This window comes from Prunus persica, chromosome G1 (genome assembly GCF_000346465.2).
Source record: "Prunus persica cultivar Lovell chromosome G1, Prunus_persica_NCBIv2, whole genome shotgun sequence".
Lineage (NCBI taxonomy): Eukaryota > Viridiplantae > Streptophyta > Magnoliopsida > Rosales > Rosaceae > Prunus > Prunus persica.
The window spans coordinates 7,430,746-7,502,834 of NC_034009.1; the positions used below are offsets into that span (position 1 = coordinate 7,430,746).

General features: G+C 35.7%; 4 protein-coding genes across 6 annotated transcripts; 1 reads left to right on the forward strand and 3 right to left on the reverse strand.

Annotated features, from left to right (window-relative positions):
- On the forward strand, nucleotides 1,039-3,786 carry LOC109949803. The gene is made up of 3 exons (XM_020566284.1): nucleotides 1,039-1,245; nucleotides 1,666-2,317; nucleotides 3,248-3,786. Exons 1-3 carry the CDS (start codon nucleotides 1,039-1,041, stop codon nucleotides 3,784-3,786), a joined length of 1,398 nt encoding a protein of 465 aa, XP_020421873.1.
- On the reverse strand, nucleotides 10,634-17,618 carry LOC18788890 (tRNA (adenine(37)-N6)-methyltransferase). Of its 2 annotated transcripts, XM_020556097.1 has the most exons (10): nucleotides 17,337-17,618; nucleotides 17,137-17,258; nucleotides 16,576-16,676; nucleotides 15,423-15,618; nucleotides 15,237-15,329; nucleotides 13,254-13,313; nucleotides 13,077-13,151; nucleotides 12,477-12,557; nucleotides 11,656-11,719; nucleotides 11,082-11,197 (listed from the first exon to the last, which is right to left on the reverse strand). In XM_020556097.1, the coding sequence occupies exons 1-10, from the start codon at nucleotides 17,419-17,421 to the stop codon at nucleotides 11,190-11,192; spliced, it is 885 nt and encodes a 294-aa protein (XP_020411686.1). In that variant the 5' UTR covers nucleotides 17,422-17,618; the 3' UTR covers nucleotides 11,082-11,189. The 2 variants fall into 2 exon arrangements, with proteins under 2 accessions (XP_020411685.1, XP_020411686.1); XM_020556096.1 differs by lacking the exon at nucleotides 11,656-11,719 and having other exon boundaries at nucleotides 10,634-11,197; nucleotides 17,337-17,606.
- On the reverse strand, nucleotides 35,434-43,868 carry LOC18788779 (preprotein translocase subunit SCY1, chloroplastic). Its single transcript, XM_007223019.2, has 8 exons — nucleotides 43,484-43,868; nucleotides 42,257-42,414; nucleotides 41,764-42,149; nucleotides 39,130-39,429; nucleotides 38,958-39,050; nucleotides 37,678-37,801; nucleotides 36,964-37,127; nucleotides 35,434-35,939 (listed from the first exon to the last, which is right to left on the reverse strand). Exons 1-8 carry the CDS (start codon nucleotides 43,678-43,680, stop codon nucleotides 35,709-35,711), a joined length of 1,653 nt encoding a protein of 550 aa, XP_007223081.1. The 5' UTR covers nucleotides 43,681-43,868; the 3' UTR covers nucleotides 35,434-35,708.
- LOC18789533 (protein SUPPRESSOR OF MAX2 1) lies at nucleotides 65,368-70,351 on the reverse strand. 2 transcript variants are annotated; one of them, XM_007225341.2, is made up of 4 exons: nucleotides 69,772-70,351; nucleotides 68,245-69,672; nucleotides 67,431-67,719; nucleotides 65,368-67,312 (listed from the first exon to the last, which is right to left on the reverse strand). In XM_007225341.2, the coding sequence occupies exons 2-4, from the start codon at nucleotides 69,486-69,488 to the stop codon at nucleotides 65,663-65,665; spliced, it is 3,183 nt and encodes a 1,060-aa protein (XP_007225403.1). In that variant the 5' UTR covers nucleotides 69,489-69,672; nucleotides 69,772-70,351; the 3' UTR covers nucleotides 65,368-65,662. The 2 variants fall into 2 exon arrangements, with proteins under 2 accessions (XP_007225403.1, XP_020425236.1); XM_020569647.1 differs by having other exon boundaries at nucleotides 69,767-70,351.

Here is a 72,089-nt window from a genome sequence, read left to right on the forward strand (position 1 = left end):
GATTATGCGGGAATCATTTTCTGATTATATGAGAATCATTACCAACAACACTTTTAACAAAAAGTTTACCAAACGCCAAACTGTTTTCTCTCACAGCGATTATTTTCACAGCACAGCAATGCCAAACTGGCCCTTAGTTTATTTATTGTTATCAAGGAAAATGAACTCATGAGGTAAGTTAATCTACGTGTAAGACATTAGTTTCTTTCTCTGTTTAAAGTTTTCGCGGCTACCAATAGAGTCTAGTTCAGTGAAAAAGAATCTTGACTTGTAGACCAGAGAACTCAAGTTCAAATTCCCACGACATTATAATTGTGTGTGTGAGAAATCTCTCTCCTCTATAGTTTAAACTTTCACTTGTACTATAAAAAAGAGTCTTCGTGACTTATTCAATAGAAGGTCAAGGACGGATCTACAAAGGAGCAAGGGTGGTCAAGCGACCCCTGCAACCTCTAAAATCTGCCATTGAAGGGGAGAAAATTGACCCCTGCAAACAGTTTGATGAAAGTCCCCAAAGAGCTTTGGTCTTTGCTTCTCCAGCGCGTAGCGGTTTTTTTTTTTTTTTTCCTCCTCGACGTCAAAACGACGTCGCCCTCAAAGTGGCAGCAACAAAGCAAAAAAAATCAGCCCCAAATTCAATTTGGTTTCAAAGGTGAATTTGTCATTTTCCATCAAATTTGAAAGTATGTTATCTTAATTTCTAATCTATTTAAGCTTTAATTCATTAATAAATATTTTTATATGTTTTTTATTCTCTTGATTAGTTATTTTGTTGAGTTTTTATTTTGATTAGTTAGTATAAATAAATTAGGGCTTTTTAATAATTAGATTGTATATGCTTTAGTTAGATTATATCTTGGTATATTGGATTAGTTTTTGTGTTTTGTTAATTTATGAAGATTCTTATATATTATTGTTTTATTAGTTGTGATTTTATTTTGGTTAGTTTGAATAAATTAGGGATTTGTTTAATAGATTGTATTTATATTTGTTAGTTTGTATGCTCTATTGATTATTTCTACCCATACATATACAGTTATGGATCGATATTATAAGAGAAAGTTTTCATCAACTACTTCTAGTTTGGATAATGTGGGTAGTTCAAGTTTAAGAGATGTGGGTATTTTGAGAGATGTGGTGGGTAGTTCGAAAGAAAGTGAGTTGCAAGATGTCTTGGCTAATCTTCCTGCAAACCCTGGACTTCAGCCTCAATTGTTGGATTATGATCCTAACATTCGAGATGAAGTTTGAAGAGCATATCTACAAAAGGGTTCATGTCAACCTAAGGATCACACATTTCCACAAACCGATCTTTCAGGATATGATCGACGCTTTAATGTCAAGTGGTTTGATGAGTTTGACTGGTTGGAGTACAGTATTAGTAAAGATGCTGCATTTTGCCTTTATTTTTATCTCTTCAAATCCAATTTCAAAATTGGTCAAGGGTGTAATGATGCCTTCACAGAGATGGGTTTTAGAAATTAAAAGAAGAAAAATAAAATTAGGCAACATATTGGAGGTGTTGGGAGTGTTCATAATCAATCAAGACAATATTGTGTGGATCCTATGAATTAGAAGCAACACATCCAAACAGTTTTGATAAAGCAATCAGACCAAGCTGTCATTGATTCGTATTTTCTTGACAGCTTCTCTTAATTGTGTGAGATTTTTGTTGAAGCAAGGTCTTCTTTTCATGGTAATAAAGAGAGTGACACTCCAAACAACAAGGGGAATAATGTAGAACTCTTACAATTTCTTGTTGATCATGATGAGAAAGTTAAGGCTGTTGTGTTGGAAAATGCTCTAGGGAATCTCAAGCTAATAGCTCCAACAATTCAAAAAGATCTTGTGAATACTTGTGCAACTGAAACTATTAAGAAGATCATTAAGGATATGAATGGTGCCTTCTTTTCTTTATTAGTTGATGAATCACGTTATATATCAGTTAAAAAACAAATGGGGGTGGTGTTTCGTTATGTGGACAAAAAGGGGGATGTAATTGAAAGGTTTGTGAGCATTCAACATGTTAGTGATACTATATCAAACTCACTGAAAGAGGCTATTTACACATTGTTTTCAAGAGAAGAATTGAGCACTTCCTTGCTAAGAGGACAAGGATATGATGGAGCTAGTAAGATGAAGGGCGAGTTCAATGGTCATAAAACACAGATTTTAAGAGAAAATCCTTGTGCCTATTATATTCATTATTTTGCACATCAACTTCAATTAGCTCTTGTGGCCATGGCAAAAGGAAACGCCGATGTTGCTACTTTCTTCACATCTTGTGATAGCTTGGTTAATATTGTTGGAGCATCGTGTAGGCTACGTGACATGCTTAGAGATCAACTACAAAAGTGTCACATCCCGGGATTGGCTCCGTCGTAGCACGATATTATCCGCTTTGGGCCCCCCTCTCTGCCTGCACGGTTTTGTTTCTGGGAGCTCACGAGCAACTTCCCAGTGGGTCACCCATCTTGGGATTGCTCTGGCCCCCAACTCGCTTAACTTCGGAGTTCCTACGACTCCGAAGCCAGTGAGCTCCCAAAAGACCTCGTACTAAATGGATGCGGGTGTGCATATATAAGGCACATCACCCCCTCTCTATTGGTTGATGTGGGATCTTACAATCCACCCCCCTTAAGGGCCCGACTTCCTCGTCGGCACACTCACACCACACGGCAGAGTGGCTCTGATACCAAATTGTCACATCCCGGGATTGGCTCCGCCGTAGCACGATATTGTCCGCTTTGGGCCCCCCTCTCTGCACGCACGATTTTGTTTCTGGGAGCTCACGAGCAACTTCCCAGTTGGTCACCCATCCTGGAATTGCTCTGGCCCCCAACTCGCTTAACTTCGGAGTTCCTACGACTCCGAAGCCAATGAGCTCCCAAAAGACCTCGTGCTAGATGGATGCAGGTGTGCACATATAAGGCACATCACCCCCTCTCCGTGGTTGATGTGGGATCTTACAAAAAGGATATTACAAAAGCTCTTGAAAAATGATAATCTTCCAACAGGGCGAGGATTAAATCAAGAAACTTGTTAAGCGCGCTAATGATACACGTTGGAACTCACATTATGGTACATTACTTAGTATCATTTATATGTTCAAATCTATGGTGAAAGTGTTTCAATTGATTATTGAAGATGGCTCCACTGTAATATAGGTGAAGCAAATAGGTCATTGAGAGAAATACAATCTTTTGAGTTTGTATTTCACCTATTTTTTATGAATCTTTATTGGGAGCCACAATTGATTTGTCACAAGCATTACAAAGGAAAGACCAAGATATTGGGAATGCAATGTCTTTAGTCAAAGATTGCACTACAAATATGAGAGATAATGGATTTGAAGCCTTGCTTGATCAAGTATCTTCCTTTTGTGGCAAACATGATATTGAGGTTCCAAACGTGGATGATGCATATGTAGCTAATTGGAGATCACATCGCAAAGCTCCTAGAATAACAAAAATCCATCATTATCGTATGGACATCTTCATTCAAATCATTGAGTGGCAACTTGCGGAGTTAAATCATCGCTCTAGTGAGGTAAATACTGAGTTGCTTCTTTGTTTGGCATGTTTGAATTCGAATGATTCATTCATAGCTTTTGACAAACAAAAGCTTCTTCGTTTTGCTAAATTTTATCCTCAAGAATTTACTCCCCGAGACCTCTTGGCACTTGAAGATCAACTTGGGATTTATATTCATCATATGTGTACAAGAAGTGATTTTTCTCAATTGAAAGGGATCGGCAGCCTTGCAAGAAAAATGGTGGAGAAATGATTGCATAGAACATTTAATTATGTCTATTTGCTTTTGACATTAGCCTTAACTTTACCGGTTGCAACTGCTTCAGTGGAGAGACCATTTTCTACTATGAATGTTGTGAAAGGTCCACTTCGCAACCGAATGGGAGATCAATGGTGATAGCTTACTTGTTTATATTGAGAAAGATGTGTTTGTTTGTATTGATAATGAAACTATAATGGGACGTTTTCAAAATATAAAAACTCGTCGTGGACAATTGTAATATGGTTTTTTCTATTAATTATGAATTATAAATTATTCTTTCATTTTTATGAGTTCATTTTTGTATAGAAAGTTTTTACCCTTTTAGATGTTGACCCCTGCAAGGAAAATTCTTGGATCCGTCCCTGTAGAAGGTACTAATTTTTATAACTTTGGAGACTTATTACTACTAGTTGAAGTTCAAAAAGATATAAAATTTCCTTGTAATTATTTCTAACGGCTCTCTATAGTTCTCTTTAGCTAGCTTGACATATTTATATTGCCTTGAAAGAGAATTAGGATATTCCTTTTTTCAATGTTGTTTTAGTTTTTTAGTCTTGGTCTAAACTCTATGAATTGTCTGTGTTATTTTTCTCTTATAATTCCAGAAACTTGGTTGAGTTTGTTGAGTGTTTGTAGTCTCTTTAGGAGAATCAAGCTAGTTAGCGGCCAATTTTGTCCTTGATGTAAAAAGATTCAGGGAAACTATGATAGTAGAAATGGGTTATAGAAAAGTTAATTTTTTAGAGTGATTCTCTCTAGATAATTTCAGTTCTTTCGCTAGCTCAGGTCACTTGGAAAGTTTTATCCATATTCGCCATACTACTATTGGGATGGCTACTTTTACATTCTCTATCATTTGTACTTTTTTTTCTTGTTAATCTCTTTTTATCCACACACACCCAAAAAAAAAGAGTGTCGGGTATTATTGGGTTATTGAGACTTGGAGAGAAATCCATGTTTCATAGGCATAACAACTTTCTCTCTCCTTACCTCCCTACTTATTTCTCCCCTTTCTCATCTATTGGATATGGGGTTTTAATTGTGGGGAGGTTATTTGTGTCTAGATTTGTTTTGGATCTTGATTTTTTTTACCCAAATCTACTTGGATATGTGGTTTTGTTGGTTGGTTTTTGTTGTAGGGTGACAGGTTGTAATCTCGGTGGTGTTCTCTATCTCCAACGCCGTGACAACGACTGCTGTGGCGGAGGTAGCATCAATGGTGGTGGCTCTGTTGATTTTTGGTTATTGTTTGTTGGCAATTTTATTATTTTGTAAAAATTGCATTAACTCTTTGTGACTTGGGTGTTTGATTGTTTTCTAGTCTTTACTTGTATTTTGTACTTGTGAGAGTTTAAAAGTTGTAGTTGTATTAGTAGATTTATGGATTAACCCTGTATAGATACTATACTTCAATATTTGTACTACCCCTTTGTGGGTAGTTATACTTACCCTTGTGACTGATGGTCCTTATGTCTAATTTATGAGTACAATTATTTTTTTTTCTGTTTATAAATATATATATATATATATATATAGAGAGAGAGAGAGAGAGTGAGAGAGAGAATTGGGTAGTTGTGTAATATAGGTGTTAATAATTTATCTACAATCTTGCACTTAATATAACATATTTGTATTGGATCTCTTGTGGCCTTCTGGTCCATGCTTCACATGGGATGCTAGGGATGAGATTCTTTTCTTTCACCAATACCATTCTTTTCTTTAATACTAAATAAAGAACTCTTACTTATGTATATACGATTCAGATTGAAAGCTAAGCAACACCTTTCTGGGGGAAAAAAAAAGGAAAGAAAGCTAAAGGAATACCAAAACAAGGGTGTCTTTTGCTTTTATTCCAATAGGCCTCGTTTGCCACGCATGATGAATAGTATTTTAATCCAATTCTATGTTTGGTAATAAAAAATGAAATTTGAATTTGGATGATAAATAATCCAGCATAATCACATAATTTATATTTTTGCAAATCATGTTTTATTTTGTGCAAGGGCATCCTTTTTTTTTTGGGGGATCATTTTTTATTATCGTACCATAGATAATGAGGTGAAGGAAAATTGAATTTAAGACCTCGAGTGTAGGATAAATATTTTTAACTACTTGAGTTACAAATTATTTACTTTTTTAGACCAATTTTAATCACTTTGTATCCATGTACTAGAGAAGTAGACGATAATTGCCTTTCTTTTTTTCTTCTTTTGGGCTAAATGCCTTATTATTTTTAAAATGTTAGTTTCTACAACTTCCTTATTGTGTTTGGTAAACCAAGCACAAAACAAAAAACAAAAAAATAAAAAAAAGAATATCTGAAGTCTGATTTAGTAACATTCAATTTTTACTTTTGGTGAAGAAATATGAGTTTTTTATTTTATCAAAAAAGAAATGAGTTAATTATTGAAATACCCCCAACTAGGACCCCAATTGGACATGATGCATGAACTAAAAAAACAGCCAATTTAGCACCCGAAATAATTAAAATAATTAATTTCACACATGTTGTTAGATTTGAAATGATTTCATCCAATTCTCCGTTAATATTAAAGGTATATTTGTATTTTTGAATAAAATAAAAATTAAATCAATAAAATCAATAAAAAAACTTTTATAAAATTTATAATTAAACAAAAAAACCAGCCCCACCCTTTTTAGCACAACCCCATCCTACCCCCTTCCTCCTCCACCCGCAATTTCAGCCCCACCCTCTTCCACAACCTTCATGACTTGTCATCTTTAAGCCAATTAACTTTCTTGTTGCACTCGAAAATCTTAGGGAGATTCACTATTATACCCAATATGGGGGCCAAAATTATAAAAATACCCTATATAAAATGGACTTTAGAAACACACCCAAAGTCCATTTACAACATAACAAAAAAGCTTTTAACTTCTTATAAATTACAAAACTGCCATCAATTTCTTAAAACAAGCCCAACCCCAAAATCTCATAAAAATACCCAAAGCACTCAATAGGGCATCAAAGTAATTTAATAATTAATATTAAATTCAATAAGGCCAGCTATCATTTTTTGGGTTTTTTTTGGGTTTGTTTATAGGAATTCAATTGTGTAGGGTTTATTTATAATATTAGTGCTAGAAATGGGTATATCACTAAATATACGCAGTTTATTTCTTGAGCCTTGGTAACTACCCATTTTGAGGCAATCCGATTTCGTACTGATGGTGTAAAGCTTGACAATCTTCATTGGCTTTACCTGTGAAATTGCAACATTGGACAAATTCCCTTTCATGGAACCCGATTCAAATTTGTGCCATACCCAACAAAAACAACCCCAGATTCAGATGTGGGGTGTTGGTTGGTGGCTGTTGTGGTTTTTTCCATCTGGACTCTGGGGGTGGGTGTTGGGTGGGAGCGGCTGGTGGGTTCCTTTTTTTTTCTTTTCATTTTTTTATTTTCTAAATATTTTAGTCATTAATAATAATATTTAAAAAATCAAATAGTAAATTATGTGGCGACGGGTATTTTTTGACGGAAAATGAAATTTAACGATAAAAATTAAATTAATTATTTCAATAAATTCAGGTGTTAAATTGACTGACTTTTTAGTTTGACGCATTAAGTTCGATGAAGGTCATACTTCGGAAGGACTGAAAATTCAAAAGAACTATGAGTTTAAATATTGGACATTAAATACTGACATGTAGTATTCAATTTTTCAACTACCCAAAGTGGAAATTTGCTAAATATAAGAAATAAATAAATAAAAAAGAGTGTTATTAAACGAACTCTAAAATTGACTGAGTACACCTTATAATTTAAGTTAACCCTAATATTTTAATCAAAATATAAAATTAACTAAGTACACCCTATTTAACTACCAAAAATAGCCCAGTACAACACTCTAATACCAATCCTAAACTAAGTTTATCTCTTTATATAAATCTGTGCCATCTTTTTAGATTTTGGGTTTCGTCAATCTTTACTTTCGTAATATCAATTCTAATTAGATTTTGGGTTTCGTCAATCTTTACTTTCGTAATATCAATTCTAAACTAGTACTCGCTGCGTTATTCGTGAGCATCAAGCAATACGAAGACTTTTCTATGTATGATAAGGGTTGAATATAGTGAGTAAAGTGTACTTATTAAAATTTTATTTGTTTCACAATTCAATATATCATTTTTGGTCATTTTATATTAGAGTAAATTAATAATTCAATAAATAATTTGGTAATAAGATGTACTCAGTTAATTTTAATGTTCGTTTAGCAACAATCATAAAGAAATAAGAGAAAGTTGCATAGACATCACATGACATTTTTTTTTTTGATAAAAAGCGATAGTAATTTTATTGATAACACATAAAAAAGTACAGAGTAGTCGCAATGCCAAATATGAGTACAACATCTCCAGTGACCAAACAAAAAGATAAATTAGTTTGATCTGGAGACATCACATGACGTTAAGTCAGTGGCAATTGTAGTTGTTGGGCAAACTAAGGGCAGTTATGAAAGTCAGTTACATAACGCAGAAAAGGCATTTAGTACGACTGATGAGCGGTTGAATCTCTTTGTGGGACCCACCATACTAGTAGAGACGGGCAAAGAGGTGAACGGCCGACAACAAGTCAATAGTTGCATCCGTGCTGATGTGTTTCTTGTTTCATTCGTTCAATTCAATTTCAAAAGTCACAGTTTGACTGCTGGTGTTGTTTGCTCATAATAGTCGTAAATAAGACAAGCAATAACAACAAACAAATTAAAACAACTGTAACTTTATTCATTACTATTTAATTATTAGGAAATTTTGCAATAAATAATATTTGAATTTTTAGACTTGTGCCCGATTACCATCTGAATGTTTTGTTTTTATTATTAATCACTTGAATTTTATAAAGTGGTACAATTTACGTATCATGAAATCCTCATGTTAATGAATAACTTAATAATCACTACATTATATAGAATGGTTTAGAGATTAATATAAAAGAAAATTTGGAAAGAAATTGGGGCATTCTAGGTACGAGTATGGAGGGAAATCAATTTCAACAAGCCAGATGAACTAAATATCCCTCTACGTGAGAGGCACATAATGCATTTGAATGAAAAGGCAAACGAAACTTGACCTAAGTGGTAAATTGCAACATTTACAATATCCAAATAGTTAATAGTAAAAATTACAAACTTATGTGATAATAAAAGTTCAAGAGACAAACAATTGCAACAAATCATAAAAAAATTCAATTGAAAATTCTAATTTTTGCTTCAAGTAGACAACTAATAATTGAAAAGGAAACAACAACACATTCATCACCATCCGCCAACCGATTTTGAATTAAAAAGTCTGAATTATTTATCCAATATATCTCAACCACCAGCAGAGCAACTCAATTTAATTCCACTTGGTTTTCCTTCTCTACATTATTTGTCTTCCAAGTGAAAGTAACAACCAGAAGCACCGTCATTATGACGGTAGTGGCGCACTGATGAGTAGATTCCTTATTCCCTGCCTACACTACCAACCACAAACTGTCCCCTCCACCCAACCTCATTATGCAAAAATAATTTTATTGTAAAGGGATAACACTGTTTTACTATTCCGGTCAATAACACAATGATATGTGAAAAAAATTAGCTTATATATCGTTGCGTTATTTATTGAGGATAGCAAAAAGTGTTATCCGTGTTGTATGAGAGTTTTTCTCATCATTATGATTGCATATACTAGCATTTCCTTATTGTAAATAAATCACAGTTTAACACGTGTTAGTAGTAGTGAACTCATAATTCATCTTTTGTGAAATCTTAACAATAATGATATGTTTACTTACCAATAATGAGTATGTAAAGACAGGAAATGATTCAAATTTCTGACTACCCCATGTTTACTAACACATAAGGAATGAAAAAACTATGTGAGTGCCATCTTCAAATTCGTAATCTCATACCCTCGAAATTATGAATCATATCAACTAAAGAGGGGTAATTAATCCTATTCCCATTCATATTCTCCCTTACGACCCTCTAAAAATAACCTTTTTTTTATTTTTTTATTTTTAAATGCTAAAAATAAAATTACAAAGCAAAACCTCTTAGGCACGCAAGCCTAAAGAAGTCTAAAAATAACCTTACAACTCTATAATTCCTATTTCTATGCTAATTTCATATGGTTAGTAAACAAATGATTTCTTCTCATGTCAATTGCTTATTTCCTCATTTTTAAATTCCCCGATTCATTACTTCCCCGCATAATCATGATAAGTAAACATATCATAACAAATTCGTACAATGTAACAATGTTGGTCTTTTCTCGTGTAAAGTAGGCCAACACATTGTCTTCCCTCTAGAAAAAGAGGAATTAAACATGTGTTGGCCTATGGAGGTGAATGACTTTTGACGACGGATGCTCTCATTCTAGCAGACGTCTTGCAAAAGGGTATAATTTAAGGGACGACGGATGCTCTCATTCTAGAAAACTGCATATAATATGTTTTCTCTTAGATGTTGTCCCTTAACCAACTTTGCAAATGGTAAATTTGTAATTAAATGAACTATTAAATGGGTAGGTAAAATAGAATGTAGTACTCTTTCTCAATTTATCATTTTATATGCATTTTTTAATTTCCAACTTTTTGTGAGCCTTATCAACATAGGCTTGGCTCCTCTTCAAATTCATTGGTCAAAATAAAGATGTTGATTTTTCCCATTTGTCTTTTACCTTCAAAAGCAAAAGAATCAAGACCCAAATCAACACTCATGGTGGTGGGCACAACGTCCACAGCCATAGTGCCATTCTTGCCTTTACTGAATTTCTTTCAAGACCACAAAATGCATATCCCCACCAGGCACTAGGTATATGATAATTGAAGTTTGCACGAAAGAGCTCTATGGCCAGCAATGTAACTTAAACCGAGTTTCAAATCCTTGTTCTATTTAACTCCACTACAAAATGATATAGGAGTCAGCCTATTAGGTTTTCCCCGAAAAAAAGAAAAAAAGAAAAAGGAATTTGAACAATACAAACAATCCAAAATTTTGAAATAACAATATCAGGTCTCAAAGAACACAAATCAGACCCTCCACATAGAGTAATTACATCGCTTTTGACGACTGTGTGTGATGTTTGATACTTCTTTTACTTTCTCTACAACCACACTGAAGTCAGAATTGAGTCTGTACGAAACTTCCAATCCTTCTAGGGTTAGGTGATACATTATGTCCCCAGAAGAACTTGGGGGCTGCTCATTTCCAGGGCTCGAAGCTTCTTCATCGTGGTCATTGTCTGAACTATCATTCAACTGTTTACCATTTTCTGAGTTAATGAAGGAATCATGAGGTCGATTTCGTTGAGCCAATGATCTAATATCCCATGAAAGCACCTGCTTTATCAAGTTTTTGAACTCGTCTGGTGAAGCATAGAGTGAATTATTTCCCTGCAACAAACCAAATACAGATAGAATGAAAGCTAAGCATAGGAATTGGTGCTTCATACTTCTGAGATTCTGGAAAGCCTTTGTAAGGACCGGCACAACTCGCCTTTCTACTCTTGTCCCAGTTAATGTGGTTAATTTTTGAACTGTTTTGAAGATAAAGGAATAACATTTCTACACAGAAGATTTTCATGGCTAATTATTTAGAGTAGAAAAGAGCATGCTCTCTTTCCTTTTCCCCCTCTTCCCGGGCAAGTTATTTTCTCTTCATAAGCAACAATAAACCTTATACTATCAATGAACTTTTAGTTAAACACACTCCGCATTCAACAAAAGTATGTGTTTAATAGAGATCTTCCCTAACGAAGCATAAGATGACAAAGGATAACGCAACCAATCTATCAAATTTGTAAAGTTACAATAGACAAGACTAACAATCATTAAATCTTGAGTTGACAAACCTTTCACAACCGTGCAGGGAGTGAAAAAAGGAAGCGGACATCTACCGACCCAGATATGCATGATCTGCTAAGAACTCCCACAGGGATTTTCAACAAATGCAAGTTAAGAACCTAGATTGATGGAAGACAAAATATAGCAGTCTTATTGATTATCCCCAGGTAGGATGAGGATCTCACAGGATGATGAGTTGTTGGATCTTCTAGAGTTTGATTATTGTGGTCTTATCCTCCACTAGATTCAGTGCCTAGACCTCGAGTTCTACCAATAATAAAAATGAAGAGAGAACTATATAGTTCTTTTGATAGGAAAGATAAACACGTATAGTTGTCGTGAAATTGCACACAAGGTAGAACAATTTACAGCAACACAACCAATCCAATGATGGGGCACATATTTGACGTCAGCAGTAGTCAGTTTCTCTCTTAGATCTCCAAATTATTCAGGGTCGAAATTTGACATTCAGGTTTCTCTTTCTTAATTTTCTTGGATTATCTTCAGGTGCTCAATTACATCCTGTTGATTCCTGCTCTCTTTTCTTTTCCCTTGGCCTTTTATTTTCCTCTTGACAAGTACTAATGGGCTTAATTCATTGTATTTGTACTATCATTCACACTGTAGCTGAGTCCCTTTCTTAGGCTTGTTTTTATCTCTTTCCAGTGTTGTGAAGAGTTTGGATTTTACTAGTGAAGTGCTAGTAAGCAAGCTATTGGCACAATTTGTAAAAAGAACTGAACAATTAGTCAAAGAATATAAAGGAATGGACATTCCCTTTAAACTATGGTAAAGGTGTGATATTTTTAGTAAAGATTAGAGTACTCACTGCCATTTCCCAGCAATCAGCAAGTGTGGAAGTGAACACCTCAGAGAAACTAACAGAAGCTACTGCTAATATACTGTCCGCCTGCAGAATACATGGATTATTAACTTAAAACAAGGAGGGAATTGATGACATAAGTTACCAGAAGAGTACAGACAAGTTAAATTGGCATAGGAAGATGCCTCAGAGGTAGGTATGTTTAGTTTAAAATCACAATACACAGTTGTACACCAATATTTCACAATCTTCAAAAAAGGCAATTATATAGGAAAACTGAAATATCTACAACTACTATACATGTATAGTTCTCCCTAAATAGATATTTGAAGGTTTTGGTTATCTATTTTCAATGAACAGTTAAACCCCGACATGAATCCATGCTGCAAATCTAGTCTCCACTGAAGTGGAGTCTTTATTCAGCACATATGCACTATAGTGTATGAACATCTTTTACCAACACACTACGTGTTCAACCTCCAAGATTAATAGCTGAAAATACTCATGACCATAATGGAAGATAGTTCTCTAATCATGCAAATGGTAAATCTCGTATGTCATGAAACTATAAAATTTACAATTTCAGGAAGGACATGGAAATAATACCGCTAACCACTTTGGCACTCTTGCTCCTTGGATGCTGTCGCAGTAGGGAATATAAGGTTTGACATCGAGTACAGGCTGTTGGTAAAAGTAAACCAAATAAGTTTGATTTCTAAACTAAAAAAATCAGAACCAAAGAAAATGGATGCGGCCAGTAGAGAGGAAAAATGTAAAACTTACTGTCCCATCAACCAAATCCACACCAGAGAGTAGAAGCATATGCCCTTGTACAGCCTCCACCTAAAGTATACAGTGTAAATGTATAAGATTCAATACTTTCCCTCTTCCATAAGCATATTTTCATTCTTTTTTATGTGACGTCAAAATTTAATTTATGATAGGAACTCATATCAAATGGTATTAAATTTATTTAGTGATGAGAAATAATTAAGAATGGTTATGATAATTGATGACAAAAAGTATAACCATGTTAATATCATATGAATGATCAACATTAAATTATATGCGTCATACTTTACACTACTTCTCTAAGTGTCATAGATACAAAGGAACTTAGAGAGTTAAGAATAAGGTTAAATAAACTTTTAGTCCTTGAAGATGGTCAGGTTCCAATTCCTTCCTTGGTTAATTTTGTCCTTCAGTAATTGTGTGCGTGCTTGCCACTGAGGTATTTTATTGACTATGTCGCACATGCCATGTAACCACCCTAACTAATTTTCTTTGTCATCTTATAAGATTCAATACTTTCCCTCTTCCATAAGCATATTTTCATTCTTTTTTATGTGACGTCAAAATTTAATTTATGATAGGAACTCAAATCAAATGGTACTAAATTTATTTAGTGATGAGAAATAATTAAGAACGGTTATGATAATTGATGGCAAAAAGTATAACCATGTTAATATCATATGAATGATCAATGTTAAATTATATGCGTCATACTTTATACTACTTCTCTAAGTGTCATAGATACAAAGGAACTTAGAGAGTTAAGAATAAGGTTAAATAAACTTTTAGTCCTTGAAGATGGTCAGGTTCCAATTCCTTCCTTGGTCAATTTTGTCCTTCAGTAATTGCATGCTTGCCACTGAGGTATTTTATTGACTATGCTGCACATGCCATGTAACCATCCTAACTAATTTTCTTTGTCATCTTATCGTACTATTGAGAGAGAGAGAGAGAGTCATGGTCAATATACTTTTTCTTCACATTAAGCACCATGCCACCATTAGCTTCCAGTCAAAGGCTTTCGTTGCCACTATAATGGCCTACCTCATAACTATTTCCTCACCACAGTTCAAATCACCATGACTGGTTCAGGAAACTATCTCTTAGGGAACAAAATCACCATGACTGGTTCAGGAAACTATCTCTTAGGGACAAAAAAGCATTTTGACCAAAGAATAAAATATATGAAATTCTGGAAACAATACATGCAGAAACATATAGCCTGCCTGAGTAAATTAGTTAAGGCAGATTAAGAGGGCCGGAAGCTCATGCTCCCTTCAAAAGCTATTTAACCTGCCAGTGTAAATTGGACTTTCTGAATCCATCTTTTATTAGAAGTCAAATTGTTTGAGACACTAAATCAGACTGGAACAAACTATATATGGTTTGTTAGAATCAGAGCATCCCACCCAAAACTAATTGGAAATGGGTGGAGAGGCACAACACAAGACATATATCATAATGCAAAGTTTTACATTCCTCATGTGGGATATCTCTCAACACACCCCCTCACATGTGGCATGACATGAGTCAAAAACATGGACAACTTAAAAAGGGTGATGTGGGAGACCGTGTGGTCGTTGGGCCTAACATGACCTAACACGTGGATAGCCTACTCGAAAATGTTGGAGAACTAGTAGACCCATAAGCTTAAGCTATTAGGGAATGAGTGCACAATGTATATCAAGCTTACACCGTTATAGAGGGAGAGAGAGAAACATATAGGTGAAATCCTACTCTGCACATTGCAAACCCACAAGAAGTGGGGAATGGGGACCGGAGGTTTCAAACTGGAAACCAACGTTCTGATGGGTGGAGAGAAAGAAACTACTAGACGGGCTTGGATTGCATGAGATTAGTAAGCTCTGATAGTTCTCGAAAAAAGTACCTGAGATTAGTCTAATGCAGAATGTAGATGAATCTTCTTTCAAGCTACTATATAAGATGCAATATTCAGCAGCAGTATAACCTTACCTTGGCAACACTGAGTCCAATGGGGGATGGCCTGTGTGGAGATCTTGTTGCAAAGAGTCCCTTCCTTTCACCGTTTAGTGTTGGCACTCTTACCTATCCATCCAGTCAACCTTTATATAGAGTTAAAAAGAATAATTAATAACTGAAATCACAGAAAGCAGTATACCAGTATTCAGAGGCACACACCTTGGCCTTGAACTTTGACTTAGTTGGATCTTTCCAAAGCTTCTCTAGATTTGTATTTTGATGGAAAACATATATAACCCAGCAGTGAGAATATTCTCCAAGACCCTCAAGTGATGCTGGAGGAACACGAGCTGTATTAAAGATCAAACAGGCCCTCGAGAGAGGCACAAGTACAGGTTGCCTGGGAGTCCCATTCCTGCACAATTAAGAAGTGAAAGTCATCAATGGGACTTCAAAGAGACAAATTTGCATGCACAACAAATATGCAAAGTTTGTCTTGGCGAGATCAAACATGCACTTTTTGAATTCCTTTTATGTTAACAAAGGAAGAAACAAATCTCAGGGAATCGGAGATGACACTGGTAAACTAGGAGAACTAAAACCCTGCAAAACTAAGCATGCACAAGCATGAGGTGCAACTGCAAAATAAAGGTTGCCTAGTATGCTATTCATGCACCAATATAAACTGCACGTTTGGGTATAGAACTGCGGCATATCACTCTAACTCTATGATAAAACTAAGCTTCAATATTTAATTTATCTATACGATTCCTTTTTCTTTGGCAAATGACAGGAATGATCCCACATACCCACTGGGGATTGAACCCCTGAACTCAACCTCAACCCTTATTTTCTAGAGGGAGAAAGGTGCCACTAAACCCAAAGACTATTGGCTATCAATATGAATGTTTTAAAAAAATTTATGGGAAGACATAGAAACATGTAATTTGATTTTGCTAAGCACTATTGACAGTTTTCACCATAATTTGATTTTGCTACACATAAACATGTACAAAAGCATCAATGGCAGAGCATTTGCAAAAATTTTACAAAACTCAGAAGAAAATAAAAATGATTCCAATTAACTCATTTCTCGATTTGGAAAGTAACATTCTTTGGATATCTTTATCCAGTCAGTCAGTCTGATCTTTATATTTTAAGTCCTTGAGTATCATCAGATTTCTTCAACAAAATCATGAAGAGTAAACACTTCTAGTGATCTGATCTGGCTATTCCTCACTCACCTAATTACTCTGGGTGCAATAAATTATATACTTATCATTTTGATAAATGTGTGACATAAAAATGCAGTCAAGGAATGAGAAACAAAGGATCTCTAATTTGGAATACCAAACGCCGCCCACCCAAGTACCTGGTAGAGAAGCATGACTGTATGACACCAATAGGTGCCATGGGGTAAGAATTCAGCTCCACATTATCCAACTTTGGTTGCGTTAGTGCTTTCCTCAAAGCCTCCAATACAAAATGAAAATATCTTAGCAAGTAGAATAGAAATGTGTGATGACATATTAAGGGCCAATGATAAGAATCAATAAAGTTTCAGCTCATTGACACTGAGATCCTCATATAATATGAAATGAACACAATTATGATCTAGGCAATGCCTAAGCATTTACGAAATGAATATAGACAAATAATTAGGGGACTTGGATACCAAGCAATCAAATTTCCAGTTACATAGGTATATATTCAATAAACCAATTCAATTAAATACAGAAACACTGCCTTCTACTCTCAGTTAGATCTCTGAGAAAGTGCAAAGATAATTATTTTCAAGTAAGATTCTTTTTTTTTCTTCTTCAAAGAGGCAAAATAAGGCCATTACTAACAGTCAGCTTGTTAAAGAGGCAAAAGGGTCAGTATCTTTTGATTTTTTTTTTTGGTGGGGGAGGAGGTGGGAAGAAAAGGGTACCTGCTGAGCCCGAATTCGGCCTTGCCTTTCAGCAGCACAATTGTCTAAGGAGGTCTTGAGAGATTTCTCGAGCTCTCCAATCTTGGAATCCAAATCCCTCGATTTTCTTTTCCAAAAATACACTGTTACAGACCAAAAGAACAATAAACTACAAGGACCCAATGCAACACAAAAGGAGAAAACAAAATTTGTATACATACAAGAAAAGGCAGTGGAGGCGGAGAGAGCTGCGAGCGCAAAGGTTATGGTGGCTGTTAACCATTTTGATTCTGTGCTGTAGCCCATCGATTCTCACTGCTAAAATAACTTCTTTTGGGTTTGAAAATGCATTCGCTAAACCAGAGTTGTAGGTTGAAATTATGGAACTCTCTCAGCTGCTTAGCGCTGGCTGCTGTCCAACTCTGTTTGATTAGCCTAAGGAGAGATGTTTTGAGTGCCTTAATTAGTTAGCACCCGCCAAGACCTATTAAACTAAATCTCCCCCGATTTTTCTAACCCTAAAGTATTAGGGGTAAAGTCAATTACTATTTGAGAGGATTTTGAAATACTTTTTCTCATATTTTTAAAGTGACTCTTACAGATTCTACGTTTGAATTAACAGGGATGTATCCAATCCATATTTAAGGGGTGTATCTAATTCAAATTTTTGCAGTGGGTTAGGGTTTTTGGGATTTTGACAAAAGTCAGAATTTCTATATTGATATGAACCAATTTTCTTGTTTGGATAAAAAATATATAGAAATTTAGAAATTTGGAAATTTTGTACGGGAAAAAACATGGAATTTGGAGGTCATAAATACCAACTTTAAATTATATATAAAAAGTTGTCATTTCTAAAATTCAAAAAGAGATCTATTTTTTTTATCCATAAAGATAACTTTACAAGTAGAAGTTAAATTCCATATTTAAATCTATTATCCAAAAAAGGAACTCTACAAATTCTAGAATATTAATTTCAGTTATTTTAAATTCCATAATTTATGAATTCATTTGTATTTTTAAATTTCTTCATCCATTTTTATTTATTTTATATATAGAGTTTAAAAGTCTGGAAGTATTCAATTTAGATTTTTAAAGAGTTTATAAAAGTCTGGTGGTATTCAATTGTGACATTTAAAAGTAGTTAAAAATATTTAAAAGTTTGGTGGTATCTAATTATCACTTTTAAAAAGTCTTTAAAAGTTTGGCGGTATCCCAAAAGTTAATGACTTTTAAAAAGCTTATTTTAAGGCTAATTGTTAAGAGCAAAAATATTGCCAATTTACCAGTGACTTTTATCAACTTTATGAAAGTATTTACGAATTTGTCAACTCTATGAAAGTCACTCACTTAAAAAAATAAAGTTTTTATAAGTATGGATTGGATACACCCCAATAATGACTTATATGATTTTATTTATGGATTTCTATGATTAAGATTTTTTACTTATGGATTTTAAAAGATTTATATCATAGAATTAATAAGAGTTGAAAGGACAACATAGATTTAACTATCCATAAGTCTTGTGGTATTTCCTAATAGATTTTTTAAGTGAATGAATTTCATAGAGTTGCTAAATTCTTAAAGACTTTCATAGAGTTGATAAAAGTCACTAGTAAATTGGCAAAACTTTTGCTATTAACAATATAAAAGTATACAAAAGTCATTCTTTTAATAAGTTTTTTAAAAGTCAATCTTTTAATAAGTTTTTTAAAAGTCATTAACTTTTTGGGCACCACCAAATTTTTAAAGACTTGTTAAAAATCACAACTGGATACCACCAAACTTTTAAATACATTTAAATAGTTTTTAAAAGTCACAATTAAATACCACATGGCTTTAATAAACTCTTTAAAAATCTAAATTGAATACCTCCGAATTTTCTATCAAAGTCTTTAAAAGTTTGAATTGAATACACCCCTAATCTCTTCAACATACTTTATTTTTTCTTAGATCCAAATGACTGAAGTTTTGATCAAGAAAGAAAGTTGCTCTTAAAAAATGCACATAAAAGCTCCCAACCTTAGTACATAAATCTTCAACATGAATTTTCTACTTCGACAAGTCATTCAATGCTACAATATATCTCACTTAGGATTCCTAAAAGCAATGATAACTAAATCCCCAAGGAGAAATATCTTGCTGATAAATATGTCCTTGTTAATCGATTGGGCTTTTTTACTTTCATTTTCAAGTCTTTGGCACCTCAGTCCACATCTCCCTAAGTAACCATTATCTAGTAAAAAGCTGATTTTGCAATATAACCAAGGTCAAGTTTTCATTCAAGAGCTCAAGCCTAAAAAATATTAGTCATAAAAAGAACACCAAATTAAGGGCGTAATAACAACTTAGAATCTATAAGCAACGTGTACAACTCAGAATATGTTAAGCATTGTGCCCAACTCAAAATCAGTTATAACAAGAACTAAAAACTCCAATATGCTTAGCTAAGGTCGTCGCATGATGTTTCCCTCTTTTCCGAGGTGGCAGATGGAAGCACCTTTGGGATTTCTTCTTTTAGATTGTCTAGGCCTGCTACCACAAAGTCATTGAATGACAGGTTTGAATTGTTGTGTTTGTGCTTCTCACTTCTAACCAGTCGATTGATAAGCCAAACAAGGAAAGGAACCTTCTCTTGGCCTTGGTCCTTTCACATCCTCGGGGTCAAGGATTTCTAGGATTTCTATCAACTTCTTGGTTGACATCAACTTCATTGATTACTTTTCTTCTAGGATTTCTATCATGTGCAAATAAGCCTTCGGAAGTTTGGAGTACGACTTCATGGATTGGGCTTGGTGGGTGGCATGATGACCTCTAGGTTAGTGTTAGAAATATACCTTAAAGCCAAACATGTGATATTGCTTTCTTGATATTTCATCATCACTAATAGGCATGATCTTTGTTTTGAACCATGATATTTGGTATGTTATCATAATAGTAAAACAACAAGTCCATGGAATATGAAATAGTATGAGAGCTATGCAATGAGATTGGATATAAGGAGACCTCTCATACTTCCACATTATTTCCTAAACGTTCCTGGTTGTAGGATTATCAATTGGGCGTTGATCATCCACAAAAACTGGTACACATTATATCTGGTCAATAAGGAGAATGACAAGTCTCAAATCATTGTGTGAAGAGACATTAAACTAAGTGTGTAGGTGCTTATAGGGACAATTATATTGAACGCAATCAAACTAAGAGTTCTAGGATGAAAGTCTTACTCACATATCAAACTAGAACTCAAGTTGCAATAGTGTAAACTAATCCTCCGACCCATCATAATTGTCTTGTGGATGAATCGTTTGTCTTTGATATCACTATACGGCCATTGAAAGAAAAATGACTCAAATGTGATTTTCAGGATTTTCGACAAGCTTACAGAGGGAAGTGAATGTACAAAAAGGATTTCTGCTATTAGTAATGAGATAGAATGCTCCAAAGATATGATTGAGAAATCTTTGCAAAGTATTGGATATAATTAGAAAAGAAGTTTCTAAACATAACTAATGTAATCATATAAGTGGAAAATTCATATTAGGGTTTTGATAAATGTATCCATACCCTGATAATATGAATTAGGAGCACTATAATAGAGAAGGACTCAATTGCACAAAAATTCCAACTTGAATAGGTTCTTCACCTTTTCTGATTAGCTTGGGTAGCCATGGCTTGTGGAACTGTAAGGCCTGACATGTTTAATTCAGATTTTTTCTTATAATTTCTTTCATATTATGGTATGTTTGTGAATAGGGCTTGGCGTAATGACTTACCTAAGCTTATTGTAAGTTTTTAGGCCCAAGATACTTTAATTTATGAAAGCCCAAGCAGGTTATGTGAGCGGGCTGACCCTCCTATATGTTTTAAGAGGTCAGCTAGGGTTCTAGCACGAGGGTTAGGGCTGGCCCATTAGATGACACATTTAAAAGCAAATTTTAGGGTTTAGCTCAGCTAGTTACAAAGGAAAAAACATCAAAAAAAGTGAGAGAGAGTTCGGAAAAGGTAAAAAGGAATTTCTGGAGGCAGACTAACATCTTGAGCTTAGAGATGAGGGTTCGGGAAGGTAACAATTGTTTCTCCTTTTGAAATTTTGATATTAAGCCATTAGACATCCCAAGATTTCTGTATATATAAAGATCTTTGAAATTTGACAATGTAAATTATGGGTATTTTTCAAAGTTGGTCCTTTGACGTTGATTCCAGTCTTCCAGTTACGAATATCAGTTTCATAATTGGTAGACGACGTGGAATTTGAACTCCGTTTGACCTAAAGTTTTGGTATGATCAAAAGAATGATGGCTACTATGACTCTGTAAAATCTCGTGGTCATGGGACGTATGAGTATCTTATAACAAGTTTATGAAGTGGACTGGGTCAGGATATGATGACTTGATAGACTATCTTTAGGAACAGATTGAGAGTCTTTTATGGACTGATATTTGATACTAAAACAACTCAATATTTTTAACCTAAGTAGATTAAGATCTTTGATTCATGCATATGAATTTTCACGATTTTTTTTTGTAAAATTCATGTGGTGGCTGAACACCACCGTTGGACAGCTGAAATTCTAATTTAGGGTTTCATTTTTGGTATTCTTTTCGAGGACTAAACAGTGGAGTTTTGTTTTCAAATTTTTACCTTAAGACTCCCTGTATGTCTATTTTAAGCATACCAATTCTGGAACCGTTTCATGTTTGGTAGAATTTGCGAATATTATTTGAGTACACACTGCCAGTGCTGGCAGACTACTTTGCCTTTGTATAGAGCCTTAGAGCAACTCCACCCATTTGCCCTTAGCCATGGCAAGGGTGGAGATAGGGCAGTCACTATTCACGTGAATAGTGGTTGCCCTTGCAAATAGTATTTTGTGTTTCCACCCATTGCCATGGCTAAGGGCAATTACTATTTATTTTTTTGTTTTTTCCCCCTATTTTTTAATGAAAATAATTAATTTGGATAATATTTTCAGATAAGATTTCCGGATTCCTACGTGCCAAGACTATTCATAATCAGATAAAATTTTCGGATAAGATTTTTGGATTCAAATTTCGGATGAATTTCAAAATTCAAAATTCAGATAAATTTTTGGGTTCAAATTTCGAATGAATTTCAAAATTCAAAATTCAGATAAATTTGGGTTCAAATTTCGATGAATTTCAAATTTCAGATAAGATTTTCATCCAATAAAATCAAGCCACGTGGCATGTCTATCTTGCCAAAATTTTCTATAAAACCAGAGGCTCAGCTCATACCTCTCACACCACATCTTTCTATATTTTCATTTCTCAGAGTTTAGATTTCATACTTCATTCATTCTTAATGGAAGAATTTAGGAGATACTTGGAGAGGCAAGAGTAAGAAACAAATGAGAGAAACCGTAGAGTAGATGAAATCAATGAGGTGCAGAGACAAGTCGATGAGCAAGTTCTCATAGCAGTGGCTTTGCAAGATGAAGAGAACCAAGGTCGCCGCCGTGGTTCACAAGTCGGCCACCGCCGGAATGTGGAAAGACATAGGCATTCTCGGGGTAAGAATCTTTTGAAATATTATTTTATCCCAACTTCTTTGTACTCTGATGTTGATTTTCGAAGGCGATTTAGAATGCAACCTCATTTGTTCAATAAAGTCATGCATGATATTTGCAATTATGATGCATACTTTGTTCAAAAGTGTGATGCTACTGGGGTTTTGGGGCTTCTTCCGGAGTAAAAGCTTACAGTTGTTATACGAATGTTGGCGTATGGAACATCTGCTGATCAGGTGGATGAGATTGCCCGGATGAGGAAGTCCACTACGTTGGAGGCTTTGGTAAGATTTTGTCAAGCAGTTGAAACTCTGTATACTAGGGACTACCTGCGTAGACCTACTCCCAGGGACCTCCAACGGCTTCTACAAAAAGCCGAAGCTTGAGGATTTTCAGGAATGATTGGTAGCATCGACTGCATGCACTGACAATGGAAGAATTGCCCAACTGCCTGGCAAGGTGATTACGAAAATAGAAAAGGCCAAAAAAGTATCATCCTTGAAGCCGTTACTGGCTTCGACACATGGGTTTGGCATGCCTTCTTTGGAGTTGCAGGATCCCAAAATGATCTCAACGTGCTGGGTCAATCCCCGGTCTTCAACGATGTATTGAGAGGCCAGGGCCCCAATATCACCTATCAAGTCAATAATACAGTGTACCAGACCGGGTATTATCTAGCTGACGGCATCTACCCGAGGTGGACCACTTTTGTCAAATCTATTCCGAATCCCCGATCCCAGAAGCAAAAATTATTTGCTATCTATCAAGAGGGATACAGGAAAGATGTCGAAAGGTGTTTTGGTATCCTTCAAGCTAGGTGGTTGATTATTCGAGGTGCGGCCCGTATGTTTGATGAGAAGATCCTCAGAAGCATTATGATGACTTGCATCATCCTCCATAATATGATTGTGGAGGATGAGTATGATTATGATGCTTTAGAGGTGTACGAACCGGATCCAATGAACACGGCCTTGACACGGATTTATGAAAGGCCCATAGGGCCAAGTGGAGAACCATTTGAGCCGGAACCGTTGGTGAGGGATGGTCATTTGATGACCCGAATGATAGATCGATATACAGAGATGCAATCTTCGTATATTCATGAAATGCGTCAAGTTCACTTGATGGAGCATCTATGGGCGGTGAAAGGCAATGAAGAAGAATGATGGAGCATAGATGCTTTGGTTATGTTTTATTTAGTTATGGTTTGGTTGTGTTGTATTTTTATTTATTATGCTTTGGTTTATGGTTTGGTTGTGTTGTATTTTTATTTATTATGCTTTGGTTATGGTTTGTTATTATTATTGTACCTTGTTTGTAGTTTTTTTTATTTTTATTTTGTTTTGTTTGAAGTATGGAATATGTTGAATAAAAAGGTAATTTATTGAATACTTTGTTTATTAAATAACGAAATCTAATACAAGTCATTACGAATTACTACTACTAAAATAAAATACATGAATTACAACAACTTTAAAAGAAAACATGAAAAATACAAATACATAAAAGGTAGGCTAACAAATTTAATGGTTTCCATCATTGAACCAATCCGTGTTGCTAGGCCCATCATCCCGGAAAAGTTTTCTTCTCATAACATCCCTTCGTTCTAGCTTCCAAAATTGTTTTGTTTCAGGGGACATATGACTTGTATCCATGGCCATGGTTTCCCGATCCGTCTTGTCTATATCTTTTTTGCGCAAATACTCCCTTTCTCGTGCATACTCAGCTTGAAGGGTCAACTCGTTATCTTGGCGTTTTTGCTCCATTTCAATTCTTAGGCCATTTTGCCTTGCAATTTCCTCCAAAAACTTTGAATTATTATTGGAAGAATTACCCACTTTCTTTGCCTTCGCGGCCTTTCGGCCAATGGGCCTCGACTCCTTTTCCATGGCTGAGTCTTGACTCATAGGAGAATCAAGAGGTGAATCCGGTGCCATTGAATCATGGAGTGGCGTCTCGTTTAATACAACGTCGGGACCCGTTGGAATAATTATGAAGCGTTTGCAATATTTGACCACCTCCCAACATTCATGATGGTTGAAACTTTTTTTGCCACCCCCGGTTGCACCGAACCACATTTGTGCTTGTATAATCTATTTAACAAAAAAATGGAAATGCAATAAATATTTAAAATATATTGGATATGCAAGTAACAAAAAAAATAATAATGAAAATGCAATTAACCTTACAAATAAATTAGAAGTGTAAGAAAATTAAGAAACAAGTGGAAATGCAAGAAATATTAACAACATATTGAAAATGCAAGAAATATTAACAAAATATTGAAATAGCAAGAAATATGAAAAAAAATATTTAAATTGCAAGAAATATTAACAAAATATTAATAATGCAAGAAATATTAACAAAATATTGAAAATGCAAGCAATATTAACAAAATATATATATTAGGAGATTAAACTTAATAAAACAAAAATTATAAAATACTTACCTCGTTAGTACGATTTTCCCCGCTTCTATAGTTGTCCATCGCTTTTGCTAGGGCAGCTCTCCATTTTCCCAACTCTTTATTCAGGATTTTCCACCTACTGGATAATGCCATCTCCGTACGAGTAGACCCCGGAATTTTTTCACAAAATTCGGCATGAATTTTTTTCCACATATGAAAAAATTTCATCTCATTGCCGGACACGGGACAATGACAAATTTGGAGCCAAGCCTCACACAAGGAAACATCTTCCATGGTGCTCCAAGCCCCTCCGGTTTCGATAGAAGAAGCCATAAAAATATGAAATCAAAATACTAGATGAAAAAGAGGAAAATGTTGAGTATAAAGAGTGAATAATGGTAGAAGTAGAAGAAAATATATGAGGATTGGTGTTGAAAGTGAAGGGTATTGATAGGTATTTATAGAAAAAAAAAAAATCAGAATTTTTTAGAATTTTTAAAAAAAATTTACGATTTTTTTTCATATTTTTATTGCCCAGAAAAGCCTCAGCCGTTGGATGGTTAAAAAGATGCTGATCGGAAGGCTGGGAAGGCGACACGTGGTTTATTCCCGTTGGAGCTGGTGTCGCACTGACGTCGACGCGCGCTGGTTCAAATTTTTTTACCGTTGGCGCGTGCATTGCACGCGCCAACGGTAAAAAAATTTGAAACGCGCTAGCTGACGTCAGCGTGACGCGAGGGCTGACGTCAGCGACCGCAGGCTGGAGCGCGGGCTCGTCTCGCCTTCGGGCTGGCCCGAGTTGATGGGTCCCACACCTCCCCCGGCCCTGGGCTGCGCGGTGGAACGCCAAATTTTTTTTTTTTCCCCTAGCCTCGGGCTGGGCTCTGCCGTTGGACTTGCTCTTATTGGTTGGGTTTGTTTATTGGTTAGCACATGTTTAAGGCTCCCATCTCAAGTGGTTTTGAGGGGGGTGCTCATTACTAGGTAAGTATCATAGACTTGCTATGGAACCATGATAAATATATATATGAATGTGTACCTATACATATGTAAATATGTAACTGCATATGTTATTATATCCTTTGATTGTGAGGTCCGTATGTTTGCAAGTAACGTGGTTACTACCTAAGTTTGTTTGATTTGTGTATGTAAGTGTGTATAAACCATGACAAGTAGGTATGATTAAGTCATGTACAAGTATCAATGCACCATTTTAACATGACTTAGTTTAAGTAAGGACTACTAGAGAATCTTAGGTCACTGTTTGTGCAAATAATCTCACGGGAGAATATTCGCTTCTAGATCCTTCAACCTTCGATCTTCCTTCTCTCTCTTCCTCGATTCCTGTAAAAAAGACTAGAGTAAATAGACCACACCCGGGGGGTGTTGGCCAAAGGCCCTCCGATGCCTAAGTTAGTTCGAGTGTTTGTAGGAAAACAATAGCTAAGCAAAGGGTACGGAGTTTTATGTAGGGTGTAAACCGGGTGGCCGGAGCCGTGTGTGGTGGCCGGAGCCGTGAGGAGGAAATATGGAGAGTGGAGAGGGAGGGAGAGAGAGCTTCGGGTATTTTTATCGGGTATAAGGAGTAGGTTTAGATGTCCCTTGAATGATGAATGAGGTCGTCTATTTATAGGAGCCTAGGGGCTAGGGTTTCGTAGGAATCGAGTTGGGCCTGATAATATCTGAATTAAATAGACATTATCTCTTAAGAAGATAATATCTGATTTAAATGATATTATCTTCTCTTTATTGTGATAATATCTTAATTAATGATATTATCTCTTTAAATAAAGATAATATCATATTAATTAAGATATTTATCCCAATTAATTAATTAGCCAGATAAACTGATTTAATTAATTAATTAAAGAGATAATCTTCTTTTCCACGTGGCGTGCCTTGATTGGAGACGAAAATATATGCTCCCACAGTCACTATGAGGTCCCGTGCGTGGGGGTGCACAAGTTTAAGGTTCACAATGTGGGTGTCACCGACGGGTGATGCTTAGAAAGTTATAAGGCTCACAATGTGGGTGGTACTGATGGGGTGACACGTTGTTTGTGATAATATTACAATAATACATGTTTATTTCCCCTAACATTTAATTTTAGAAGCAATTATAATGGGTAATTAAATAATCTTATGCATTTATATTTTTACTTGGTCAAATTGGTTTAATGTTATTTTATTAACTTTGATCAATGACTTCATATGTAGGCTTGTGTGCTATGAAAACCAACTCAATTTGCATGCCAAGAAGTGTGTCACCCAAAGATAATATGCTAGTGGCCAATTTAAGAACTTCAACATATCCATGAAGCAATGATGATGAAGGAAGAAGTGCAACTAGCACAAGAAGAAAAGAATTGAAAGAATGCATGAAGTGCCACACCCATGCCAAAAGAAGAAAGGAAAAGAAGTATGGGATGGAAGCAAACAAGAAGAAATTGAATTCACATGCTTGTGAGGTGTCATCCACTCCAAAGAAGCTCAAATTCAATGCCAATTCATTGGCAAGATGAAGTGGGAGTTAGGTATTGCATTAAAATAGGAATGGTGGTATTGGAATCCATCATGATGTTTCTCCTTCTTAGCCCTATAAATAGAGAAGTCTTCAGGCTTCAAAACACACACCAAGCTCACAATCTTCTCTTGAGCTCTCTCTCCTTCCTCCAATTCCTCTAGTTTTAATTTCTTTAATTTATTTTATGGGAAACTAACTCCCTAGCCAAGGCTAGAGAGAAAGCTTTTAATATGAGTATGTAATTTTTATTAGTTCGATCCAAACTTAAGCTTTAATGTGAATTTGTAGTTTTGTTCAAATGGAATTTGTAGTTTTCTTTTTAATTAATTGATGAATATTTGCCATAAATTGACAAGATAATATTTCCATTTATTCATCAGAATAGGGGTATCCTTCGAAGCCAGAATTGATTTTCCTTGATATCTAACATAATGCATAAAAGGATCCTTGAAGAACCATAAGATGGAGGCTGGAAAATCATTAGCAAAGACTTCTTCTATAGGATATTTTATTTTTTTTATAGAAATGTATCCGCTAAAAAAAAAATCCCAGAAGAGGTTAATTGTAAATGAGAAGATTGATAATCTATTTCATGGGTTCAATCATGTTTTTCCCATTGTATAGTAAAAACTTTCATGCTTTTAAAAGAGGAGATAATTACTAAGATTAATAGAATTTCGACGAAGATTATTTTTTGATAGTTTGTTGTCAATGGTACAAGTTATGCTTAGAATACTTCTAAAGGAATTTAAAATGAGCTTTAGCAATTTTGAACAACTACAATGGAAAATATTTTGTGGATCAAATTAAAAAGAGTTGCATGCTTATGTTAAAAATGGAACCCCAATGCCTTAGTTTTTAATCAATTAAATTCTTTAAATCAAATCTTGATTAAATCTACACCTTTATTAAATTGTTCTGTCTCATCTCTGTTGTTTTCTTTACACCGCTCTCTGTGAATACGACACTCGGACTTCCGAGTTACAGTGCTATACTACACCTTCGCTTGGGTTTTGCAAAGTGGTACAAATCAGTTTGTTATAAGGCTCACATTAGGGGTGTCAAATAGGTCGTGTCGGGTCGAGCTGGCCCATTTAGAGTCGGCCCATTTAAAATGGGACATGTCGGGCTAGCCCATTTAGGAAAATCAGCAGTCCTGGTCTGAGTTGGCTCAGGTCGTGCTCGTGCTGGGCCACTAAACGGGCTTATATGGGCTCATACCAATTTGACATATGTATTGCATTTATAAAAAATAAAAAATTACAACATCATTTAAATCTTTTTTACAATTAAGTATATACTAATAAGATTTATAATTTGTTTATAAAAAAAAAAAAGTCAATAACTTTGTTTCAAATACATTTAAATAGAAAATGGCTAGATTATTGTTTGGGTTATAAAAATTAAAACTTGAAAAACAAAATCATTATTTTATATATAAAAAAAACCATTAAGATTTAACATATATTATTAGAGAAAAGAAATACACTTGAATTTAGGATATAAATGTAATAATATTATGTAATATTTTTCTCTAAAACAAGTATAATTTAATAAATAGGCTTTAAACAGGCTGACCTGTTGGATTTTGGGCAAGCCCAACCTATTGGACCTAATTACCTTGTCCCGACAGGGCCCGAAGGCCTTACTTAAGCTGGCCATGTTCGAGCCAGCCTGGTCCTTTTGACACCTGTAGCTCACATTATGCGTGTTACCGACGGGACAAGGCCCCTTTCTCTGTCAGTATAAGTAATCGATGGGCCTCTAGTACTGAAGGATCACTCTGGTGCAAGTTTGATAAGTTAAAATCATGCATTCATTTTCATGCGAGGTGCAAGTTTGTTTGAAACATGTTCTAGCTACTTACTGAGTTAATCTCACTAGTAGTTTATTGTGGTTCCTAGGTATCGAAGTTATTGAGGAGGAATAGGAGGCTTGGCGGCAGTCGTCCTTGGTCATGGTCCCATAGGGTTTCCTTTCTCTAGATTTATTTGATAAAAAGAAAAATAAGTGGTTGACACATAAACTTTTTTGAAAATTTGTTTAGCTTACGCTAGATTTACTTAGTTCATTTTGAGCTGAGGTTTGTTTGGCGACTCTTGAGTTTCTTTAATAAATTAATGACAGTTGGTTTTCCTTTCAGTTTGGGTTCAATTGACTTGTGTCTTTATTATGAACTCTTAAGTAAGTAGGATAAGTAGCACCTTCTGGTGTACATAAGAGGGGGTATTACATGAAGTCTTGTAAGATTCAATTATAATTGGCCTTCGCTAATAGGAAGAATTAAATTGTGAGACAACCCAGATGACCATTACCCTGCTAAAAGGAACCTATGGACCGCACACCAAAAAATGTGGTTAAAAGGAACAAATGAAGAAGATAAGACGTTGAAAGTCAATAGTCAAAGTCAACATGTTTGAGAATGGTTGACCAAGTCAAACTATTCAGACTAAGGATCTGACTTAATGATTAAGTCACAAATTATAATTAAATTGTTAATTACGAAATTAGTTAGAGGGTGGACTCGGTTTGGGCTTTAAAGTCATTTTGGGCCTAAATGGAAAGTACCCAAGGACCTATTTTGCCGAACAAGTGTTGTATGACAACACAATTCAAGTGAGTCAAAGAAGAGCCCAAACACCACCATGGCCAAAATTCCATATTAGGGGTTCTCTTCATGCTTTGTGTTGGCCTACATAAGCCATACTTAGGCTAAGTTTGGGTTTGAGCCTTCTAAGAAATTGGATTGTGGTGTTGAGAAGAAGAAGAAATCCCTTCCTCCACCTTTGCTAAAATCGGTCACCAAGATAACGAGTCTAGCATCTTCACTCTCTTGGTTGTTTCCTTCTTAATCCTCTAAAAATTTGGAGTGGTAACTAGAGGGTATCTACTTTGATACCTTGTGAAAAATCCATGAAGCAAGATATGAAAGAAGGCCTTTCCAAAGGTGAAAACTTAGAGACCATTCAAGAGAGATTCAAGGGTAAGAAACCTCACAACCTTTTTCCCTTTTGTTTTATGCATATAAGAGATTAGGCCTCAAGATACTTGGGTAAAATTGGATAGACATTAGCTCAATCAATATGTTTAAAAGGTTAGCTTTTGCTTCTTGAATGTTTAATTCATCATTATTGTGGCTAATAATCCAATAAAAGAATTTTAAATATGTGTTTCCTTCAATCAAGCCACGACACGAGGTGCATTTCTTTAAACACAACCATCAAGACTCCGGCAGAACCTCAACAATTTTGTCAACCCTTAACACTTATACTTAGGGCTGGCAATGGGTCGTGTCGTGTCGGGATAATAAACGTGTCAAGAATATTCAACCCGAACCCAACCTATTTAATAAACGTGTCGTGCTGGGTTCGGGTCGTCTTTTATCATGCGGGTTTCGAGTCGTGTAACGGGTTCATAAAGAATAACATGCATGTTACAAAACTCACAACCGAAAAAATTTAATTAAAAAAAAACAGAGAGAGTAGAGAAAATATAAAGAAAAGAAAGGAAAAAAAGATAGAGAGAGGAGAGAAGAGAGAAGGAAAAGAAAGAAAAAAAAATAGAGACAGGAGAGAAGATTGAAGGAAAGAAAGAAAGAAAAAAGAGAGATGAGAGAAAACTAAAGAGAAGGAAAAAAAAGAAAGGAAAAAAAAGGAGAGAAGAGGAAAGGAAAAGAGAGGAAAAAAAAAAGAGAGAGAGGAGAAGAAAGAAGAAAAAAAAAAAAAAAAAAGGAGAAGAGAGACGGAAAAGAAAGGAAAACTCAAAAGAAAAAGCAACATTATAAATATCAAAAGGCATACCATAAAATCACAAAGTTGGTTGTAGCATGGTGGATAAGATGTTTGAGAGAAATGAGGATGGTAAGCGTTTGAAACCCCTTGTGTGTGTGCGGAAGTCTCCATTTGTCTTTATTTTTTAGTGGGTTGTACACAAGTTGATACGACCCGTTTAATAAACGGGTTAGATAGGTATTATAGCGGGTTAGCGGGTTGACTCGAAACCCACCCGTTTATTAAAAGGGTCAGAATGGGTTGACCCAAAATTGACCTTTTTTTTATCTTGCGGGTTAAACCCGCTAATTTCTCATGCGGGTTTCGAGTCGTGTATCGGGTCGTGTCTGAAATTGCCACCCCTACTTACTGAACCTCAATACTTCCGCCAAGACTTTGATTGACGTTCATGAATTTCGCGAAACTTCAAGAGTTCCGACGAACCCTCGAGACCTTAGTCGACCTTGGAAACATCAGCCAACCTTGGAGACTTTGGCCGACCTTAAAAGATATCCACTGAACTTCATAACATCCTCCAAACTTCATGACATCTAAAATACACTTAAGACTTCGGTCGACCCTCAAGACTTCGCTCAACCTTAAGAGTTTCGCCAATCTCTAAGGAGGGTGTATCCAATTCAAACTTTTAATGACTTTTATAGAGTTTAAAAGTCTGGAGGTATTCAATTTAGACTTTTAAATAGTATTTAAAAGTCTAGTACTAATCAATTGTGACTTTTAAAAAGTATTTAAAAGTTTGGTGGTATTCAGTTATGACTTTTAAAAAGTATTTAAAAGTTTGGTGGTATTCAAAAAGTTAATGACTTTTAAAAAGCTTATTAAATGAATGACTTTTCCATACTTTTAAGGCTACTTATTAAGAGCAAAAGTCTTGCCAATTTACTAGTGACTTTTATCAACTCTGTGAAAGTATTTAAAAATTTGTCATCTCTATGAAAATCACTCACTTAAAAAAATTTTTAATAAGTATGAATGGGATACACCCACTTTGGCCTACCTTGGAAACTTTGGTTGACTTTCAAGAGTTAGGCCTTGGTCTATAACTTACAGAAGTCTTTTCTCATCAACCCGACCTTCAAGCACATAAAGCTTTTTAATTCGTAAAGTTTTCGACTCGACGGAGGTAAGTTAGATCCTACCGTTGGAGGCACTTTGGATATCACCGCCGCATGAACCTAAGGTCATCCTCCTAACTTGGCCCTTGGTTTAGTTCCATAGCAATGTGTTCTTGATTATTCCCCATCACATTGATTGTTCAATTTTCTTTTTTTCAAAACTGGTGGTGGTCTTGACATTTTGGAGGCAAATGCGATCACAGAGGAACAAATTACGTGTTATCTTCATTTTGGGTACGTCTCTTTCAATTCTTGGTTTTATTTAATTCAAACGATCATCGTCTCTTTCACGTGCTTTATTGATTATTGTTGATTGCTTCTTTCATTTTAAAATATTGAAACCTATAGACACTTTGGCCTTTAGAACTTTTCAGTCGTTGGCATCATCAGGTCTTATAGGAAGACTTCCTATTCTCATAGCCAGAGCTTCAAAAGCAGCATCTTATCCCATCCAATTTGAGAAGTCCTGAAGCTGTCCAACCTACGTATACCACACAATATTAGGGCAATCGTCACACTTTGTCAATGCCACCCGCCTAGGGTCAAACCAGTGAAGGACCCATTTCGGAAGCGGAAACATTAGATGATCGTTGTTCTTGTCTTTACAAATTTTGAGTTTTATTTTCTTTGAAGTAGTCAAAGAACATGTCAGTTCAGAGACTCGTCTTTCAGTTTGCCCATGACACATTCCCATCAAGCCCAACAAATATGTGGTTGCCATATGATCTACTAAAGCCGCCTTCATCGGCAATTCCATGCCATCATGCTTCTTACTGTTGAAAAATAAAATAATCCCGTCATGGTAGGTGGCTTCTGGGTGATCGTACTGGAGGTAACGATCTTATAATTTCACCATACTGGAAGATGTGAACAATTCGTAGTCACCAAAACTTTTCCATTGACATGAGCTACTAAACTTCTTTATTCTGTTATCCTTGAATAGCTTGCATAGAAGGGACATGCTCCTCTACTCTTTTCCAGGAACCAGATGACATTGAGTGCATGATCCGAAACCATGCAAGCTCAAGGATGATGACTTTCAGAACATGAGGCTACCAGATCATGTGTTGACGCGAGTCTTCTAATTAATCAAGGAGATTTATTTCCTTGATTAATTAATGGATTTATTTTCCTATTTTTATATAGTTGATAAATCATTATATAATTAAGAGATACTTTCCTAATTCTTTACTGTATCTAATTCCTTGTAAAACACCCTATAAACTCTTATATATACTTCCTTATGGAGAAGAATAAAATTAACTTAATACATTCAAACCATATTCATATTTTAGCACCATGTAGTTCACTATTCTTATGTGGAAGTTAGAACGCTTAATAAGTTTCTTGGCTGTCATTTTTTCGTAGTACAGTTAATTTACCAACTACTGTTTTCAATTGGATTGTGAATAATTATATTTCAACAAGAGACAAACCATGAATTACCCTTGAGTGACACAGTAATGACTATGCTTAGTGTATTTTGATTGGAGTTATTTTATTATATTCCTCGTTCACCGTGACTTCATTTGGAAACATACATTCAAATAATTGCGTGATTGATCCACCATATACTCATAAGTACGACACATCAGCATCAAGATTCTACGCATTTCCATTGCTTAGGTTAAATCTAAATTTAGAATACCCGTATTAAATTGGAGATATAACAATTCAAGTGGAGTCACTAATTCATAATCGTAATTTGGTTCAAAATTCTTTACGATGTACACATCACGTTTCTTCTCATAAACTACGAAAAAGAAAGCTGGTAAATTATCTCTTGCCAACGGCATAGGTGGCCGCACCCAATTCACTAGGTCATTCAACTTTCTTTCTTTTTCTCAAGCCTTGCTTCGAACAACACCAACTTCTCCTACGTACTTTCTATTCTAAGTTACTAGACAATATATTATTTCTTACGCTAAATCCAATGATCTTTGCGTTCATAAAATAATATTCCTTATGGTAATTCTAACATTTTAAACTCTCTTCCCATGCCATATTCTTTTCTTAGTACATTGTCAATTAACCCCACTACACTCGCTACTTTGACCAACGGGTTATTTTGGTTGACATATCCTCACTCTCCGTTGCTAGTGCATCGTGTCTTAACATTTCACAACCACCAAGATACCCTTCATTAGTACAATCACCCTTTGACTGCTCAGAATCCAATATGCATTCAACATATTGTCCAACTACTGTCATTAAGTACATGACCAAAGAACCCAAATAAAACAGACGACCCAACCCGATAATCAAATATATAAATAAATAAATAAATAAATAAAACCCAACCCAACCCAACAAGAAGAAAATAAATTTAACATTTTTTTTTACTACATTTTCGATAACATTTATTATTGAGATTTGAATGGAAAAATTACTTTCCAAAAGAAAGAAAAACTTTTGAACAAAATGATTTACAAACACATATGATAATGATAATAATGAAAGTAAATTACTTTTTTATAATAAAAAAAATAATTTTTCTTACATGTATTAATATAAACACATCTAAAACCTAGATTATAGATTATCTTCTTGCTTGCTTTTAGACACAAATCAATATTATATTATATTGTTTTTGGGTAATGAATAAGCAGCTAATTATTTAGTTCGAATGACTTTTTTCTAATTGGGAGATGTAACTTGTTGTTAGACATGAAAAAACAATAATTGTCATCTATATGGAGAATTCATCCATCAGGGGGAAAATTTGCTCATCATGTGAATAAACAAAAACAAAAAACAAAAAATTATAACACTAAATGCCAGAATTAGCCCTTCATTTGTATGAGTCTCTTTTCTCCAAAATGTTTGTTGGCATTTTACACGTTGACCATCGAAGGTAAAATTCCTAGATTCGCTACTGCAGACTAGCAGGTTGACATGATGATTGATGGTGTCTCTAGCAAAAGGTACTGTCCAAGTTGAATTGAAAGGCATTTCTACTCGTACTGTCCAAGTTGAATTGAAAGACATTTCTACTCGTACATGTGGTCAAAGTTTTCTGGGCCAGTTATTGCCGTTCAGGTTTCGGTTGGCTTTAGTTATGGACACTCAATTTGTAGACATTTTCAACAACTTTAGAATCAACTTCTACATGTCTAACATATGACGAAACTCTACATGACGAGCCACATCCCAATGTCCCATTACATATTTCTTTTGCATACATTGTATCCTTTGTACATCGGCTAAGCTCTTAATCTGTCATACATTATGGGCCAAACTTATCGATGTTATAGAACTCTATGTTCTTGTACTTTTGGGATATTATCTCTGCTTGAACTTTTCTCGCAGTGTCAGTTGCGCAACCAACAAGAATGAGAACAGATGTGCCTGCGAATCCCCGAAATGCAGTCAGGTGTGTGACTTGTTCAATCACAGAAGGACCAGCAGCTAGGATTGCCAGAAAGGCTGAACCAAGAACTGATATTCGACTTAGAACCTACATCAAACCGTCAAAAGACATTAACAAATCCATGCCAATTTTAGCAGACAAGATCTAACTTTCATTATGATTGTCAAGTGTTGTGATAGAAAACCAGTGCATTCACAACGGATTAAATGATGAGATACACAGCACTGCATAAAGGAAGAAATGACATATAATGGGGAGAACTTAGAAGCAAATTACTATTTAGCAATAATCTTCACTGAAAGTTGAATTGAATTGTAACTGAAAAATTAATAAATAAACATGAATTTGATCAGCATGGTGGGTGAAAAAATGCTTTCAGAATCAACCCTTGAAGCCATGAATATACTAGTAGGCATTACTCTAAAGAAAAACAAAGACATAATATCAGACATTTATATATTATAATTTTACATTTACAAGAGAGAGAGAGAGAGAGAGAGAGAGAGAGAGAGAGAGAGAGAGAGAGAGAGAGACAGAGAGAGACAGAGAGAGAGAGAGAGAAGGCAAACAGAGATAAGGTATATCAAGAATTCCGTGTGTTCAAAACTTGAAACTAGGCTTTTTTATTTTTTATTTTTTTCCACATTCTCACAGCACAAGGCAAATAGATTAACTACAGTGCTATTGGAAGGGGGAAAAAACAGAAGCACCACAAATTAGTCTCCTTTTTTTAATCGGTAATATAAAAGGACTGCAACTAGTTACCAGTGGACATCCAAGAAAACTCATTAAGGTAAATAGCTAAGAGGGTTCAGCAATCCATGAGTTATCCATGATAACTGATTGTTAGTATGCAACTAATCAGACTTCCATATAGACAACCAGATGCTTATAATTTTCACATTCTTTGCATCACAGGTTGATAGGTTGATGCCACTTCACAATTTGATAAATGGACATCACTTGAAAAAACAATGAAACAACACTATTTATGCACTATCACAAATAACTCCAGAACGAGATTCCGTATGGCTAATTGAATATCAAGCTGACTGATTAAACACTCTGAATTTGTAATGCAAATAACTAGATAAATAAAGAAGAAAATTACCGTCTTCAGAAATGCAGCTGTACTTTTACCCGGTCGTACGAGTGGAATTGATGCACCTTGGCGCTTCAACTGTTCACTCACATCATCAGGATCCAACTGTAGGAAAGTGTAGTAGTAGTTGAAGAAGGCTATTAAGAGGATGTTGGTGGGGAGATAGAGAGAACCTACAAAGAGTTAGCTGGAAATTTTTAGGCTATCCAATGTTCCAACTGCTAAAACTAGAAAGTAAGTGCTAATTAAACAGCAAAGGTTTCCTCTTCATTCAGTTTATTAATCCAGTCCTTACCATGGATGCTATAATTACAGCCTCCAAAAAGGAAATTTATGAGAATTTAACCACAAAACATACTAGTTTTATCTCAGAACTCTGTAAAGAGAGGATCCCTTGATAAAATAAGACCAAACAAAAAAAAGAACAAAGAAACTATTAATACCAAAGTCCAGTTACAATTAAAGATTGGGAAGGAATAAGGCATCTGCGGTTCATAATCAAGAAGACTGCCTAATTCAGAAGAAGTTGACAGAGCAATCTGTTTGATGATGCACCAGATGTCTAGAACAATATAGGAGAATTGTGGAAACATGTAGCAGCTTTTGAAGCCCGATCATGTCAGTTGAAATGAAGATGGTACATAAGCCAAAATATAGCTCTTCATTTATCTTATGAACTGTTCATGTTCAACAACTACCACCACTAAAAAGTGCAATTCTTACCCCCTGGGTTTAAAGCCACTGCAGTATTCTTCAATGCAGCTAAACCAGTGAAGCGTGCTAGAGTACCAGGAAGAGCTAATGATGACGTAGAAAATATTATTGGCATAACTCCAGAACTATTCACCTGTTTAGTTGGATTAATTAGATAACTACAAAATTAAATATATTTTTACAATCAGGCATAAGGAAAGAAAATATGATCTCTGTAAATTAGAGAAAATACAATAAAGGAAGAATGAAAACAAAGGGATTCACAGAGAGAGATACAAGGTGGAGAGTAATCTCCTTTTATGGGTGAGGGATGGTTCCCTCTTCTTACAATATGTCGATGTAAGACTTCTTGGTATTGCTCCTGGTGATAGTGCTTCATTGGCTAAGGAGATGGCCTCTCAACGTATGACGCGTGGTTGGTCTGGCAGAGTTGGTTGCTTGGCCAGTCAAGGTACCCAACAACCTTTTTGGTTCACACAGTTCCCAAATAGTGTCAACTATTTGCGTGAAATTGCCAAATAGCATACACATCGACGCTGTAGAGTTGTAGCATGCACGAAATGGGCTTTTTCTAAAAAGAAAAATTTATGGACTCAAACAACGTCGTTTCAGTCCCAGGCACTTAAAACTCTAACAAATTCACAATATACCCCTTTGAAACACACCTATAGCTCTGTAGTATGTGCTGCCTCCAAATAAAATAAACCCTAAACCTCGAATTCGCCATAAAATCGAAAGCAAATCCATCAAATATATATATATACACACACAGAGACACATCTATCTCAATGCGCGGCCAAATTCAGGATAGCAAAAGGTGCATTGGACAGAACATCCATATTATCAAAAGTCAATGACTAGACTAAAATCTAAAATGATCATTATGGTTCAAGATAAAACTCTTGTTAGGAACTGAAAAGGAAAATACTACTGCTACTAGTTTGTTAGAAAGTATCCAGAATCTTATTGCTGAGATTGGAGAGTCAGTGATAATGTTGTAGTTCTATAATGCCGCCATTAATACATTCAAACATGGATATTGTCTCAATCCAGTTGTTCTACTATTTATCTTTTGACAAGAAACATCAGATTAAGGAATTGTTTTGTGGACTGCAGCGAAAGGCTTTGTATAAAAGATATTTCACTTTTATACGATAGAGATCCCTCACTAACTAGTTTCAAATGTTTCCAAGTATGTCCAGACTATTGTTTTATAATCATTCGAATTATGAACATAAAAGCTTGTGAAAATCTAAAACTTCAGAGAATTAAGAAGCTGAAGTACAAACCTTAAAGGGTAGGTAAGCAGATCTTTGAAGCCCTCCACTTCTGCTGCTGTTGTATCTTGAGGCATAGTTAAGTGGAATTTTCCTCTCTGCTTCCTGAAACCCTTTGTTTAGATCATTGTGAATGCTTCTCCACATCCAGAAAGCAGATCTTTGTAATAAAAGAAGTATTTACCTGAACATATACAATTCCAAGGACCAACAGAAAGAAGGAGACAGTTATGGCAGCAAGTCCAACATAGTTACCATCCTGAAATGCCTGCGCTACAGTTCTACCAACAGATGCTGGAAAGTATGATATAATACTTGTGAATATCAAAAGAGATGTGCCATTTCCAAGTTTTAGGTCTGAGATCCGTTCTCCAATGTACGTCGTCAATACTGAGCCAAGTGTCAATAAGGTAACAGAAGAGAGAACCCACTCTGTACTGAAGTCATTGACATATGGGCGAAGGTAGAATACTTGGCCAATTGCCTTTGAGTAAAAAGAGGCAAATATAAGAACAAAACATGAAATAGCTCATAACAATAATAATTATTAAAAGGTTGTGCACATTATTTTCATTAATGAGTTGTTGATACACATAAAGGAATTTCCAGAACAGTATGTTCACAGTTTATCCTCCCAGGCTGCCCTCCGTTGGTAGAATCCAGTATTCACCTTTTGCCCTACGATCTGTCCAATGCCTCACAAAACAGAATTGTCCGCCATTTGATCATTAAAAATCTTGATGATTATAATCATGCATAGGTTTTTCTTTCATATCATTTGATTGTTCAAAAAATTTAAATTATTTTTTTTGACAGTTGCTTTTTTTCTTTTGCCAAAATAAATAAGGTCACATGTTAGCCTCATCAAGGGGTTGAGTGAAGCCAGGCTGGCCCCCTCTCAAAAGGGTACAGGGTGGTCCTCCGGGTCGAACACTCAACAAGCTAGGATAGGCTAGTTTTATAACAAATAAGCAGTCCACAGCTACGACCATCTGCGTACAGGCAGGTCTGTCTAAATTATAATATATCTCAATTATAAATATAATTTATAATATATATACAACAATTCTCTAAAGTGGGTTTCCGCATTTTAAGAAACCTGTAGAAGCTCTTGTTAGAACCACCGCACAAAGTAATTTAATGAAAAGTTATTCTCGATTGAAGTATCATGCAAAAAATTAGCCTAATCAGAAGCCTTTTTTTTTTCTCATTTAATTGTGACAAATAGGGTGTTTCTGATAAAACAGAAATAAGGATGATGTTCATCAAATGACTAAACAATTTCTGATTTGACTGACTTTTTATAGGGATCATCCTTAAATGAGAACATAAAAAATAAATGGTGATCACTGGACTGCATTTCAGGGGAGAGGACGTATGTCCACCACATCCTCTTTAGGGAATGACTCTGTGTGTGTGTATGTGTGTGTGTTGTGCGTGCATACATGCTAACTATCTGGTATTGACTGAGCCCAGTCAGGCCAACAGGCCACAGAGTCAATGGTGAAGTTGAATCAAATGTCCCACACGTTTCTACCACCATCACTTTTGTGATATTCTCATAAAGTTGATGCAGCACTACTGCCATTAAAATGATGCTCAAAACCTTGACCATCTCTAATGCCAACTATTACTACCACCTTGGCTGCAGATGCTGCAACCACAACTACCAACACTGCAACCATACAAGAACAGTGGAATAAAAATTGACTTCACATACCAACATTCCATCCTGTTATTTACCACTACTACGATCAATTACCAAGTCATTATTTCCATAAATTTCAAAACCACCACTCCATTTACAACTCCTTCCACCATTGACACAGCATTGCTTTTACTAATAAGGATGAAAATATCCATCTACATACCAATGTTCCATCCAGAATTTCCATGTTTACAAACCACTTATATCAATTGAAGGGTGCAAACATATCTCCGAACTTTCGGCTATATGTCAACAAGATATTGATGGATTTTATCATCGGTTTGAATTGCTGACATAGTTTCAAATGCTTTTTGTTGTGTTTATTATTCTGGATTAATGTAATTGGGTAAATGAATAAGTCTTCAGAAATGATATACAAATTTAGTAGTCGGAATAATAGCTATGGACACTTAAGTAATTCAGATAAATTGTCAAGTTGGCGTGTTGTGATAAAATTTATAAATAAAAAAGAATAAAAATCAAATTTATTCCTTAGAATAGTTACGCCTACTCATGGTTAATCAAATTAAGATGTTAAAGGACAATAAAATTCAAATTTCAAGAACATACATGTGCCAGTTCCTCCTACGTGTCAAATATTATCATGGATATATATGTTTAACAGAATTTAAATGCTGTTAACATAATTTCCATTATTTTAGTGAATTTTAACAATATCAATATTTCCATAAATATGTACGACCAATATTTCCCACCAATACTGACATCTTCATCCTTACACATGTATGGGATGATACAAACACCATGACCGGGCCACTGTTATCACCCAACCACAGTCACGTTGACACCAGTACCACCAATGTCGCCATGATGACTACATAATTAGTGTTGCTGTTTTACTTATCAATACAAACCTATTCTGTAGATATATTTAACTGAATGGTTCTTAGGGATACTTCTAACAAAACAATAATGAGTATGCCAACAGCTATTATAATGCAAGTTCTAAGTGCTGTCATCAAAACATAATTTGTCACTGAAAAAATAATTTTGATTAATGAATGCAGCAATTAAACTTCTATAACGCTCACAACCCTTAAACTGCAAGCTCATACTCAATCTCAAAACAAGCAGGCTCGACTCCCTAACCTGGACAATGGCAAAACCAACTGAAGCATATTGAGTATACCGCAGAATTTTCTTTCTTCCTGCTTCACCTTCTCTTTTCTGAAGATCCTGTAACTTGGGATAAATTTGTGCAAGAAGCTGGAAGACAATCTGAGCATTGATGAACGGAACAATACCCAGTGAACATATCCCCAGTCTGCCAATACCTCCTCCAGAAAATGAATCCAAGGTGCTCAATAAACTGTTCTGGTCCAAATTTCCAACAAAAGCCTCACGATTTACCCCACCAAGAGGTATATATATTCCAAGTCGAGATAAGGCCAGATATGCCAACAGCATGAGAAACTTTCCTGGTAATGGGCCTCTGAAGAAGTCTCCAAAATCAATGGAACTATCCTCTATTGCAGCTGTGAATGTCAAAGTATCCTAATCAACTGCTGAAAACTACAAATATCAATTGCAAACTGAAGAGATCTAAAGATCTTAATTGAAATTTATGCATCACGAAACAAACCTGCCAATCCTCTAGCTGAAGTAGGTTTCTCCTTCTTTGAACTTGAGGCACTCCCTAACTTTTGTGATAATAGGCCTAGGAAACTTTCCCAGGTAGCATTTAGACCAGAATTGCAATCTGAATTGATGCCCAAAGGATCAAAAACTGGGGCTTCAGTGCTGCAAAGTAATTTAAAACAGCAACAAGGGGAAAAGGTATTCGATATTAATATGTATATAAATAAATCAGCTTATCGTTATATGGCATACTTTATATTGTCTTTTTTTTTTCTTTTCTTTTAAATTGGACTCAGAACAAATTGAATTCATACTACATTTCACGAGGACAAAGTAGACTTTGATAGCAATGCATTGCAAGATTCAATGGTCAAAGATGCACTACTCACAATATGCCTTGTAGAATAAGATGGCAAAAACTTTGATATGAAAACAATCAACGAAAGAAATAGACAGATCATCATTAGTTAGATGATTCCAAATGGGTAAATTAGTAGTCTCCCTGAAGTATTAAACTTTCCAATTGGTGCAGAAAAAAGTATCCAAATGTAAAGTATGTTTCTTCATTTTCTGGCCTTATAATTGTGATTCTACATAATCAATGATCTAATGTAAATACCTTTCACAGTAGCAGTATATTCGTACGTACAATCCTGACAACGACAGGTTTTTGTCCCGACAATGTCAGTTTCTATCTTTATATCCTCTAATGAAATCTTTAATAAAACTTAAAATGTGAATTGGGATTCACTTAGACATTAAATTATGCGCAGTTTTATCCCAATGCTTTAATAAAACTTCAATCAAGTTTCCATTACCTGATAGTTGAAGGAAACTTCTCCAAAACTATTACTTTGCTTTCGTTTAAAAAATTGGATAATCATGACATTCAGGCTACAACTTGTTCAAAAATACTGGCAATTGTTTCGAATCTCAATTTTCTCTAAGCAAGACCATCAATTTCAATTTCTTTTCATTCCAATTGCTGCACTTGTGTGTGGAGAACTGTAATGATATTAGAGAGTAAACGCAGAACGAGACAGAGATAGATTATAGCACCGTTATAGTGCAGTTAAGTATTCAAATTAAGAACATGCATACCATAACACACCAAAATCCGAAAACCCATTATAGAGAAAACTGTAGAAACCCATCAAAGAAGTCCGAATTGAGAAATTATTGGGCAAAAAACTTCATTTAGGAAGAAAAAGCTGAAAAGGGTATGGCATACCGGTTGGAGAGAACGCCAAGCTTCCAAGATGTAGTGCTGTTCGTGTTGGGTTTTCTCTGAACAGAGAAGCTGGCTTTGCACACTGATCTTTTCAGTCTTGGAGAGGCTTTGGAAGTAAGATAAGAGAAGCTGTGGCTATGGGGGTTGCTGAAGCAAAGCGGAGAAGAAGAAAGGGCTCCTCTGACCGTTATCAACATTATTATCTTTTACTACTCTCACTCACTTCAGAGTTTTGGCAGTCTTATTCTCCGTGTTCACTGGTGGCAATTTTAGTTCAACGAGGGGAGTGAGACTTGTGAGTGGCTTGGCTTGTGTGTACGGTACGGATCATCATGGGTGCTCCAATTAGAGATAATTTAGGCAGACCATTTTCACACGCATGGATGTGTTTGATTTTGTTAATTTAAATTTTAATTAAAAAAATCAATAGAGACCAAGATTCGGAATTTGCGTCCAATATTGATAAAATAAGTACTAATTGCTAAAGTGCTCCGAGAAATAAATTCTAGCAATTCTTTTTCTTTGTGAGTTCGAAAGGAAAACTCTATAAAGGAGGAGGAGGAAGAAGTGTCACTACTCTTTCTCCCTCTTAGAGCAACTCCAGCAAGGAGCTGAGCTCAAGGTTGGGGGGAGAAAAAAACAAAAACCTGTTTCCAGCGAGGAGCTCAGGCCCGGGCACAAGGTGAGACCCAGCAACCTAGGCTGGCCCGAGAGCAAGGTTGGCCCGAGCTCCAGCCCTCGTTTTGGTGTTGACGTCATCGTTACAGTGCCACAGTGCTACAGTGACGCTACAGTGCCATGTGCTACAGTACCGCTAAAAGTCCACGTGTCGCACTCTGGGCTCTCCGATCATATTTTTTTCTCCAATCCAATGGCAGCCAATTTTTGTGCAATAAAAAAAAAAATTTGAATTTTTTTTTAAAAAAATACCAAAAAATTACTGTTTTTTTTCTTTCTATAAATACCAAAATTTTATCCGATTGAGATATGAATTTTATAATAAATATTGACATGTACGAACCCAAAAATCTTATCCGAAAATATTATCCAAATGAATTGTTTAGGTAAACAAATTTGTGAAAAAAAAACAAAAAAAGAATGGTAATTGCCATTTGCCAAGGCAACGGGTGAAAACACACAATCTATTTGCAAGGGCAACCACTATTCACGTGAATAGTGGCTGCCCTAGCTCCCCTCTTGCCATGGCAAGGGGCAAATGGGTGGAGTTGCTCTTAGGGATGGTAAAAATCCTCGTAGGGGTGGGTTCCCGACCTTGACGGGGGGAGATTTCGGGGCTAAATGGGTATCGAGTAAGGGGATTTCTGAACTTGAAAAATCCCCGATGATTATGGGGAGGGGATGGTATTGGCGCCCCCATCTCTGAACCCAACCTGAAAAATATATAGGTTTATATTTAAATAAATAAATATATAATTATAATATTTATGTTTAACTCTAAGTTAACTTCCCTCTCCAAATTCTTCCTAATTTTCTATGGAATTTCATATTAATGTGATTTTGAATAGTTGAGTTGAACTTTATAGTTAATTTGGATGTGTTGAATGATAATTTAATATGAAACTTAATGTTAAAATGTATGATAAATATTTTTTTATGCAAAAAAAAAGGGATTCGGGGTGGGTATGGGGGATAGTCCCCCAACAGGGACGGGGACGGGGATTCCCCCAAACTTAATAAATGGGGATGGGTTCGAGGACAGGGGCGGGGATAGGGATGGTATTGTCATACTCGGCCCCTACCCGACCCGTTGCCATCCCTACTCCCCTTCATCACTTCTCGTCTTTTTCTTTTAGGTTAGTGAACAAGTCTACTCGGGCGTTTTGAATAAAAAAATCACTTGTGGTGATTTGTTCTTAGGCATGCTTAGATTGAAGTTTCCCATCACTCTTTAGTCTATGTTCTCAATCAAATCCTTCTCCCAAAACTCACTCCCTAACGTCGCTCATGTTCTCTAAATTTAATTCTACATTTTCTTTGACAGAGGTTGCCGTAAATCACCCAATTGTTCTTTGGCAAGATTGTTATTTTTCATTTATTTGTTCGCTCTTATGCACAAGTAGATCGCTGAAAATCATATTTTTCCAGATCTATTACAGATGCGGTGATGGGTATGGCCACAATGGCGTTTCTTTAGGTAGTGGTGGTAGGATTCGTTTAAGCTCATGGGTTGTTTTAGGGTTTTGGTTATCTTGGGTTTGTGGGCTTTGTTTGAGCTTATGGTTAATTGTGGTGATGTGAGCTAGTAGTTTTAATATGGCTTTTGTCCGCATTAGTTTTGATGTTTGGTATACCGTATTAGACTCTAGATAGGAGTAAATAATCCATGTCATTTTTTTGGTATCAACTTGTATTATTTAATTACCTGACTATGTTAAACGGGTTGGGCTTTTAATACTCTCTAACTAATACAACTCACACACCTCGATTTAGATAATACACGCTTTATTATAAAGCTAGGGAAAAAAACATACTTTGTACGCTCTTTCCATCGTATTCTCTTTAGGGTTCTTCTTTGCTATCTTCTCTTCTCCATGTATTCATCTCTCTCTCTCTCTCTCTCTCTCTCTCTCTTTCTCTCTCTCTCTCTCTCTCTCTCTCTCTCTCTCTCTCTCTCCAATATGCTTCTTCTTGCTTCTTCTCTCTTCTTTTGTCTTCATCTTCTCTTTCTTTATATATTAATTTTTTGTAAAAAAAAAAATTAGGTTATGAGTTTTTCTTCAAAATCTATGTTGTTGCACTAGTTTGTTTGTGCATCCTTTAACTATACTTTCAAGTCTTATCAAATAAAGAGAACAATTAAAAAGAATATAAAAATAAAAATAAATAAAAAGACAATATGAAGTTGCTAAAGCCTTGATAATTAGAGGTTTCTCATAATTTCAATTATTTAATAATTAATTTATATAGTGAATTGTGTTTCCGTCATAGGAGATAAGCATGTTGGGTGCTAATACAATAAAGTGAAAACTTTTTGCCAATACAGATGCAATAACCATCACATTGATCCTTCAATTTTTCATGTATTAGAAAAATTACTATAATTACAATGGTAAGCTAGGATGGCAAAAGCTAGAATGACTGTTGACGTGAGTCTCCTAATTAATCAATGAGATTTATTTCCTTGATTAATTTAGAGATTTACTTTCTTATTTTATATAGTATAATTAGGAGATACTATCCTAATTGATTACTGTATCTATTTCCTTGTAAAGTACTCATGTAAACTCCTATATATACCTCCTTATGGAGAAGAATAAAACTTAACCTAAAGTATTCAAACCATATTCATATTTTAGTATGGTATCAGAGCAATCGATTCTAGGTTGTCTCTAAACCTTCATATCAAATTTCTCATATTCAAATTCAAAACTGTAGATCAAATTCCTCATATTTAAATTCCTTAAAACCAAATCCCTCAACTCTAAAGTTCTCAAATCCTCTTATCAAAATCCCTAAACACATACCCTCAAATCTTATATACATAACTCTCAAATTAAATTCCTACATCAAATTCATACATAATATTCCTCAAATCACATTCCTCCAATCAAATTCCTCACATTCTCATATCACATCTTACTTTCGCTGCGATTTCAGGACCCCCTACGATTCTCTTCCTTATTGTAGACTTACAGAAGCATGCAGTCAATCTTACTGACCCGGTTTACCCTAACTCGTGCCTCTATCGCCACCACTAAAGGTTCTGCTTTTCATACATCTTTTCAAAAATCAAAATGGATTATCGACTTGGGTGCTATGGATCACATGGCATTTGATCTTGGCCAACTTATTAGTCACAAATCATCCACTTCGTCGGTGGTTTCTAATGCTAATGGTACCCCCTCCTTTGTGGTTAGGGAGGGCTCTCTATCTCTCTCTACCTCCCTATATCTGGATTCTGTATTGCTTGTTCCATCCTTTGACCATAATTTGTTGTCTGTTACACAACTTACTACTACTTTGGGGTACACTACAACATTTTGGCCGAATCATTGTGTTTTTCAGGACATCCTCACGAGAAAGACGATTGGTTGTGGTATTCGAAGGGACAAACTCTACTACTTGGATTGGGCACCGGATAGTGAGACCAAGGTTAGTCAAGCTTTCACAACCAGTGGAACTCGTTTTGAGGAGGAGAGAGACAAAGTTTGGTTATGGCATAAACGTCTTCAGCATGCCTCATTCGATTATCTTAAGAAGTTGTTTCCATGATTATTTTCCAGTCTTTATGTTTCCAGCTTCCATTGTGATACGTGTGAATTGGCTAAGAGCCATCGTGTCCTGTTCCCATTAAGTTCAAATAAGAGCTTGGTTCCGTTTTCTCTTGTTCATTCTGATGTTTGGGGACCTGCTAAAATTGCCACTCTAGTAAGAGCTCAATGGTTTGTCACGTTTATAGATGATTGCACACGCATGACTTGGGTTTTCCTTCTCAAAACTAAATGGAAAGTGAGTTCCAAGTTTCAACAGTTCCATCAAATGGTAGAGACTCAGTTTCATGCCATAATTCAGGTTCTTCGTTCTGACAATGGCGGAGAATTTTTCAACCATGATCTTAACCAGTTCTTACAAGATCATGGCATCATACATCAACGCTCATGCCCTTACATTCCCCAACAAAATGGGGTGGTTGAAAGAAAGAACAGACATTTATTGGAAGTAGTTCGTGCCTCTTTCTTTAGTGCCAATATACCTCGATCTTTTTGGGGATAAGCCGTTGTCTCTGCAGCATACCTCATCAATTGGATTCCCTATAATATTCTAAATTTCCAAGCACCACTTCAAACACTTTACCATTATATCCAAATACTTCCCACCCTAAATCTAGAACCCCGAATTTTCGGCTGTGCTGTATTTGTCCACTTACACGATCACCAACGAAGCAAATTAGATCCCCGAGCCGAAAAGTACGTTTTCATTGGCTATGCACCTCATTAGAAAGAATACTAGTGTTATCATCATCCTAGTCAGAAGGTCTATACCTCCATGGATGTTGTGTTTCGGGAGCACGAATTATATTTTTCAGCAGCATAGGAGGAGAATCGAGAATCCACTACTCCTCAAATTCTCGATTTTTTTCCCCATGATGTCACTTTGCTTCAAAGCGACCAGTCGCCCCTCCTTAGTTCTTCGAACACAGAGAACCTGCTTCAAAGCGACCGGTCGCCAAAGGAAAACGATCAATTGCCTCCACGCTGCCAAATTCAGGAGGAGGAAATTGAACCATTTTATGAGATTTTGTCCGTTTCTGAGAATTCTTCAACTCTAGTACCATACCAATTACCGATTGAGAAAGTCATTCAGGTAACATCTTTCCTTGAAACTGATAAAACTAATGAAATATCCCATGATGATTTGATTTTAGAAGGCACAGAGCCTACATATCAGCTTCCAGAAAGGAAGAACCGTGGCAAACCTCGAGTACAATATGAAGCAGATCTTAAAGCCAAAGGAAAATACCCCATCAATAATTATATATCTCTCAGCAGATTATCATAGGCATGTGTGCACTTTGTGAAACAGTTGGCTGACATTTCTATCCCTAACACTATGACTGAAGCACTGGAGGACCTGAAATGGAAAGAATCCATGAATGAAGAAATGCGAACCCTCCAAAAGAATGTCACATGGGAACTCGTTCCCTTACCTCATCGAAAGAATACAGTGGGACGCAGGTGAATTTATACTGTGAAACTCAAAGCAGACGGATCCATTGAAATATATAAAGCTAGATTAGTAGCGAAGGGGTACACACAGAGATATGAGATAAACTACCAAGAACCCTTTGCCCCAGTAGCCTCTCCCTTTGATGTTGATTCTCCAACTTGTAGCTCTCCAAATAGGTACAAAGATATGTACCTCCCCAAAACTCTTCGCCAAGAATTGAATGGGATGAGAGAATGAGTAGACAACAAGTGAAAAGTGGTGCTAGCACCCTCACTTGATGTGATAGATTGAAAGGGTTAGGAAGAGAGAGCTTAATGTTTTCTCTCTTCCAATTTCACCAACTTGAAAACGTTAGGATGATAGGATTGATAGCTATACACTTACAAGATAAAAAATGTCACAAGAGTGATAAAAATGCCCCCAAACTCTAGTGTAGCCATACTTCCCCCCCCTTGTGTGTCATCTTTTACTATCTTGGTCAAACACATTAATCCTATAATATGTCACATATGTGCCTAAGTCCATATGGTCAAATCCCTTTTGAATTTCCAAGTCATATGGGATCTTTAATTAAAGTTTCATAACTTTAATTGAATAATTAAATTAATCTAATCAATTTAATTACTCTAGTGACTTGATTAATTCAATCACTCACTTGTCTAGTGAGTGTTGGTCCCGGTCATCCTTAATTGACTGTGTCAAGTGTCAGGTCAAACATTTGACCTTTAACCTTTGACTTTTGACTTTGACCTTTGACTTTCACATTGACTTTGACTAAGTCACAAAATCATTCATTCTCTTCATAATTTCTCAATCGATTCCTTTTCGGTGTGCGATCTTATAGGTTCTAATTAGCGAGGCAATGGGTATGAATGAGTCACTCTGAATCAAGTGTGAATTGTATCCCTCCATACAATTCTCCCTATTGGCGAAGGCTAATTATAATTAGTCCTTACAGGGCTTCCACAAACCATGAGTGATACCTAGCAGTATGTCATGGCTACCCAAGCTAAAAAGAATTCATTTAGAGAACCTAGTCAGTTTGTGATAACAATGCAATTCGATCCTTCTCTAATTCAAAACTCTATGTCATATTCTCGGGATATGGTAAACTTGTGTCAAAATCCCTAATATGACATCTCTAGATTATATTATTCAATTTGATGAAATTGCAAACGTTCTTGTTTCAATTTCCATTCAATACTTTGGTCAAAGATTCACGAATCATATCTTGTTGTACATTCACCTGTCTCTACATACACGCTGAGAATCATAAGGAACACCTTTAAGTCACATCATTTTGATACAACCGTATAGTGCTCTCAAAGAGAAACAACATATACACAAGACAACTGTGATGTCTCAGGTCTAAGGATTAATTTGCATTATCACAACTTAGAATTCTTTGTTTGACACTTGTGAGTAAGACTTCCATACAAGAATTCTATAGTTGATCGCGTTTAGTGGATTCCATCTTCTATAGAGCACCTACACATCTGTCTCGGTGTCTCTACACGAATGACTTGAGACTAGTCATCTTCCTAATTGAGCAGACATAATGTGTACTAGTCTTTGCTGGTCACCATTGTCTAATTGGTGATCCTATGACCAGGAACATTTTAGGATACGATGTTTATATGTGTGGAAAAGTCTCGTGCATCTAACTTATTTAGACCACTTTCCATTTATATCTTAATTCATGGACTTGTTACTTTGTGTATGTTATGTATCTAAAGCAACGTTCTTGCCCCTTTGATTATTATATATTATTTCCTTATAATTATCCATTTTATATTAGCTTCTAGGGCATATGTCTAACAGTAATTTAGCTTGTGACACGAAGAATCACATTTCCAAGCTCAGAAAGTCATTATATGCATTAAAACAATCTCTCAGAGCATGGTTTGGTAGATTTACTAAATCTATGAAGAATTTTGGATATAAACAAAGTAATTCAGATCACACCCTGTTAGTGAAATGTGATGGAAGAAGACTTACTGCATTGATTGTTTATGTAGATGATATACTTGTAACTGGAAACGACACCAAAGAGTAATTGAAGCTGCAAAAGTATTTGTCTCAGGAATTTGAGATGAAGGATTTAGGTTATTTGAAGTATTTTCTAAGAATTGAGGTAGTAAAGTCAAAAATTGGTATATTTATGTCTCAAATGAAGTATGTAATGGATTTACTCACTGAAACAGGAATGCTTGGGTGTAAGCCGGCTGACACACCTATTGAGATAAATCACAAGTTTTGTGAAGACATGGACCAAGAACCAACCAATGAAGAATAGTACAACGCCTTGTTGGAAGGTTGATATACCTGGCACACACAAGACCAGATATTACATAGTGAGTGTGGTTAGTTAGTTTATGCATTCACCCAATGTTTCTCATAGGAATGCAGTTGATCGGATCTTAAGATACTTAAAGTTAGCTCCTGGGAAATGATTAATGTTCTCAAAAAATAGAGGTCTAAAAGTTGTTAGATATACAGATGCTGATTGGGCTGGTTCCATTATAGATAGACTATGTGAATCTGGTTACTTTACATTCGTGAGAGGTAACCTAGTCACTTAGCGGAGTAAAAAACAAAATGTGGTTTCTCGGTCTAGTGCAGAAGCAGAGTATCAAGAAATGGCTCACAGAGTTTGTGAATTATTATGGATTAAAAGACTCTTGACAAAATTGGGCTTCAAGCCAGAAAAGCCAATGGACTTGCATTGTGACAATAAGTCGGCTATCGATATTGCCCATAATCCAGTTCAACATGATTGAACCAAACATGTTGAGGTGGATAGACATTTCATCAAAGAAAAAATTAAGAATAAGATCATCCACTTACCATTCGTAAAATCAGAAGATCAATTGGCAGATGTCTTAACAAAAACTATTTGTGGAAGAGTATTTCATGACTCACTTACCAAGTTGGGCATTGGTGACATATATGCACCAACTTGAGTAGGAGTGTTGACGTGAGTCTCGTAATTAATCAAGGAGATTTATTTCCTTGATTAATTAAGGGATTTACTTTCTTATTTTATATAGTTGACAAATCATTGTATAATTAAGAGATACCATCCTAATTGATTATTGTATTCATTTCCTTGTAACGCACTCATGTAAACTCCTATATATACCTCATTATGGAGAAGAATAAAACTTAACATAAAGTATTCAAACCATATTCATATTTTAGCAATGACCATAGGTAAATCGATTCATGCACATCAACCAAGTAAAATTAGAGAGTTCTCTCATACACTGAACCCCTTTATTTTTGTCTGATATAAGTTTGTGAGACATGCTTCATGCTTCATGTCCATAAAAACACAAGAGAAAAGATTGATGATGTTCAACATGCTTCATGTCCTGTATGTGATAATATCAAGAAAATAAGTTTTTTTATATCAAGATCTGATTTATTTATTTTTCCATCAATAAAGGTGTGCTAAATACTATGTAACTTATAATCCTAAGTTCTACGATTATGATAATGGGTTAGTTTATGTAATCTCGTCTTATAGATCTTGGCAAAAACAAAGAAAAAAAAAACAAAGGTCATATGAATCTTGTCAAAGATTTGAAAGAAAAAAAATAGTCTGATGGAGGACCAAACATAGTATATCTTAGTCAGACTATTTATCCGGAACAACACCAAACACCTTATAATTTTATGAATAAACAGTCAGTCCTCTCCGGAACAAATTAATATTATCCGACATAAATTAGTCATTACAATTCGACGTACCAAATGAGCCTGTTAGTTTATTGCCCTCTTGGGATTGGTGTTTTAAATGTCTTGTTGACGTCTTTAATTGTACCGTTGAAGTTTATCTAATGAAGTTTCTCTTTGACATATATATTTTTAAAGTACTAATTGTTAGTTGGTAAAATAAGTACTAATTGCTAATTGGAATATACATGGTTAGATACACATGCAATTAATTTCTCAAAAAGTATAAAACTATTACTCTTGCACATGAGGTCCTAAGTTTGATTCATATTCCCCAGTATAGTTTGTATTCAAATAAAAAAATAAAAAAAAGGCCAATTTTAAGATAATTAAATAAATTAAAAATATTCCTCCATGGTTAGGTAAAAACATCATTGTTTTTTTTTCACTGAAACACTACAGATAACAAGTTCATAGTCAAATTCATGTTAAAAATTCAAAATATTCAAATTCTGATCATAATCAAGCACATAGAATCCAAACTATTGTATTTTTATTTGAAAAGAGAAAGACAATTCATACATCAAATTTAAAAATAAAAAACAAAACCAAACAATTAAAAAAATGGGTTCCTCGTGGGTTAAACTAAGAGACTAGAATCCCATAACAGTGAAGATAATGAAAATTGTTGTAAAAATAAATAAGGAGCTATGAAACTCAAGTCTTGTGCTATAGTTTCGCCCCTTCTTGCATTCTGAAGAGTCTCTCATGGCCATTGTCTTACTCTTTCTTTCAAATTTAGGTCTCACTTACCAACCACCGAAGAAAGAACCAAGAAAATCTAAGAAAAAAATTGATAAAAATAGACAAACATTATAGAGAAATCCCAATTGTTAGTCACAGAAAGGAAAAAAAAAAAACCAATCACATCAAAAAAAAATTGTTCAAGATGTGTTAGTTACAAAATGATATGAATGACTTGTAAGATATAACTACACAAATAAATCAATAACGTCATGGAGGAATTCAGCAGAGGATGACATGATCAAACACTATTTCAGGACGATCTTTTACTCTCTCCAATTTCTTAAAGGTTCAAGCTGATCAATAGGGCTTTAGCAATATTTGAACGTGCTGTGAGAGAAGGAATCATTCCTTTATAGATACACTTTCTATAATATCCCACCTAGACCTTAGTCATAAAACAATATATGTTACATGTAATTAAACTATAGGTGTCAAATGGGTCGGGCTTGCCCAACACAGCACGAAAGTATGGGTCGTGTTGGGATTAGAAAATAAACCCAATGGACCGGGCCAGCCCGCAACTTGACATTGACCATCTATATATATGGTCTTTGATTTGGAGGCTTCTTCTTCCAACAAATCATAAATTTCCATATTAAATAAATACTACAATGAATCCTCAATTTTTAGTCCCTATTAAATCCTCAATAAATCCACAATTTTTGGTCTCATATTACGTATAAAAAAGGTATGAACATAGTATATATTTTTTTTTGGATATAAATTTAATATGCTAACATGAGTTTAAAAAAACAAAAAGAAATTCAAGTTAAATGGGCCGAGCACAGCCCTCCAAATCCAGATGACGCTAACAAATTCTAAATTCAAATGGCGTCAAATGAAACCGATTTAGCCTTTTCCCACAGTTTCTTCTTCCTATAATATTTTTTTTTTGTTTTTCTGTTGTTTTCTTTCCCTTCGTTTCTCCTTTTTTTATTATACGTTTCTCTTTTTTCTCTCACATGTATTGTAAAATCCAACTTAGTGCGATATGGCCCTTACTGCTGAAATTTCTTGCGTACATAAGGTAAATTTAACCCACAAAATTTTGAAATCCTGAATTCGTCCTTGCGTAAATAGGCTTCCATTGATTTATTTGTGCTCATACTGAGATCTTGAGCCTTCTGTGGCTTCAGTCTTCGAGTGCAAGTTGTAATCAGATTATTGATTTCGGGAGACTGTGATCAAAGTCTGGCAAAAACAAGGTTTCAAGGCTTTCTAACATATATTCATACACGTGGTGATAGTCATTCTTTTGTCCAGATCCAATTGTTCTGGCCATTATCTTTGTTGTTATTTTTTGTTTATTTATTTCTAGTATTTGTTGTAGAGAAATTTAAATACCCTATTTGTCTTAAGGCATTAAAAAAAAAAAAAAAAAAACTTTTGTTGGGCCAGTTCCTCTCCCAGTTCACAACCTTTTGATTGAAGTCAATTTCCTAGAGTACAAGTTATTGTTATTTCAGTTTATTTCATCTCATCCTCTTAGGGTTTTTCACCATTAATAGTAGCATCCTCACAAGTAACACAATCTTCCGGCACCAAAGACAACTTTCGAACCTTTTGAAAGTTTTTTTTTTTTTTTTTTTTTGTGATGTACTAATCCTATTTAGTAGGGGTGGTTGCGGTTTGATTACTGCAACTTTTCAATGAAATCATGAACTGGCCGACATATTGTGGTATAGTAAAAAGACGAACCATGAACCGATATACTGCAATATGTCAATATATTGATGTCGGTATAGGAAACAATATAACATTACAGAACTTTCTATCAACAACAAAAAAAAGTTTGCACATGCTTAAAAATACTATTGAAATAAGCAAAACTTGTTATCATTGGCAATAATTCTTTAACTCATATACTGCGAGAATGAACTTTATTATTAAAAATAAACCAATACAATCCATTATCCTGCTAATGCACAATTAATCAACTAAATAGTTGATTGCAAGTCAGAGATTATCTCGGCTAACCCACTAATAACAATCTAATAAAATTACCAAGACAACCGATCGATGAGTTTGCAATACTATTTGAAACCTAGGTTCCTACTAGATAAAAGTTTAATTATTTACGAATTAAGTTATATTAATTGACTAAATTTCAAATGATATTTCTTCAAGGCTGAGATTTATAAAATTTAAAAAAAAAACAATATAGGGAACTTCAAGAGATTGGCAGAGAATACACTTCATTAGTAATACATTCAAAGCCTAGGTGAGTCCCACTTTGAGGAAGAAGATGAGAGAGAGAGAGAGAGAGAGAGAGAGAGAGAGAGAGAGAGAGAGAGAGAGAGAGAGAAGGAAAAAAAAAGAAGAAAAGAAGAACGGAGAAAGATTCATCTAAATAATGAAGTCCTAACCTCTGTTAATTAATATAAAATAATTATAAGTATTTATTTTGATAATTAATTAAATTATAGTGCAGTTTGTGGTATATAGCGTTATTTGGATATGCTGCAACTGCAACCGTATATTGTGGTCGGTTCTATAAACCGCATGTTATGGTCGGGTTTCGTGATAAATATGTTTTAGATGCGGTAAAACCTCGATTGGTATTTGCAGTTTTTCAATCTAAAATGCTAGCCTTACTATTTAGTATAAAAATAAAATAAAAATCTTAGTTGCTAATCATACATCTTTGAGTAAACCAAATTCGAGAGGTATGGTTATGGGTATTTTTATTTTATTATTTTTTATATATATAAAATAAGAGCTCATTCATAAAACCAAAAGGCATACAAAGACCGGCACAAGTACAATGGCCTCATTCAAACCTTCTTAGGAAAACCACATGGGACAAACTCTAAGGTATGAAAGAGTACCACACATATTATAGACTAACAAGAGAATCAGACACGGGTCACTTTGGACCTCTACAAAGAACTTGAAATAAACAAACAAAACAAAGCACAACTCCAAGCCCCACAAAGAACAACCACCACAACGTAATACTATCAAAGAAAAACTCTTATGCACGCATAGTTTGATATACAGAACAATGTGTCGTGAGTGTCAGAACATGGCCAGCAGAAGTACCAAATACCAACTCCTTAATTCTTTATCAAGACCCCTATCAAACAGGGCAGAAGGGTCAAGATTTGTCTCTTAGCTTGACGAACTTCCAACAGAAAAGCATCATAATAGGAACGTTTCTGGGATGCCAAGCCACAAAAGTTCCAGCATAAGCATCAGTGAGAATTAGGAGACCCCTCAAGGTTGGCCTCCAACACCTTATTAGCAAACTTGTCGATGTAGACAAATTTCTCAAAAACAATAAAGGTTTGACCACCACCCGGATCCCAGATCCCATCACAAAAGAACCCGAGAAAAGTGCAACCAACAGCCCTAGCTGCCTAAAACAAGCCCGTCCAAAATACCACGACAAAGACATCCCTTAGAATCACCAGCGAGCACCCAAAAGGCATACACAAAGACAGTCGAACTGACAGAGACCACAATGATTATGCAAAGGTAGAAGCCCTAATTGCGAACCTCAATACGACTGATCGATCAGCCTCTCCTTGCAGCCAAAAGAACACGACGACTCACGAAGGACCACAGTGACAACGCAAGGGCAGAAGCCCTAATCGCAAACCTCAAAACGACTGAACGACCAACCTTGCCTCGCAGCCAAGAGGCCATAATGACGCACGAAGAAAACTACCGTGCGGGATCTGAAAGAGAGACAGGAAACGAGACCAACACAACTAGAAACAGTGCGATGAAGAATGATGGCGCTTGGATGTGCAAAAGAAACAAACCCTAAAATATTGCCTCCTCGCTAATGAGAGAGCAACCCCAAATTGTCTTTGAGTGAATGTTGAAAAAATAAAATTGGGTATTGTTATATTAGACTAGTACTAGTATGTGTTTAATCCCTCAAGTAAAACTAAGGCCATGTTTGGCGTTCTTTATTATGCTTTATCGGACTGGATTGAGTTAAATAGTACTTGAAACCCATGTTTGGTAAAGAAGAGAATTAACTTAAATGGGATTGTATAGTCTAATGGAGAAAAAAAAAAAATTGGACTTACTTGTCTAATACAGCGAGCCTGAAACGTGGTTCGCAAAATAGCGAGGGTGCTATTTTGAACACACGAGTCCTACTGGATACCACCACCACTATCAAACATGCAAGCCTGACCACCACTACTAGAAGTCCACGACCGTTTGACAACCATCATCAAATCCAAAACCAGTCACCACAGACCCACTTCTGGGTTGATGATTCAATTGGGTCTACCCCCAGTCTAGTCGAGTGAGCAACCATCCTCATCTTGGGGCGCTCGTAGTCTCCGATAAGTTTTAGCCTTTAAAAAATATTAGAATTTTCTTTATTTTCTTTTTATTTATTTTTACGTCAAAATATTTAATTAAAATTAAATATTAGAAATTTATTTGTTTTCTTTTTATTTATTTTTAGGTCGAAATCCTTAATTAAAATTAAATATTAAAATAATTATTTTTTAGTCCGACACAACACCTAATATAGGTCTTTACTATTTTTACAATTTAGCTTCTTAGTCCGATGCAACACCAAACGTAAGTCAGTACTTAATCCAGCTTAGGCCAATTGGAGCTAATCCAAGACAGTCTCAAAATTTAGTCCAATCCATGACAATCGGCCGTACCAAACCACCCCTAAAAGACTTGCTACTTGGAGTTAAAAAAAACAACCAAAAGGCTTCTATCGTGGTATTTTTGGGCCTATATCTAAAATTAGAGAATGGGAAATAACCATCAGACCCACTAGCCTTGCCTTAGAGAGTATATGGGCTTTGTTGTATGCCCTTTTTTATTGGTCTATGGGCTTTTTATATCTAACCCATATCAATTCAAAATGTACATACAAATTTAGAACCATTAAAAATCAGTAGAAATGATTCCCAACTGAACCCGGAAAAGGTAAACATACCAAGATACTGAAGACACTAAAAAGAAAAAGAAATTCTTACAAGTTGACATTTGAAGCCAAGCTATGCCAGCTCCACCATGCCACTGACATGTTTCAATAGATTCGTTTTTCTATATATATTTTTCATCCCATCCATGCTAATTCTGCAATCTTAATTTATTTTTAAACCAACACGTTGAGAAGGATTGGAATTTGTTTGGAAGATGTGCATCGCCATCCTTTTAGTTCTTGTCCCCTTCCCTAAAGGCTAGCTCAACTCAACATTTGATTATATCTATAAAGCATAATTTATGTATTTGTTACCCCTTTTTCCTTTCCTTTGGAAAACTCAATCAGGTTTGGATGAGATCTCTGCTTGTGGACATCATTATTACAATATATGCCTTATCCTCGGCACCCTTTTGAGATGGAAATCAATTAATTTATGTGATCAGACCTAGCTATTTCATTCACTCTATGTGCCTTTTGGATGAATGTACTTTTACGTATGATTATAACTTCAATAATAATCACCATTACATCTACGACAAGAATTTAACGTGAGTTCGACTCTGGCTCTCCCATCTTTGAGACTTAAACGTCTTTTAAACATTAAATCAATGAACATATGCGTATAACTTCAAAAGTATCAAGAGTGAGCAGTGAGGGCATATTAAGTGATCCTGTGTGAAGGATCAAAAGAGATTGTTTGTTTGCCTTTTAATGCATTTATAATATATCAACAGTAGAATATATGTACGATGCAATTTTTTGTCATGATAGGCATTTAATTAGTAAAAGCTGGGGCAGATGAGTTTGCCCCACCACCAAACAATCGTAAAGAAAAGGTGACAGAAAAGTTAATTATGAAATATTAATAAAAATTTGTTGAGAGGGAACAGGTAAGCATGCATGGTGCTGAGAAAAGCCTGCATATCTACAAAAAGATGAGCAGAAAAAGGGCATGTTCCACTTTGTCATATATACTTGTCCTTTACCTCAAACTACAAGAGTTAAATTCCATCTACTTTATATTAATAATAATAATAAGATTAATTAATTATCTCCACATCTAAGAATGATCATAATCATAATTTTGTGAATAATTAAAGGGAAGGAATATTGATTATCCCCAATTAAAAAGTGATTAGTAGTTCTGATGATGAATTAAAAAGTGATTACTTTTCAGAGCCTCCTTTTATTTTATTTTATTTTATTTATTTATTTATTTATTTATTCATTTCCCTTTGAATAATTAGCAGACAAAGGAAAACTTAAGGTGTCAGCATCTTCTTTATAAAGGTAGGTGTGTGATAAAAAAGTAGATGCATTCAGTATTTCTTCCAAGACAATCCTTTTCTTTTTAGGGGTTTAGGTAAACCAATTCAGGTTGGACCTACATGATGCACTATACTTTTCTTTTTCTAAATTCTTCACAGAGAGAGAGAGAGAGAAGCTGGGTGGAGCTTATTGTAGACTTTCATCTTCCTTGACAAAGGCAAAAGGATAACCAAAGTAGGTTAAAAGCAATTTAAAGTATGTTCCATCCTTATTTGTATTGTACTTTTGTCTTATGTTAATCTTAAGGAAATTATCCCTAAAAATATACTTATTAACGTATGTGTTTATATATATGTCTAGAAGTCTAGACCACGCTCTTGGTACTACTTTTCCTTTGATTAAACAAAGCACCAAATAAGATGCATGTTACCTGGTTACCATGAGCCGGTGCTTATTAAAAAAGGACTTTTATGATGCCTCCTCCTTGTTTGGCTTTTGAAAAAATAGCTTTTATGATTTGTAAAGCAAAGCATGGAAATTTCGTGGGATAGACAAGTTTTTAAAAAAAAGGCAAGCACCGGCCTTTTGAACGGTTGGGGGTTGTGGAAAATTAAAGTTGGTTGAGGGGACCAATCAATTAATCTAACTTGTAAAAAAAATACATGAAGGAAGTTGATTCTCACATGCTCTGCACGCCTAATACGTGAATAATATATTATACATATTAAGTAAGGTAGAGTATATGTGATCGTTAAGCTTTACACGTGTAAATTAATATTTTAATACTATAAGAGAAGTTGAAGTTCCACTCCAAAACTAATTAGCAATGAAAGCAGTAAGCGAAATCTTTATAACTCCTTTCAACATTTACTAGTTTCTCACAATAGACTCCAATATCAAAGTGATATGGACCATTCCATATTTTTCCATATTTGCATGCCCACTTGAGCGAGCCGCCGACACGCATGGCCTCACCCCTTCTATAAAAAAATAAATAAATAAATAAAAACCTGGTCTCATGGCTGAGTTTGTGTTTGCTGACCCGTCTCTTCTTCAACTCATTTATTTTTTACCTACTTATTAGCTAACAATTTTTTGTGACAAGGAAGTTGCAATATTATTGTATGGTTAATGGACAGAAACCTCACATGTTTGTTTTTGTGTACAAAATCGCTCGGTTGAAGAAGGTCCAAGGCCAAACCGCGTAGTCTCCTATATCTTTGATAGGGATGTGTTAGGTTTCTTTCTTCATTTCTTCTTTTTTTGAATGGGTGTGACCGCACAATTAAGTAGCCTATGTAGGAAAAGAGACAACTGTATCCAAAATATGAAAACCAATCCAACGATTGTTGGATCAACTATAGGGAAGTTTTTCTCGACTCATGATCTTTTTTTTTATATATATGGTGGCAAGCTATGTTTGAGAGACAAAATTGTGCAAAGTTGTTTATGTCATGTGGCAGTATTGAGTGACAGAACTACTTAGTTATTATGATCATTTCTTGATTTGGGTCGTCTTTCATAATTGTGGACAATTAAGTATGATCATACTAGAACCAGAATCGATCTTGAGTCCTTGTCAATTATTCTTTCCTTCTTAGATCATTTACGAAGAAATTATCTGATTATTGTTTTTAATCTTAATATATATTTTTTTTCTTCTAGTATTCCGTATTTTTGGAGTAGAATAGATTCAATAAAATAGTATGCACATGGTGGTGTTGGTTAATTAAGTAATGCATCAGATGACTTTTAGTTGTGATTGGGTTGCATTGGAACCTTTTCGTCGAAGGAAGAATACAGATTAACTGTGTTTGTATATGAGAGTTCTCAGAACAAAGTTGTGGTTCATTCGTCTTGAAACATATTCTCTTTCTTAAAACATATATTGAAAAGGATCGCATTCATTTTCTTTTATCGTTCTCCATCAACTGCATATATATGCGAAAATGTGAAGGTAAAAATGTCCTATATTAGAAAGTTAGAAAACTTAGCAATGATTTATAAGAAGTTGAACATTTCCTCTATTGCCAATTAATTTTGAGGTGGAACATCAACTTCCTTCTCATATAGTAGGTAGGATGAGCACAAGATTCTAGATTCAAATTTCCATGTCAAATTATAATTGCCGAAAATTTTGAATCATGCATGTGACTAAGTGTTGATAGTATAGTATTATTCGAAGCTGGAAATGAGAAGTCTTGCATAGTTGTTTAATAGATTTTTTACTTTTTTAATTATTGTTAATTAATTTTAAGTTGAATATTCACATTTTAATAATAAAGAGTAAGAATATTTTGTTTTTGTGGTGAATAAACGTCACTTGATATATCTTTATAGGTGTATGTGTGAGACCTAGAGTGAGTTTGAGAGGATTGTGGCGTAGATAGAATCCCATTGGGAATTTAATGCCTTTTATAGGATATATATAATCTTATTTGGTTTCTAATTATTTTTGGGTCAGATTGACTAAATTTTTTATGGTAAACATGGAAGAAAGTAGGGGTTGATAGTACAAAATACATGGCGTTTGCACAATAATAACATTCGGATATCTGCAAAAGAGAATTTTTTATGTGTAACATGTCATACCGCCTACCACATTAGCTTATAAAATAGGTTTCAATAATATTACTTTTATCACATTAACTTATAAAACAAATTTCAATACTGCTATTCTTACAATATTTTTACACAATTCTTCCGTACAAGCAGTAATTTTGTTCAACAAATATATTCTCTTTAACGAGTGGTTAATAGCAAGTCAAAAGTGGGAGGAAAATGTGGAGAGAAATAGGGAAGAAAAGAAAAGGATAATTTTTGGTTGCTGACTTTTAAACAATATGATGAACTATTAGACATAGAAAGAAGCATATTGCATCAGCACACCAAACAAATAATATCAAGTCCCTCTGAGGACACCAGGGGACACCTTATGAGCTGCTTCAAGCCCCAATTAATTATATCAAAATTTCAGAACACATGCGTGCATGAATGTTTTTATGTTTTTAGGTTTTGTTTTTGAGTTTGCCCACATGGGTGATATTTGGAATGGTGTCGCTTAGTATGATGATTCAAGCAGATTTTTTTTAAAAATGTACAGGGGTAGGGTTAAACTCGGGTGAAAGAGGCGAGTATACAATCTACACTAACTGACTTAATTCACATCTGTATGATTCCGATGAATTTAATTAATCTGGTTTAGGATTCCATAAGTATAATAATAATAATAAAGAAGAAAAAAAGTAAATATCTGGTGTAGCAGAGGAGGTGGGGAAAGAGAGGGGAGAGTAGTTGGGTATTTTGTTTTCATCCTAAAAAGGCTGATGTGACATGAAGAAGGGACACAAGCATAAAGGTGTAAAGGTGTATGTGGGTTTGGAGAAGAGAAGAGAACGCCACCCAGCTGCCTCTTTTTTATCATCTACTTTTTCTGCATATAGACAAAACAAGTGCAGCTTTCCAATTGTGATCGAGTATATTCTCATTTCTGCATTCTGCAAGACGACGACCTTATCTCTCTCTCTCTCTCTCTCTCTCTCTCTCTCCCTCTCTCTCTACTTTAATTTAATCCCCTAACTAGCCCTTTGTTTCCTTGTGCTTGACCGACATCTCACTTCCAAATTCTTTGTTAACAGTATAATAATTAACAATCTTTTATTAATTGTTATTATTATTCCAATTTGTTCAAAATTATACATCATGATGTCTATAATTTTGGACCATACATGAATGATATATGGTCAGAATAATCTTGATAAAGAATGCTAATCTGAAGTAATATGATTTGTCCTTATGAACACATGAATGGTTGGCGCCAATGAGATTGCATTTGTTTGTTTCAACCATGATATGAACACTTTTTTTTTCTTGTGTCATATACGTTGCCACTGCTTTTCTTACCCGCAATCGAAATCAATCCTTGCACAAGAAAGTTATTTTACCAAAGGTGTGGCTTTTGTTCATTAAGAAAAGTGAGAATCTAAATTGCCCAAATTTTATCTTTTTTTAATTTTGCCTACCACACGGGCCAACTATAGTAATTGGTCTTGTAATATTCCTCTTCCACAATATTAAAAAAAGTCTCAAGTTTCGATTCTCCCTCCCAACATATGAAAATACATAAATATTACCTACTCTACCGATTTGGTTAGCCACCCACAATTGACGAGTTTGCTCCTATTAGCTCATTGAGTAAGGATGTTCTCAGTGTGAGTTCACTATAAACTGAAGTCGTGAAAACATTAATCCTTATATTTTAACCTTAATTCACTTTAATTTCATGCTTAGTTACAAGTTTGCGTAACTAGTTTGACATCGAATTTTTTTTAAATCTTTTATCTTTTGACAAGCACAAGATTATTGTTAGCTAGAGACATAAATTTGACAATATTCCTTTCTTTTTTTTTCTTTTTTTTTTGGGTCTGAAGACAATATTCCTTTCTTATCCTTGTTAAGTTAGACAAATTTTCAGGCTGTACATCTTTATTGCAAAATTGACTTTATATATAGATGTGAGGAGCAAAATAAAAACTCAAAGTTTGCATGATGTAGATATGCATAATTGGAGAAAGGGTAGGGTTAAAGAAAGAGAGATGAGTGGGCCACGTGGGTATTAAATGAGAACACACGCATACATGATGCATGTAGGGTTTATATGAACTCATGAGTTTGTATATATATATATATATATATATATATATGTTGAATTTGGAGTAGACGTGAAGCATCCACTTTTTGTCTTCTTAGTAATTTCACATTGTGACATTATGACATTATGACATTAATGGCTTTGCGCTCAAACTATGGAAGTAGAGTCTCCTCTTGGCTTTTCGGACCACAGCAAAGACAAAAACTAGAGAGAGAGAGAGAGAGAGAGAGAGAGAGAGAGAGGTTGGTCTTATCTTTTACAAGCTGTGCTGAGTTCAATTGAATGAAAACAAAGGTAGAGACATCATTCTCAATTAAGACACCGAGAGTGTCTTATTGACGGTTTCAAATTAAATATTTATAAAAATCATAAAAAGTTAAGAGAGAGAGAGAGAGAGAGAGAGAGAGAGAGAGCCGTTGTCTGTTGTTGATTTTGGTCCATATGGTCACCTTCTTCATGCCGTCTAGCCTATGAGCTTATGAGTATGTATGCATGCCAATGCCATGGCATTTTTATGTGCATAATTTACATATGTAGGATATCTGCCGATTCAATACTTTTACAAGTAGATATAACGTACAGTACTTTGAGAAATAGTAGAAGCTGGATTTTGTTCAAGTCAAGAAATTATTGTATAGTACTAAAATACGGCTCTGTTCACGAGCTATAATATAGGCAGATGACACTAGTATTTCTCACTTTTAGAGTATATCGATAAATATCCATTTATATTATAATACATGAAAGAATTATACCACGTGACTCTACTCCAATACCACACTATAGTCACCCATTCATGTCTTAACAAGATATGTTTTCGCATAATAAATAAGGAGCCAAATTAGAGAACTAACAAAAACTGATAAAACTTAGACTTTGTGAGAGAAAATTGAGAGGAATGCCTCATCTTATTAATCAATGTCCATGTAATTGATAAATATTTATAATTATAAGATACTATAAACTTTAGGGGATGAAAAACATGAGAAAAATTAAAAGAAAAAATAGTAATGAAAATTTTAAGAAAAAGAAAAAGAAAAAAGAGACAAGGAAGGTTTTGCCAATATATCCAACGTTTCCCTCGTCTAACGGTTACCCTCCCAAATGTCTTTGACTACCCGCCACACCGTTTACCATATTTACAATGTGACAAAATACCAACTATATCCCCACATCATTGTTGTCTCAACCCATCAGGCACCACAACCACATTGATACTACTGGGAAGGCAATCACCAGTGCCCCGGCAATCTGAATTGCCGTCGGATTCAAGCCGAACAACCATGGACTCGCTGGCCGACATACTGTTGGTGCCGCCAAGGCAGGACTTGAGCTGCTGGAGGCTTGGAACGAGAACCTTTTCTGCCCATTCCTCTAAGCCAGTCCGGCCTAGCCATATCCCACTTAAGATCTTTTCAACAGCATCCTCTCTCAATTCTAATGAAACCCCCTCACCCAAAATCTTTGAAAATCTTTTTCTGATGGAGTTTGTGATGTTTAGCCGAATGGGGTTGAAGTCCACTGGCTTGAACGCAATGGCACCATCAACTGTGTCCAGCAATTCCCGAGGTACTGCTGAGGTTGTGATTGTGAGTAAGGGCCTGCTATTGAGGCGACTGTCATCTTCATGATCAACTGTGAGATCACTTGAATTATGTGAGCCATCTGCCCTGTCATCCTCAGTATCCGCAGCTTCATTCAGATCGAACCCTAAAGCTGAACCTGTCTCCTTCCTAGGCTTCGTGGCTCTGTCATCATCCTGTAACCAATTGGGCCGTCGTTTTGCAGTCCTTCCACAAACAGATAGCTTTAACTGCCAACTGCTCCTTGCTATACTGGCAAGCTTTTCTTCAAGTGAATTGCCCTTCGATAAGGGTCTCAGATGTTCTGGCAACCAATTTGCCGTGAGGATGAAAATAACATTTCCAAGACTGATTTCACGACCATAAGAGTCAGCAAGACGACCTCTATCCATTGCCCGTTTTATGCTACCACAAGCTATCATATCTGCTTCATTAATGTCCTCAAGCATGATTACTGCACAGGGGTTCCCCTTAACTGCCTCTGCTATTCGGTCCACCACTGTTTTACCGCGGAAACTCATATCAGACTGCAAATTACTGCGTTGGGAGCCAAGACTTATCATCACTGGGTTGGACCTTGATACTAGTTCTGAAAGAGCTGATGCCATCTTCTTCTTGCCAACACTGTCCGGGCCCATGAACAGTAGCCACATGTCTCCCCGTGATCCAGCACCACGTCTCCTTCCATTGCCCAACTTGCATTTTGTCACAGTTTCAGCAACAGCAGTTGCTGCTTCTTGCTGCCACCACACTTCCATTAAACCTTTGTAAAGCTTTTTGAATGAGTCAGCATCTACTTGACACGATTGTTTATCATCAGTTTGCAATTCAATTGGCTTGCTCTGTGGTTCAGAAGGCATGCAACCCAAAAAGTCTCTGATGCGCTCTTTATGCGCTTGGTCAGGGGTGGTTTCTGTGACTTCTGTTTGCCCAAGAACCAGCTCTGTCCGTACAGGGCTTCCAGGTTGGGAAACTGCCCGTTCAGATGGTTGGCTGGTCAGCGGATTTGTGTTCAATTGCAGAGCCCCAAGGTTTTTATTCAGATGTGATTTGGGTTGGAAAGGTTGGCGAGCAAGCAAGTGTGGATTGTACAAGCCCGTCATTGAGAGAGCTGTTGGAGCAATTCTATCTGAGGTGATACTATGCTGATGAAAACTAGGATGAAGACGCACACATGTATCCCTCCATTCTTTCTGAAGTTCTTCAGTCTTCTGCTTCAGGATCGGATCTTGGTCTTTAGTCTATGAAGAGAAAAATGGAAAATTCATTAGTTCCTACTAAAGTCTATTACCACCAGGAGGAAAAAACAAAAAAGAAAGAACAAGAACTTTTGGAGCAATTTGAGCTTGCTCAACTCACCTGCGTTTCATCTAATGTTTTGGCATGACCATCACGGGCTTTAGCATTCTGCAACCACTGTGGTAGTGGTGGTTGTGCTGCTTCTGATGATTTCTCAGACTCCTTGGCAACCAGTTTTGCAAGTTCTTGCTCATAACTCTGTGTACATTGTGGACAACGGCTTGCTCTTCGAGTAGGATCCAAGTTCTCAGAGAGAAGTCTTGGTTGAGCAATTGATGTAGTTGGAAAGCTTTTCAATGGGGACAAAGATTCAACTGAGCTACTGAGGATCCCGTTGCTCGTCCCAATCCTAAAAAAGAAGATATATTAGAAAAAAAAATATACAAAAACTCGAAGAAAAGGGTAAAGAAGCATTTCAAAAAATAAAGCCTAATAGGTTGAAGAGCATCCAAGATGCTATCCAAGTGTGATTCAAACAACTTCAAATTGAAACTGGAACTAGGCCTGCCCCAATATCAAATATAATTAAAGATTCCATCAGTTATCCAAATTCTCCAAATCAAGCAAGTCTCTGAGCTCACACAAAATCTAAAACTTTGGAATTAACAACTTTTCGCAGAAGATTATTCTAAATGAGCAGTGTTCAAGATTCCATAAACAGAAACTCTGGATAACATCATCCATCAAACGTGAAAGAACTAATCAACAAAAACCTTCCTATTTAGGCGTATAGCTCATGTAACTTAAGTCATTGAAGCCAGACAAATACAAAATTGTGCAGACAAGAAAAGGAGAACAAGTTCCATGGTCACAGGTATATCTGGTTATGGAATGTAGTTTCTCTAATTCAAATAAATAAGAACACCAAGCATACCTTGGAAACAATCCTGAAAGAGGCGTTCGGGCAGCAATTGGCACTGCCTGTAGATCCCAATCAGTTTCCATTGAAGGGTGATAGACTTGGCACCTCAAATAAGTCTCACAAGTAGCAGTTCCGATCAACCAAAGCCGGCCACCATTACCACCACCCTCTCCAAACCTGGCCAATAGCCTTCCCATTTCGACCACCGCTGCCCGCCCCGCCTCCGAAACCAACTGCTGCTGGACCGGACCTGAACCAGGAACCCCTCCAAAGCTGCCAGGCTGTTCCACCAGCCATTTCAAGTCACCCAAATTAAGAATCACCCCACCCCCATTTGAATTCGCCATCCGGGTCTCAACCAAACCCCCTAATTCCTTCATTTTCCCAACTATCTGGTTCTTATCCAAAGAAACCTCCTTCTCCAAATGAACAACCTCAACATTCTTCAGCGGCCCTTCACCCAATTCCCTGTTCTCAATCCTCCTCAAGACCTCTTTCGTCACTGCCTCGGGCTCCGAATCACCGACTAACACAGGGTTCCTCTTCTTCGCTTTCAACAATATATCACCAACCCTCTTAACCTCCTCTCCTCTATGTTGTCCGGATTGCGCAGCAGCAGCCCCCTGCGGCTGCAGCCTCGGATTCAAATACAAATTCCGGCTACCAGGGGGCGCTGCTGGAGGGCCGCCCGGGCGGAATCCCAATCCAATTGGGGAGGAATTGACGGCAGCAGAGGAGGCGGCGGCGGCTGAAGAGTTGAGCGATTGTTCAATAGTGGCTTTAACGGCGGGGCTAGAAAAACTAGCCTCACGCATCACTCGGCTCACACTTGGGTCATCCAGAATTGAGATTATGAGCTGCTCGAGCTCAACTTTGACCGCTAAGAGAGGCTGCTGCTGCTGCTCTGGGCAGCCTCTGCGCTGATGGGCCTGAGCTCGCTTCAAGGCGGCCATGAGAGCATTGGAGATAGGGGGCTCCATGCCGGGGCTCATGTTTTGGGCGGTGGGCAAGCGCTCGAGCGCCACACTGAAGCAGAGCTCGAGAGCTCTGCACTGTAGAGGGTGAGAGGAATTGGGGTGAGATTTGATGCATGCTTGACGGAGGAAGCCGGTGGGCGAGGACAAAAGGGTTGCCGCCACGTGTAGCGGCGTCGTTTGTCCGTGGTTCCGTCGACCCGCTTCGGCGATCGAGTGGTTCAACACGCTCGCCGCCTCTGGGGTTAAGGTTTGCTGGATCGTACTCAACCCCGCTCTCATTTCTTGGAATTCAAACTAACCACCAAGAATTCCAAATCCAAATAATTCAATTTTATGTGGGTTTTTTGAGCTGGGTTTTGAGTAGCAAACGCTCAAATGAAGCAGCTTCAAAGCTTTGGTTTGGTTGTGTTTTTTGCTGCCTATGTTTGTTGGGTAGGGTTTTTCTGTTCTTTGGAGACTTGTGCTGTGAAATTCAAGCTTATCAGGAAACTGAGAGACAGAGAAAGAGAGAGAGAGAGAGAGAGAGAGAGAGAGAGAGAGAGAGAGAGAGAGAGTACCCCACCAGACAGCGGCAAATGAAAATGGTTTCACAGGTCCAGGTGTGGATGCTTCATCGAATTGGACAAATTTGCATTTTCAGGGCTGTGAAAGAAAACCAATCTACAAAAATAGCTTTTTACAAACACAAACAAAATATCAAGGAAAGCAATAGCTCCCTTATTAGTTTTCCTAAGCCTAAAGGGATCTCCCTATCTATCCTGTTTCTTTCTTTCGTTCTTTCTTTCTTCTTCTTCTCCTTTTTCTCTTTTTCTTTTGCTTTCTCTCTCACCAAGTGTGTGTATATGTGTGTGTCACACAAAAAAGCTATAAGAGAATTCAACGCGAAAAGGAAAGATCAGATCCCCTCCTTCACAAGAACCTCCCTTATTTCTCTTCCTTTCCCACTCTCTCTCTCTCCCTCTCTCTCTCTCTCCCCCTTTTTCAGTTTTCTATCTCTATCTATTTGAATCAGTAACATTTATTAAAAAAACAAAAAAATAAATGGCCAAAGAAAAGAAAAAACAGAGACCAGGTAAAAATGGACCCAACCCTTTCAAATATTACAGGGCTGCATGACAACAAACTAACCGAAGTAGAGAAATTTGATTCTGCTTCTTTTGGGTTCCCTTGCGGAATAGTGGGTGAGAAAGAATTTCAGGAAAATAGAGAGTTGGAACTTGAAAGTACCAACAGTTTTCAAGAATTTCTGGAAAATGCTCTGTGAGTACAGAAATGTGTGATCTCATTTTTGTATGTCATCTTCTGTTTATTTTTCAATTGATTAATTCACATTTTTGTTGCATATGTTCTTTTTTATAAGTTTTTTGAGGGGATGATGTTCATTCTAACAGTTTGTTTCAGACAAATCTTAGGAAAACATATTTTCTATTACAATTTTAGTAAATTGAATTAATGTAACCCTACCATTTACATATGCTAAAGTGGAGTTTTTGTTTTTAATCAATAAGATGGAAAAATCGAATTTGGAGACTTCAATAACGAGAAGGTAAATATCACTAGATTACATTTTTTTGTTAGTACAAGCAATTAAAGGAGGGTGATTTACACAAATATTCATTATGTATCTAGGAGTTGCGAACTTTTATCAAAAAAGTTCAACCAACTAAACTATACCCAATGGGCACTAAACTACATTTTAATGTGTCTAATTTCAACTACTCCAGTAGTCTTTCATTTATTTATATTTAAATCCCTTCGATATCATTTAACTTTAGTGAGAAAATTATAATATTATTTGGTAACTAATATTTTAAATAAAAATTGTTTAAAGTTAAATAAATTAGTGATTAAATTGCAAAATAAATAAAAAAATTATATGACCTCACCTGAGCTTGCATGTGGAAATATTTTTGCTCACCACTTTAACCCAATGTGTACTCTCACCACCCTTCTCAACACTTGACACGTGTTCATTGACATAACTATAGTTAACTCTTTACTTTGTATTTATGGAACCATTGTTATGTCAATAGACATGTGTCAAGTGTTGAGAAGAGTGATGAAAATACACCTTGAGTTAAAGTGATAAGCAAAAATACTCCCCTTGCATGTGATTGCACTTGATGAAAGAGTGGGTTGTGGTTAAGTTTGTATGATTTGTGTAGTTTAGTTGGGAGCATTTACTCTTACAACAATTCGTAATGGATCTTTTTTTTTCTTATTTGTCATTTACCCATAGCACCTTATGAAAGGGTGGGTTGGGGCAAGGCTTGTGACTTTTGTGGTAATTTGATAGAGAGCATTTATTTTACATTACACCAATTGTCATAGTTAAAATAAGAATGCTAATTACTTTCTCTTTATATATTTTTCTACTATCTTCACATTTTGCAATAGTGTGTTATGATTGAAAATTGATCATTTTTTGTCATTCAAGGAGATTCCTACAAAAAAAATCTCGAATTGAAAATCATTACTGTCATGTGATTAATAGCGTGATAATTCAATGTTGAATCAAAACACTAAATTAGTCTATTTGTTTGATAATAGTTACATAGCTATTTAGTTGATTTTTTGCTAATATAATCTTTGAAGGGTGACTTATATAGATAAAATAATTCTGATAATCAAATTACGTTATAGGATGAGAACGATATGACAGAAATGAAAATGTAAATACCATGTTCTTGTCTTTGACATTTACCGATTTAATCCACAGAGGAAGGATCATAAACTTAAATATGTAAAGTGTACCCAACCAAAGCCTAGGTTGTGGTCGTGTATGTAGTTTTTATGGCAGTTTGGTAAGAGAGGCATTCATCCATGCACCAATAATATTTTCTATAAAACTCAAGTAGTTGGAAGAAGAAAAAAAAAAAA

Coding starts and splice junctions, on each gene's coding strand:
- LOC109949803 (XM_020566284.1), top strand. CDS start 1,039: ATGGATCGATATTATAAGAGAAAGTTTTCATCAACTACTTCTAGTTTG. Junction 1,246..1,665: donor ATCCTAACATTCGAGATGAA/GTTTGAAGAGCA, acceptor TAATTGTGTGAG/ATTTTTGTTGAAGCAAGGTC. Junction 2,318..3,247: donor TAATATTGTTGGAGCATCGT/GTAGGCTACGTG, acceptor CTTTATTGGGAG/CCACAATTGATTTGTCACAA.
- LOC18788890 (XM_020556096.1), bottom strand. CDS start 17,421: ATGGGCTACAGCACAGAATCAAAATGGTTAACAGCCACCATAACCTTT. Junction 17,259..17,336: donor CGCCTCCACTGCCTTTTCTT/GTATGTATACAA, acceptor GGTCTGTAACAG/TGTATTTTTGGAAAAGAAAA. Junction 16,677..17,136: donor GCCGAATTCGGGCTCAGCAG/GTACCCTTTTCT, acceptor TTTGTATTGGAG/GCTTTGAGGAAAGCACTAAC.
- LOC18788779 (XM_007223019.2), bottom strand. CDS start 43,680: ATGTTGATAACGGTCAGAGGAGCCCTTTCTTCTTCTCCGCTTTGCTTC. Junction 42,150..42,256: donor TTCAGCTAGAGGATTGGCAG/GTTTGTTTCGTG, acceptor TGACATTCACAG/CTGCAATAGAGGATAGTTCC. Junction 37,128..37,677: donor AGTGGCTTTAAACCCAGGGG/GTAAGAATTGCA, acceptor AACTCTTTGTAG/GTTCTCTCTATCTCCCCACC.
- LOC18789533 (XM_007225341.2), bottom strand. CDS start 69,488: ATGAGAGCGGGGTTGAGTACGATCCAGCAAACCTTAACCCCAGAGGCG. Junction 67,720..68,244: donor CTTTCAGGATTGTTTCCAAG/GTATGCTTGGTG, acceptor CTTCTTTTTTAG/GATTGGGACGAGCAACGGGA. Junction 67,313..67,430: donor AAACATTAGATGAAACGCAG/GTGAGTTGAGCA, acceptor TTCTCTTCATAG/ACTAAAGACCAAGATCCGAT.